This window comes from Drosophila melanogaster, chromosome X, assembly GCF_000001215.4.
Source record: "Drosophila melanogaster chromosome X".
NCBI lineage: Eukaryota > Metazoa > Arthropoda > Insecta > Diptera > Drosophilidae > Drosophila > Drosophila melanogaster.
The window spans coordinates 23,165,549-23,236,354 of NC_004354.4; the positions used below are offsets into that span (position 1 = coordinate 23,165,549).

At 44.8% G+C, this 70,806-nt stretch overlaps 1 non-coding gene and 8 pseudogenes across 9 annotated transcripts, besides 3 other annotated features; all 9 read left to right on the forward strand.

The window, feature by feature from the left end:
* Positions 1 to 22,950: 22,950 nt before the first annotated feature.
* Positions 22,951 to 23,514: a mobile genetic element.
* Positions 23,515 to 35,253: 11,739 nt separating this feature from the next.
* Positions 35,254 to 35,508, forward strand: 28SrRNA-Psi:CR45853 (28S ribosomal RNA pseudogene:CR45853; annotated as a pseudogene; the record flags this gene model as incomplete). Its single annotated transcript is given in 1 exon segment — positions 35,254 to 35,508. The product of its transcript is annotated as a 28S ribosomal RNA pseudogene (ribosomal RNA).
* Positions 35,509 to 39,610: 4,102 nt separating this feature from the next.
* Positions 39,611 to 39,679, forward strand: mir-10404-3 (mir-10404-3 stem loop). The gene has a single exon (NR_163216.1). It is a non-coding gene; the product is annotated as a mir-10404-3 precursor RNA (primary transcript).
* Positions 39,680 to 39,709: 30 nt separating this feature from the next.
* On the forward strand, positions 39,710 to 39,832 carry 5.8SrRNA-Psi:CR45854 (5.8S ribosomal RNA pseudogene:CR45854; annotated as a pseudogene; the record flags this gene model as incomplete). The annotated part of the gene is given in 1 exon segment: positions 39,710 to 39,832. The product of its transcript is annotated as a 5.8S ribosomal RNA pseudogene (ribosomal RNA).
* Positions 39,833 to 39,860: 28 nt separating this feature from the next.
* On the forward strand, positions 39,861 to 39,890 carry 2SrRNA-Psi:CR40677 (2S ribosomal RNA pseudogene:CR40677; annotated as a pseudogene). The gene is given in 1 exon segment: positions 39,861 to 39,890. The product of its transcript is annotated as a 2S ribosomal RNA pseudogene (ribosomal RNA).
* A 383-nt stretch (positions 39,891 to 40,273) lies between these two features.
* 28SrRNA-Psi:CR45855 (28S ribosomal RNA pseudogene:CR45855) lies at positions 40,274 to 40,977 on the forward strand (annotated as a pseudogene; the record flags this gene model as incomplete). Its single annotated transcript is given in 1 exon segment — positions 40,274 to 40,977. The product of its transcript is annotated as a 28S ribosomal RNA pseudogene (ribosomal RNA).
* Positions 40,978 to 45,643: 4,666 nt separating this feature from the next.
* 18SrRNA-Psi:CR41602 (18S ribosomal RNA pseudogene:CR41602) lies at positions 45,644 to 47,618 on the forward strand (annotated as a pseudogene). Its single transcript is given in 1 exon segment — positions 45,644 to 47,618. The product of its transcript is annotated as an 18S ribosomal RNA pseudogene (ribosomal RNA).
* Positions 47,619 to 48,340: 722 nt separating this feature from the next.
* 5.8SrRNA-Psi:CR45857 (5.8S ribosomal RNA pseudogene:CR45857) lies at positions 48,341 to 48,463 on the forward strand (annotated as a pseudogene; the record flags this gene model as incomplete). The annotated part of the gene is given in 1 exon segment: positions 48,341 to 48,463. The product of its transcript is annotated as a 5.8S ribosomal RNA pseudogene (ribosomal RNA).
* Positions 48,464 to 48,491: 28 nt separating this feature from the next.
* 2SrRNA-Psi:CR45858 (2S ribosomal RNA pseudogene:CR45858) lies at positions 48,492 to 48,521 on the forward strand (annotated as a pseudogene). Its single transcript is given in 1 exon segment — positions 48,492 to 48,521. The product of its transcript is annotated as a 2S ribosomal RNA pseudogene (ribosomal RNA).
* Positions 48,522 to 48,903: 382 nt separating this feature from the next.
* Positions 48,904 to 51,592, forward strand: 28SrRNA-Psi:CR45859 (28S ribosomal RNA pseudogene:CR45859; annotated as a pseudogene; the record flags this gene model as incomplete). The annotated part of the gene is given in 1 exon segment: positions 48,904 to 51,592. The product of its transcript is annotated as a 28S ribosomal RNA pseudogene (ribosomal RNA).
* Positions 51,593 to 58,205: 6,613 nt separating this feature from the next.
* Positions 58,206 to 63,277: a mobile genetic element.
* Positions 63,278 to 68,836: 5,559 nt separating this feature from the next.
* Positions 68,837 to 70,806: part of a mobile genetic element that runs on past the window's edge.

The following is a 70,806-nucleotide window of genomic DNA, read 5'->3' on the forward strand; positions in this document are numbered from 1 at the left end:
TTTGGGCGCTTGTTGAGCCTTAGCCTTCTTATAGGCAGGGCACCCTCTGAACGTCGCCGGGTGGTCGGCTTGACAATGCAGGCAGCGTGCTTTTTCGCCTTCCTTTTTATCGCAATCTCTGGAGTCGTGAAGGCCTCCGCATTTTACACAGCGATGTTCCATGGAACAGTACCGCTGTGTATGACCGAAGCCTTGGCATCTGTAGCATTGTGGTAAATCGTTGAACTTCTGTGGCGGTTCGATGGTTACAACCGACCTGCAGATTCGGTTAACCTGATAGACATCCTTGTTGTTGCTGGAGAGCTCCAGGTTGGCGAAAAAAATTCCCAGAGGTTCCTTTGTTCTTCTGCCAATGGGGTTATGCAGATCTCTTACGGTGTGCCCCTGACTGCGAAGTCTTCGATAATTTCGTCACGGTCAGTGGTGGAGTCCTTTGATGACCACCTTGTAGGCTTTTTCGTCTTTCGGTTGGAATGTACGATGCCTTTTGTTTTGAGCCACGAGCTGCTGACGTAGGGCTGTGTAGGATTCCTTGTCTGGCATCATGACTCTTACTTTGTTGTTTCTCTCCGTTTTGTACGAGAATTCCTTCTTGGTACCAACGATAGTCGAAATCATCTTGACAAGAGCGGTGATGTTGGTCACGTCTGGAATATAGATCGGGGGTGGTGTTATGGTCTTCGGTGTGGGCTTTGGTTTTTCGGGGGTCTTGTCCTTTGGTTTATCTATAGCAGGTCTGGGTTCGTCATCGTCTTCTTCGCTCGAAAGGATTGCAAAGGTGTTGTTGGCCAGCTTTTTACGAAGGGCTGCGCTTGTGCTTTGCTTGTCGTCCGGCTCCTCTCCTTGCGCTTTTCTGGCCGGTTTGCACCCCTGCTGCAGATTATGAAACTTCTTTCCCAATATCAAAACGGTCTATTGCGAAAACGAACCTGCATTCCACTCAGAAACTGTCACATCAACGCTCAAGAACAGCTTGACATAGTGAATGCGCCCCCACTCCACAGCTCGTCCAATGGCCAAGTTGAACGGTTCCACAGCACATTGACAGAAATTGCAAGATGTCTGAAGCTAGACAGAAAAACCAATGACACAGTAGAACTAATCCTGAGGGCAACGATAGAATATAACAAAACCGTGCACTCGGTCACTCGTGAGAGGCCAATTGAGATCAGGAGCAGGATAGCATCGGAAGATGCAACCCTACCAGAGGTAGGAAAACTGAGGGAAAAACCTAAAACTTCTCATTTACACGGCCATGCTGAAACCAATATGGACATACGGGATACAGCTGTGGGGCACTGCAAGTGTATCAACCCGCATCCGTATCCAGCGCTTTCAAAACAAGTGCCTGAGGTTAGTCGCAGACGCTCACCAATACCACGAAAACTCCACAATACACAAGGAGCTTGGAATGCCATGGATAGCAGAGGAGATCTCCCGCCTCAGTGGGAGATACACAAACAGACTGAACAACCACCCAAACCATCTGGATATAAACCTCCTGGACAACAGCCAAACCCTCAGACGCCTGCAGAGGAAACATCCCCTAGATATTCCCCACCGATAACATATAATTAATGAACACTCCGACCCATCTACATCTATGTAATGTCCCCCCCCCCCCCCCCAAACATTTAATTATTGTCCACCTGAACAGATCTTAAATTAAATGAAATTGAACGTTTAAAAAAAAAGCAGGGGTGCTGTGATGTGCACTATTGTTCTGGACACCACTGGTTGCACTATTGCAAATTTAGAAAATTTGTTAATGCAAGTCAGGAATAGCTTCCTGTCAGTTGAGAATATGTCAATATGCACAATTTCTCCAGCGTAACTGGCGATAGGTGTTTCCTCGAGCTCTTGCTTCTTTAAGTGCCTGTCATACTTTGCTTGGGTGCAGACCCTGCAATTGGCTACCACTTCCTTAGCGAAACTGTCCATTTAAGAAAATAATAGTCACGAAGGAATTGTTTAATTTTTTCCTGTGCGGCTTTCTAACTGCTCGTTCTATTGGTTATATCTGACACGACATTCTTGCAGTAACCGGGAAGTGCATAATGAGGTCGTGTTAGAAACTTGCTAGAGTGGGCAAATCGCAATGAATCGCGTTTACAATGTCAGGGTTAACGACTTCTTTTAGGGCTTACAATTGTAGTTGTCACCATGTAGTTGTAGTCGTTTTAGTTTCTTTAATGCGATTGGTTTTTATTCTTATAAATATATTCTTTATTATTTCAATTTGTAGGGAGCAGGAAAGGTCCCGCTCCGTTCGAGATCAACTCGTAATTGATTGCATGATCTGCATAGGTCTAGGTCGGTGAGCAGCTCTGCAGCGTAGCGATGCTTATCTATGGTATATAGGCACGTGGGTACTTTGTATTACGCATACACTTGGGCTTGACTGTATATGTACACATTGTAACGGAGTGCTACAATATGCTTGTATATGTACACATTGTAACGGAGTGCTACAATATGCTTGTATATGTACACATTGTAACGGAGTGCTACAATATGCTTGTACGTTATGAATATATATATAGGTACAGTGATAAGCCGATATGTGTGCATGCTACACAATAAATGACTCTTGTCAGTAAAACTGATGAAGTGGCGAGTTTTGCTTCGGAACAGAACTAGGTTTCGTTTGAGCGGTAACCGTGCTGCCTTCAGAATGATCTGGTTCCTGAAGCAATTTAACGGTTTATCAGTAAGCAAGCTTGTTGGTGACGAGCGACAACTTTTTCTTGACTTCATCGTATTATTGTAGGTATTGCAGGCAGCTCACCTTGCCTGACCATCTTTAGTCCCTGCCTCAGTAGGCGTATGGATGTCTTGTCCGAGTACGTGCAGTCTAACCTAGCCAGAATTCATCGAAGTTCAACATAATATTGTGGATACGAGTAAAGCTCCAGCTGCACCTCGAATTTTGTTTCGTAGGATAGCTACAGCTTGGTAGTGAGCACTGCTGCCGTTATAGGACTTGAATAGGTCATAAGCATATACGGCCGATTGCCTCCAAGCCACATACTCATCTTGGGTGCCACAGAACTCTGGCACGGACTTGATTAGTGGTAAGTCACACCTAACCTCAGGTTTCTCAGTAACGTTTTAGTACGTGATGATTTTTGGTGTTTCCAATTGCAAACTTTGAGCCCGAGCAGCTAGGGCGTTTATTTGTGTTTGGAACTGAGACTGCTGTTGTGCCAATGCCTGTCTGACGGCATTTTCGACAAGAGCTTGGATTTGAGCGGGGTCCATGATGCTGTTTATGGGGGGACTAGCTTACGGCTGATCTACTATCGGGCTTGCTCGTTCCTTCTCCAAACTGTCCTCACTCTCGTATTCAACCTTTATGTCTCTGTATGTACCCGCCCAACTTATTAGTTGGTTGACACAACACGAATGTATACTTTCGCCGAGCACAAACGATCGGCTTATTAAATATGGCAAGTATGCAATATAGTAGGTTTTTATTGGGTATGCAACGAAATTTATCTCGTCAAGGTATGCAATATATTTTTGATCTAGGCAATAAAAGGTATGCAATACACAAACAGACTGAACAACCACCCAAACCATCTGGGCATAAACCTCCTGGACAACAGCCAAACCCTCAGACGCCTGCAGAGGAAACATCCCCTAGATATCCCCCACCAATAACATATAATTAATGAACACTCCGGCCCATATACATATATGTAATATAATTAGTTAATGTACCCATGTGTAATGTGCAAGAATAACATTCAATCAACAGTACAGCAGCAACCAACACAACCACAGCTTAATTTTGCCCAAAGCCAGCCATCTATAGGCACTGGCAGAAACAGAGCAGCATCCTATGCTACAGTAGTAAAAGCGCCCTCCCAAAATGGACCAGCCCAGCGCCAACGCCTAAACAACTCACAAACGAAACAGATATTGCAGCAACATCGATCGAATACACAGCAGAATAAGTCATCTGATGTCCAAGTATTCTTGCAGCAAGAACGACTACAGTATAAAAGCCAAACCAATCAACGACTTGAAAATCTTGAAAAAATGGTTCTTGAACTAGCGAATATGTTAAAGGAATGGGCTAGGATTGAACTTAACCCCCAGCTCTTTAACAACGTCTCAGCCTCCCAATGAATCAACGAAAGATTCTTATTTGGAATGCTAACGGCATTTCAAGAAAAGCCAAATACGTTGAGCTGTTCGCGCACAACAAAAAGGTAGATATTCTTCTTGTGACGGAAATTAGACTTAAAAGAGGGGAAACTGTGAAGATATATGCGTACTATCCAGCATATAGGTCATCCCTTAATAATAATAGCGTTGGGGGAGTAGCGGTGTTCATGAGGACAACTCTTCGCCACTTTCCACAAAGGGTAATTGAGACACGCCACATACAATTGTCATCAGTAAAAGTAGCCACAGGACTGGGGGACCTGCAGTTCAGCGCCATTTGCTGCTTCCCAAGTACTAGAATCGAGGAAAGACATTTTACTGACATAATACGCGCCTGCGGCCAAAGGTATTTGGTTGGTGGCGACTGGAATGCCCGCCACTGACTTTGGGGCGACACTTACAATTCACCTCGCCGGCGGGAACTAGCAGAAGCTATGTCCGTGACTGGAGCTAAGATCCTCGCAACTGGCTCTCTAACAAGGTATCCGTATGGGTCCAGCCATACGCCCTCCTGCATAGATTTCGCAGTGTATCATGTTATACCAGATCACCTAGCAACTATAACACAAAGCTGGGACTTGGATTTTGATCACTTCACTCTTATCATTAGCATTAAGACAGATAGTACTCATGTCAATCCAAGTCCCAAACACACTGACCTGCTTGCCTTTAGCCAACAATTGGAGAGCCTTATTTCGCAAAACACCACGCTTAATTCTGGTGAGGAAATTGAAAAGGCTGTTGAAAACCTAACACAAAGCATTCATAGTGCTGCGGCTGTCTCTATTTCTACCGTCCCTAGGACAGGCACCACCTATGGGATAGTCTTGACAAGAGAGGCTAGAGAGCTGCTGACACAGAAAAGAAGACTCCGAAGGCGGGCAATCCGATCTCAAGACCCCTGGGACCGACTTTTATGGAACCATGCTGGTAAGCAACTACGAAACTTCTTAAGAGAACTTCGAAGCAACTTTTTTGAGCAGAAACAAGCTACTATGGACTACACAGTGGATGCTGGATACTCGCTACGGAAATGCACCAAGTCCCTTAAAAGACAGGTCCCTATAAGGTGTCCTGGAGGTGCACTTGCTAAAAATGAAGAGTAGCAGGCTAATTGTTCTGCACATCATCTGGAGACTATGTTCACCCACTTCCAATTCACTACAACGGAGCAGTATCAAGAGACGCTGGGTAGCCTAGAGACACCTCTACAAATGTCACTACCAATTAAGCCCATCAGTGTTGAGTTATCAAACCGACCCATAAGTCTCTTATCTTCGCTATCTAAGGTATGGGAAAGACTGATTGCCAACAGATTAGATGACATTATTAAAGAGCGTCGTATCCTGACGGATCATCAGTTTTAATTTCGTCAGGGACACAGTACTATGAAGCAGGTACACAGATTAACAAAACGCATCCTACAGGCCTTTGATGATTTGGAATACTATAACGCTGTAATACTGTAATTTATTGGCATGCAACAGGCATTCGATAGGGTATCGCATGACGGCCTTATCAGCAAAATTAAAAAGTTATTCCCAGCACCATATTATGGAGAGTTCTAAGATCATACTCGGAGGATCGGAAATTCGTGGTCAGGGTCAGAAACTCCTATTCGATTCCCTGCGTTATGAGAGCTGGAGTTCCGCAGGGCAGCGTACTAGAACCGCTGCTTTACTCAGTATTTACTGCAGATCTGCCCTGCCCAAACGCCTATCATATGGTAGATCCCAGGAAGGCCCTACTTGCTACGTTCGCTGATGATATTACCCTGTTGTTGCAACGAGGCAGCACGGGGTCTCCGAGAGTCCCTGCTTCACCTTGAAGATCTTAATTCCCATCACAGGTGTCATTCTAGATCAACGTAAACAGTCTAAATACTTCGCGATTACCCTTGATAAACGTATGACTTTCGGCCCGCACCTGAAAGCTATGGCTCGGAGATGCTATCAAAGGATGCAACAACTGCGATAACTGATAAACAGAAAAAGCACCATGTCATTGAGAGCCAAAAGAGCAGTCTACGTCCACTGCGTAGCCCCGATCTGGCTGTACGGAATACAGGTCTGGGGTATTTCTGCAAAATCCAATTACAACCGCATACAGGTTTTGCAAAATCGTGCCATGCGTGCAATTACAGACTGTCCATACTATGTACGTGGCACACTATGAATGAATCTTCATACAGTGGAAGAGCAGATTTCCAGCCACACTAGCAGGTATAGAGATAGACTTAGACGACAACACAGTATACTCGCTTATTCCCTGCTAGGCCTCTAAGAAGATTAAAACAGAAAGGTTTCGCCAAAACATCTGGACAACCCTAAAGATCCCCTCGAAATATGAGACATAGTTGTAAGTCCTCACATGCGCTGTTATGTTACTATTACGGCATTGGTTGGATTAATCGCTTCTAAATAAATAAATTAAATTCAGAAAAAAAGAACATTCAAAAGGCACTGAGCAAGCAACCAAGAATAGTCAGGTCACCACTACTTAACATCGTCGGCCACAACCCGGTGCGAAAAAACGAAAACTTGCGCTCCATCCAAAGTTTTAAGGAGGAAGTTGGATCCGCAGGCTGGCGTCTTCCAGAACGTCGGCCTGATTGGCTCCCTCCTATTTTATCTGGCATTAAGAAGAAAACGAGCCTCCGAGGGGGTACAGCGGACCATTGACAAATTCAGCTGGACCGAGGACGGTTAAAAACCTGAAGGGGGGATAATTAACAAACAATCAAGTACACATTCCCTTAGCAACTAAGTAGCTTCGAATAAGCAATGCATAATGGAGTTCAGCGCTCTGTCCTGAGAATGTTTGGCGTTGGGAAGCCGACGCTTCCCATTTGGAGTGTTGCTCTGCACCGCAAGAAATGCTGAGTGAAGCCGCTCATGTCTTGATGGCGCGATGCATTGTCGCTTAGAGTAAGCTAAGAGAGGAATATTGTGTGTACTTCAGTTCTGATAAAGGTGCTCAATAAAACACAGCTCAACTCCGGCGCATAGCCATAATTACCTTTGTTTTAATTACAAACACATTGCTACGCCTCAAGGCTAGTAATTCAACCAAAGGGGGCGAAGTCAAGCCCTCCAACATAATCGTCCTAAAAAAGGTGTCAAGGCGTACCTCTACAAAAGAAAGGAATACCGCTGGACCACCCAACAGGAGACTAATTAACTTATATGTTGGAGCGCGACTCTTCGAATTCTGGGAATTGTTTCTATGATTTCAGATTCTGATGAAATTTTAGCATTGCGGTAAAATGGATGGCATAATAGGCTACTGGGAGGAGATCTTTCTCAGAAATTATTTATATGGAGTAATTAGTATAGAAATAAAAACAGACAATCAATCTTTATCTTATACAATTCTTTCATCCATTCATCATCATTCATCCATTCATCATTCATAACGCTGCCGCGTTATCTCGAATAAAAATAAATAATATTACAAGCAGCGATACAGAACAATCAAGTTCAGATCAATATATACAGAATTCCGGTGAAAGTAGTTTTGAAAATGTGATACATGAGACCCTTAAACCGTTAAATCAGTTTCAACAATTGTTATTAACAACGGGGAGGTATACAATACATGAGTCATTGAGATAACACACAACATATGTATAATCGAATATGATACGCAAGAAATTTTAATAGGAATATTAAGGGAATATCTACCACTAAACATAACGGTAAGAATTCATTCCAGTTTAGAAGATTTTTATCATATTCAATTACGCATAAAAATGCATTACCAATTTTACTAACAAATTTTTTTTTGCTAAAATATTTCTGCAGGACGTAGAGAATAATGAAGATGAAGCTATTAAAATATAAGAAAATATAAGCTCATAGAGGACACGACGAAAATTACAAACAAATGAATAGATTATATTACTGGCCAAATTTATTTATCAAATTAAAGGAATACATAAAAAATTGTAAAATTTGCAACGAAAATAAATACAACAATACAATAAATACAATAAAAATTCCTAATGGGGAAGCTCCTATTCCAAATAAATAATGAGAAAATTTACACCTCGATATTTATTGCTCGCAAAATCTTATTTTCTTAACTTGCATTGACGCGTATTCAAAATTCCTAGTAGTAAAAGAAATTCAAAATAAACTAACCATCGAGAATAAGGTAATGAAATTACTTCAAAAATTTCCCAACGCCATGTTATTAAGACCGATAATGAAGCAAGCTTCACCTCTGCTCAATTTAAGTCCTTTGCACAAAGTTGCGGTTTAGCTCTACATTTCGCAGACCCCTGACACAGAATTAGCTCGTTTCATAAAGGAAGAATTTAATCTCATTGACTATTTAGAAATCATTATTAGAGCCGCGAAGGAATTCAATCAGAGCATTAATTCTACAAAAAATCAAGAATCTTTTGATATAATAAAATTTAACACGAAAACATTTCAAAAATTCGAAAGAACACTCAAGAAAAAATGTTAGAAGCACTTAATAAAGGTCGTATGGAAAATGAATATCATGTAGGGCAAGTGGTTTATGAAAATAAACATGGAAAAATAAATAAACTAAAAACAAGATATAAGAAACAGGTTGTTAAGGAAAACTTACCTAAAAAAAAATAATAATGAATAGTAGAAACAGAATTATTCACAAAGACAGTATTATGTTTTAACAATTATTATATTTCTTTTAAAATTAACGAATGTGCATTTCTTATTACTTCTAACACCTTTCGTAATGATCGTCACTTCAGAAATAATTGATTACTCTAATCACGATTTTTCCTGTTCAAGGACAAAATGGATGTTCTTACTTATGAATCATATGCCGATTTTTTACGTGGAGTAACTAATTTGAGTTTTTATAAAGAAAAAAAAAACTAGAATAATTTTAATACAGCTGTTATTAACTATTAACTGTTATTAACTGTTTGGAAATGGTTAGCCGGGACTCCGGATCACGATGATTTTATTAAAACACAGAATAAAATAAATGACTTCATTGAAAACAATAACCAAACAATTTATTATCAATTCCAAATTGTTTAACGAGATAAAATCACTTTCCGATCATTTTAAAAACATTTTTATTGGTCAAGAATTGCCGTTACGAAAACATCGTTTACGATTATTCACATTCGGCTTGCAAAACATAATTGACACTATTACACTGCAAAAAATGTTTGTATTTAACATAATATAACCCATTACAGAAATATTAAATCACCAACAAAAGTTTGTATTGCATATTTAATTAATATCTCCGTATTCAAAATTGTACTACTTAAAGAACTCTTAATTATTTATATAAAATACACTGTAATAACAAATAGATGCGAAATTTATTATGCCAGATCCATTTCACATAATGATGGGAAATTACTAATAAGCAATCAGGTCGCAAATGCGAAAATTTCTATGAAATATCTAACTTTAAGAACGAACTTTTTAATGACTATGGTATTTTAGGTAAAGATCGCTGTTAGCTTTCAAAGCGAACGGACGTGTTTTTTTTTGCGCTTAGATTTTTATTTTGTGTTTGTCAAACCAGCCGTGGTTTTTAATAATCTTCTTTAATTATTATATATTGGAAAAATAATTATTACAGATCCGTTCGCTTCGCGAGTGATTCTTTGTGTTACATTTAGGGAAAAAATCTGAGATCGTCCTTATAAACTATATAAACCTATTCAGAATAATGTTTTCTCAGTTTTTAAGTTTATTTTATGTTTACAATTAAAATTTATAATGTTGTGTTAATCTGAGTAAGTCGTCTTACTAAAATATTTTTGTGATAAAATCTCAAATTTCAAAAGATATTTAAAGTGAATGCAGAAAAACGCATTCATGAAATATAATTCATTATGAAGCTTATTTAATTGTTAGATGATTTAATTGTTTAGATAGGTGTAATTAAAAAGTGCACTGTTAGCGATTTTTGAAGAAATTTTAGTTTTTCAAATGCAGGGTAATTTCAGCTAAAAGGGAGTCAAACAAGGTAGTTGCTGAATTGTTTCATTAATTTGTTATTTTTGTGGTTATTATTTGTATTATAATTTAATATGCAATCACAAAATCAGTTGTTTTTTGCATGGATTATTTTAGAGAAAGTCCTATATAAAATAAGTTAAGTAAATATAAGGGGCAGTGCCACTTCCCCATTTTTTGGTATCATAAAAGATATGTGCTAGTGTAACCCAAAAAAAAAAAAAATTAACTCCGTTCTTGAGTTAATAATATTGGCTAGGAATTTCTTCCTTCTGCCAGTTACATACTTTTTAACGAATCTAGTATACCCTTTTATTCTACGAGTTATACCCGTTACTCGTAGAGTAAAAGTATACTAGATTCGTTAATAGGAAATATTGTCATTGAATTATCTTATAAATGGTGATCAACCTTTAAAGAGAAGTAATTTTGTGATTTCATATTTAGCTGTGGTTTTCTTTACAAATCTTTCCATTTACTATTATGGTCGAAATGGCTTATGTGACAATGACTTTATAAAGCAGCCATTTTAAATACTCTTTTGTTTGATAGTCCTTCGCGATTCATTCAACCATTTCTACCCGTCATAAATAAAACCCAGCTGACAAGGATACGTGGCATACGTGAGTGGGAGGTGTTGTAATAAATATATATAAATATATATATATATATATATATATAATATATATATATAAGAGGAACAGCGCAGTCAAAATTGTCTTCTTTTCTTGGAGTCCATCGTTAAAATTGAATTTGATTGGTTTTTTCTTCTCCGTTACTTGTTTAAATTATGATATTTTTTTTAATTTTATATATATTTAAATGAAAAGTAGCATATTGTACTCCAGGATTCTGTAAATCAATAACTGAGCTTACAGTGCACTGCTTATAACTCGCAAGGTAACTTAAATTGTCAAAAACTTATTCAGTTGCCCAAAAACAGTGAAATTGAGATCAAATCATTTAGCCAAGCACATCAAACGATTGGAGACTATTCCTTGTCCACTTCCTTTTTTTTTCGCTGTGTTTGCTAAAATATTTCATGCACATATTGCAATAGTGAATGCTCTGCCTGCGGCGGTACAAGGAGCTGGGACATGGTGCGGAATAAGCAGAGCGATACGACCCCCTTGAAGCCTAGGATATATATGATGATGGTGGTGCATTTAAGCGATCCTCATCTTGCATACGCCCACTTAGGAAACCAACTCTATGGGCATATCGGCAAAGTTATAGCGCATCAGTATATGGAACGACAATGACTATCGCCATGGAGCTTATCATTAGCAATGGACCAGGACCAGGATTCATGTGAAGAGCTCTTTCCTTTTTTCCCTTCTTTCTCCCAGGGCTTCCCTTTTGTGATTTATGTCTTCCAATAAAGCTACTATAGAAATTAAATATTACTGATATTTTTTCTAACGCCAAATGAGTAAACATATATAATGTATAAGAGTCGAATTGGATTCGTTTGCACCACACCCCACGCAAAGTTCAAACTACGAACCGAAGAGGTTGCTTATAATCCAATTGCATCCTTGGACGATGCATTCTTTATTATTATTAAGTAGGTTTGTATGTGTACTTCGACCCAGTCGGATCTATTGTACTACCCCTTCATGACTCAAAGTCCAATGCACTGTATAAATGCCAGAATTTTATTGGGGTCAGGGCTGCCATTGTTTCCCGTGGGGCTGCATACATGCCCAGAAGTCTGTTCCTCCTGATGGAAAGCGAAATGCAGTCACATATAATATGTGCAGAGCTCTCCTCCTCCATGCAGCAGAAGCGACAGAGTTTACTGTCTGCAATGCCAATCTTGTGCAAATGGCTGTGAAGTCGACAATGCCCTGTAAGAAGGCCAGCCAAAATGCGCACGATGTTTTCTTGAACCTTTTATGGTTATATTCACGGAGGAGAATCTTAGACTGCCTAAGTCCTGGTAGGTGTTCCCAGAAGGTCAGACGTTTTTCTTCCTCTAGTGATTTTAGTAGGCCCCGTACTCTGTGGTGACCAACACCACAGACGGGTTCTGGCCAAATTAGAAGGTTCCCTGCCCCTTTCCTGGCTAGGTTGTCCGCTAGCTCATTTCCCGGGATGTTGTTGTGTCCCGGGACACAGCTTATTGTAACTTTGTTGAAAGCTGCTAGTTTATCTAGGGCTGTTCTCACTTCATTTACTAGCTTAGATGTTATCTTAGCTTTGCTGAGCGCCTTCATTGCTGCTTGACTATCAGACAGAATAGCAATGTCCTTGCCACTATAGTTCCTTTGCAGATTAAACTCCGCACAGCGTCCAATAGCACAGACTTCAGCTTAAAAAATGATGGTATATGTGCTCATTGATTCGTGGTATTTCAACCTGGAGCCTACAACCCCCAGCCCACATCCCTTGTCGGTGAGGGATCCGTCTGTATACCACTTTATTGTTTGTGGTTTCATAGGGTGTACATTGCCCAGGGATGTCCAACTGTTATTATTATTATTACTGAGATGAGTGCTGAAGTTCTGAGCGAACCTATGCTTAATTGGCATATCATCCCTTGGTTGCATTAGCAAAGGGATATCTCTTTTTAGGCTTTCAGCATCCTTATTTGTGAGGTTGCAGTCGTTTCCTGCTCCCCCAATTCTTATTAAGGTGGCTTTCCGTTTCATTTAAATGACGATATAAAGCGCCGTCACCTCCATTAGTACTTCTAGGGCTGCATTGGGACAGGTACGCATTGCTCCAGGCCATTCTGCAGCTTATGAAGTTTCACCTTAGTGGTGCTAAGGCGTGCTCTATCAGCCCATGCTATTGCCCCATAGGTTAGTATGGGTCTGACTACCATGAGGTACAGCCATCTTATTATGCGTGGTGAGGTTTCCCACGACTTACCACTAATGTTTCTACACGTGAAAAGTGCTCTGGTGCACTTATCAATTGTGTTATCGATATGAGTTTTGAAGCTAAGTTTGGAGTTAAGGGATATCCCTCTATGCGACATTCTGACAGGGTTATCGCCTTCATTATCTGTAGCTTGTACCTATTTGTGAAAGGAACAATAACAGTTTTGCTAGGATTTAGGCTCAGGCCTACTTCCTTGCACCATCCGCTGGTCATATTGAGGCCCAGTTGAATGATATCGCAGAGTGTTTCCTCATATTTGCCTCTAGCTATAATTACAATATCGTCAGCATAGCCTTGGCACAGTATACCCCTGCGGGTCAGTCTGTCCAGCAACTCGTCTACCAGCAAGCTCCACAGGAGAGGCGAGAGGACACCCCCTTGGGGGCAAACCCTTGAGTTAGATACTGTGGTCGACTGTCCTCCTATAGTGGCCATGGCTCGCCCAGATGACAGTAGTGATTTGATCCATCTGCTGGTTGTCGCATCTAATCCTCTTCTTACCAAGGATGCGTTGACAGCTTCATGGGAGGTATTTCCGAAAGCACTCCGTATGTTTAAGACGGCACATAACGCCACTTCCTTATGAGTCAGTGAATCCTCAGGTTTCAGGTGACATAGGGCAGTATCAGTTGATCTGCCGGCCTGTAGACATGCTGCGTCCGTTGGAGCGGATGCTCCACAAGCAGAGTGCTTCTAATGCTGACATCCGCTTGCTTTTCCAACGTTTTTAGCAAAAACGATGTCAAGGTGATGGTTCTGAACAACTTCGGATCAGTGATGTCTTTCTTTCCAGCTTTCGGAATGAAGACCACTTTTGCGATACAGGCAGCAGGTGTCCTAAAGCTATGCTGCTGATCAGTATTTTCCTGATCGGTGCTGCGAGCTGACTTAGCGCTCGTTGAAGCCGGATTGGCTGAATGCCATCTGGACCTGGAGCTTTGTAGGGCTGGAATGTACCAATTGCCCATCTTAATCTCTCCGTTGTTACTATTGTTTTTGCTTTGGCCCAATCAGTAGCACGCGGTCTACTACGCGGCCGTTACCGGGGTATTCCCATTGCAGCGTGCTTCCCGGAAAGTGAGTTGCCAGTAGTAGCTCAAGTTTCTCCTTACATCCTATAGTATAGAAGTTATCCTCCTTTCGTAGTGCCTGATTTGATTCTGGCACTCCTTTGGAGATTGCTCTGTGAAGTCTAGCGCCTTCACATGTTTTTACAATTGCCTCACAGAAGGTTCTATAATTCCTTCGTTTGGCTTTCCTGATCTCATGGTTATACATGGTCAGCTTATTCCGGTAGGCATCCCAGTTACCTTCTCTTTTTACTTTGTTAAAGAGAGACCTGGTCGCTTTTCGCAACTTCTCCAATTGGTCGTTCCACCATAGAGCATCTTTATACCTCTTGGCTCGGCCAAGGGAGCAGTTTTCTCTAAACGCGTTAGTAAGACACGAGGTAATGTCTTCTACGGCGGCTTCCAGTTCTAGAGTGGTACGGAGTTTCCCGGTTACCTTAGTAACTGCATCTCGCAGTAAGGAAGCATTGAACCCTTCCCAGTTCTTATTCCTGCGATTGCGCTTATGCTCGCTACATTCTAGATTTAGCCCTTTGTTAAAACGAATAATTCTGTGATCTGACATTGACTCTTTAGGAGATACGTGTCGGTCGCTTATATGAGAAGCCACTGATCTGCTGGAAAGTGTAATGTCCAGAACCTCAGATTTTACCCTAGTAACATATGGTTGTTATTAAGATAAATTCTAAGAGTGACTCACCTCTTTGGTTCACGTCGCTGCTGCCCCATATCATGTGATGTGCATTTGCATCAAATCCAATGATGATGGGTGAGTGCATCCTCTTAGAGTGTTCATCCAGTGCAGTGATTTCGGGCGGTGCGCACGCCACCGCAGTCTTTTTGGGTGCTCCCACATCTTCTACCACGATCGGTACACAGTCCCGCGTGAGATATTGTGTAAGTATATAATAATTAATACTTCTACACGCCAGAACACAGGCTCTAGGGCTAGAAGTTCGTTGATCCCAAATTACCTTGGCGTTCTTCACGTACAGTGATTTTATTCCCAGGTTATACCAGGGTTCCTGCACCAGGGCTAGCCCAAGATGTTGCTTGGTGAACATCCTTGCCAGCACGGCCAAGGCCGCCTTGGCGCGATGGTGATTTTCACCTGAGCTATCCCTGTACTCCTGACCATTAGATGATCGGCTCCATCGTCGGTGTTACTGATCTGGAGATGCCCAGATCACCATCCGCCGGTACCGCTTCTTCCTTACTCAGCAGGTCTAGTTCCATGCCTAGCTTCTGAAAGGATATCGGGGTCTGATCCCCCATCTCGATGACAGTCGCATCGAGATCCTCATCATCCGCCAGATCCTCGCTGGATTCGGAGAGTTTATTGGGCTTCTCCTTCTCCGCGGAGACTGGTGGATTTCGAGGAGTCTCGACCCGTCTTGTGCCGGCTTTGATCGCCTTGGCCTTCCTTAGACTACAAACTGAGATGTCTCCGAATCTGAAGATCAGCTTGTGGTCGCTAGAAATAATCTTGGCACATTAGTTTTCATCAATGCCAAGGCTGAGGAGCGAGCCACCAACCTCATTCTTCCTTGATATAATACGCCAGTTCTCAGTGTCCAAGTCATTTTGTTTCTTGATCGATTCCATGATCCACTTTGTTGTTTTGTCTCCTGTCCTGGGGCAGAAGATGGTGATGTTGTGTGACGATGGCAAGTCGTCGCCCATCTTTACCTCCAGGAAGACACCGCTCCACTTACTGAGGCTGGGGACTGCTAATTTCAGCCACTTAGCAGTAGTTGCGTTGCGGCAGTCCACTATCAGGTGACCTACCCTGAAGTGGATTCCTATAAACTTAATTGGAGAATCCCAACCGGAGAGGACTATCTCTTCCAGTAGTGAGTCCTCGAGCTGTGAGAGGTTCTCACTGCTGAGGAGGACTTTGGGGTACCCCTCTGGTACGACCGCAACTTTAATGGTCCCAGTTACGGTCGCATAAGATGGCTTGCGTACCTCAGTTGCCTTTGCAGCCCTTGAGGTACTTAGGCTATCGAAAGGAGCAGTCTGTGGCCTGCTCTTCTCCACCTTCTGCCTCTTAGGTGTTTCCGTTGGAGCCGTCAGGGTGGAGTTTGCCCGCTTCGAAGCAGAGTTGGGCCTCTGCTCTAGCGGCAGTGTCTTATCCAGAGACAGAGTTTCTGCGGGTGACTTGCCCTGCTAAAGGTAACGAAGATGCCACTTCGTTCTGGACCCGCTCAGCCCCTTACGGTTAGGGTCATCCCGGGACCCAGGCTGACCAAGTTGCGGTAATGGGTTTTTAGCCCGTTCCGCTTGGCCTGCTTTAAGTGACTCGGTGTGGCTGCCCGATTCTTGCCTCCCGCCACTGGGCGTGCTTGTGCCGTTGGCACACTCCGATTAGGAGCATTAGGTACCACCGAAGTAGGCCGCCCTCCGTCAACGAGGCGGTCCTCAAGCTGTCTTGCGACATTTCCCGCAGTCAATTCCTGCGGTATTTTAATATTTTTGGGTCTATGGTTGATAGTTCCCAAGAGTTGCAGAGAAATAACCGGTCCACCCGGGCAGAGATCCGCAATACCCGGGTAAGGCTAACCAGACCGGGCGGACGCCACTTGCCCGGACTCTCCGTTAGCGACTGGGCTAGGTGTTTCCCGGGCCCCCAGCCTGGCAGACTCTCGGCACGGGTCGAATGACACCTTAGTCCGGCCCGGAGATGTAAAAATTTTTGAGTGTTACCAGCTCCAGCCCAACTACGATTAGCTAGCACTCTTAGCAGAGATATGACCTAACTAAGAGCCTGTTTCCAGCCGCCCTCGCGTGGAGAGTGTAGTTGCACTTCCAGTAGTGTGTCATAATTACGGCGCGTAACACCGTTGGTGGCGCGTTGATCCCCTTGTGATACCTACTGGCGTGGCGGTCACGATGCCTCCTTATTCGATTTTGTTTATTTGGGATAAGGTGAAACATATCTAGATCTATCAAGTGTCTATTTACGACTTGTGGTGCAATTGAGAAAAAATGATAACAGCGTCATTGAAGGAAATGCTGTCGGTGTATAAAACAATATCTTCAATATTTGGAAGTTCATCAGTATATTTAAATAACATATTATATCGCAGTGTGATAATAATTATCATTATAGAGCATATCTGCAAACAGTTTTAAACTATGCGAGTGACTCCTCGGAAAGCCACTTGGCCTCGCAAGGTTTTTGTTACAAATTTCGGAAGATAAACATCAGGAAAATATATATATATATATCCGAGCTCTTATGAAGCTTTGTAAAATATATTTCAAAATAGTAAAAAGGTATTTACGGTGATCAAACAAAACTGCTTGGTAATAATGTTGAAATAAAAATTAATTTTAATATTAAAAAAATTTAATTTTATTTACCGAATCAAATTTAATGATATTAGAAGCACAACTTTTCATGAACCACGTAACTGTGAACCAGAGCATTTGATCATGTTTTACAGTGTTTTGATATGACAATCCAAAATGTATACAAAAGGGAAAAAACTTGTGGCAACTCTGTTATGAGTTAAATATGAACATACGTTGAAATAAACTTAGTCTCTCTCAAGCAACCAAACGTTGTGGTCTTCTTTACCGCTGTTAAGTAGAAGTAAAGTCGCTTACAATTTTTTAAGAAATAATACGCTATCAATAGACGCAATTGGTCAATCACCACCTTTTCTAGCGTTTTTTATGATTAAAAATCGTTTATACTCATAAATTTCATGTTGAACATTTTAAAATGGAACGCTTTAATCTAATGGTAAATGGAGATCATGTTCCATCGCAAGCTCTGGAATTCGTTTACTCGAACTCTGAAAACGTTCAAAGCTCAAGAGGCTATAATATGCCATTTAGTTCAAGTGTAATAAAACATTAGGACGGGGTCTGCAACTTACCAAGAAAATGGTTGATAAGAGCAGTTTTATTTTAGCTTTTTATTTAGCTGCCAATTAGTCAAATACTACCATATGTTCGCAAGGCACTATAGGAATCGAAGGACGATTTTCAGAACCTCTTAGTGAAGCCGTTACTGGTATACTGGTATATACATATCTGATATTTTGTGAATACAATTCCATCATTGATATTAATAAGCATAGAAATATTCGAACCCTTTTTATACCCGTTACTCGTAGAGTAAAAGGGTATACTAGATTCGTTAAAAAAAGTAGTAAGGCAGAAGATAGCGTTTCCTGACGATACAAAAGTATATATATTCCTCACCAGGATCAATAGCCAAGTCCATTAGCCATGTTCGTCTGTCCGTATGAACGTAGAGGTCTAAGCAACTATAAAAGCTAGAAGGTTAAAATTTAGCATACATATTCAAGAGACAAGGACGCAGCGCAAGTTTGTAGACCCATGTTGCCACGCCCGCTCTAACGCCCACAAACCGCAGAAAACTGCCACACCCACACTTTTAAAAAAATATGTTGAAATTTTTCACGGTTTTATTAATCATTTAAATTTTTATCGATTTGCAAAAAAAATATTTGCCACACCCATCCACTCTAAGGCCTTAATATTATTCCCCAATATCTATCGACATATATTATCGATATCCCAGAAAAATGATGAAATTTCGCGTTCGCATTCACACTAGCTGAGTAACGGGTATCGGGGAACTCGACTTTTGCATTCTCTCTTGTTTTCTGTGTAATATGAAATTTTTTATTGAGTTGTTTAAGGTTTAATTTTTCCATCATTAGTGTTATAGTGTTAATAGCGGCGATCAGCGATTGACGGTCGTTTTAATATGTTTATTTATATACATTTTTTTTGTTTTTGCAAAATGCAATCTTTTTATTGTGGCATCTGGGGTCTATATATGTCGAATATTCATTTTTAATATCAAATTATAACGTACATTTTATATTTGCTTAAAGCTGGACATATTGTTTTGTTTGGGTATTTCTATTGTATACGTAAAGCGAGGCAGAAATAGTTTCGTGAACTCAGCCAGGCATGGGAATAAATGGGACGGATAGAGTCCGGTAAAACTCACCACAGTGGGTCTGTGTAGTGGTGTATGAAAGATAATAAGAAAGGGAACGCTTGGTTTTGGTCATGCTTGGTGATGAAATAAAGAGGGATAGTCATCCCACGTGCCAGAAAGCGGTTCGTTGAGGAAACAGAGGAAGACTCTTGTAACGAGGAGTCTACAGACCTTGGATCGACATCAGAAATGGGATCTTCCAAGCCTCACAATTGTGAAGACAACCTGCGAACACTCTTGGAGTCGCAAAATCACACCTTTGCGGAACTCTTATAGGCTATGCAGCGAACGCAAAGAGTGCCAAATGACGCAGTACCTGTAGTGTTTCCGAAATTTGACCCCGATCGGTTCAACAGTGGATTAGATCTGACAAAAGTTTAAAACGTCAGTTTGTACCTTTAACTATTGTCTTTGACGGTAAAGTAATATCTTTTGCCCAGTTTTGCTCGTTTTCTTAAAATTTGATTTTATATATGGGCAAGTTCGAGTTTAGATATAGCGACCTCCTGGACATTTGGAGGCGTAACAATCGGCAAATAAGTTATGTTTCAGATTACGTTTATTCCGCAAAAAGCAAAAATAATCTGGAACCGAAAAAGACAGAAGAGGTTGACAAAAAAATAGTACATTTTGAATTATTCATTAAAAGAAAACAGACAACTAAATCGATTTATTTCCAAAAATACTATGTGGATGGCGTCTAAGATAACAATTCTTGTTAGTGATCTCAAAACATCACAGCGAATGGGACGCAGAAACTTATCTTACCAAAGTTCAGGAGAAAGATTAAAAAGGAAACTGGCATCCAATCCAAGTGAAAGTGATCACAACACAAGTCTTTTGATTCATGCAGCAACTGTTTTTGCGAGAATAGATTGCAAGAGGGACGTTGCCTTTGTTCCTAAAAAAAACTTTAAAAACACCAGAATTTCCAAGCGAATCGAGAATGCAAATTCAATCCAAAAACCAACTCCTCTTTCATCAGATAAAGCTCTACCTTATCTCCTGGAAAACTTGCTGACAAAACATCAATGTATAAGCACCAGGCTTTTAAATAAAATCCATAACAGCGGCATATATCCGCCCTATAATGAAGTGATCGAAGTAAAATTGCAGTCCCGACCAGAGGGTATGGAAGTAATGCTCAAATGCTATAACAAAATCTCTTGGATCATACAGCGCAAAAATTAATTAAGTTGCAATCTGATGTTTTCAAGCAATTTCCAAATATATTTAAAATCAAATTAATTTGCAGCAATTGATGGGACAACTGGTCATAGTGCTTACAAGCAGAAATTTGAAACTCATTACAATGCGCGCACGCTTCCATTGCCTGGGTAAATAACCTTAACTAAGCATGGCATTAAATATTTTCACAAGAGCAAGCACTCCTTTGCGTGGTAGAAATTTCGCAGCTCGGTTATCTATGGTTATCTATGCCATCGTACCCAGGGGTTTTTTTTGGGTTGCAAAGCCTTCAGTTGCATGATTACTTCCTGCGTTGAGGTTTGTCTTATAGGACGTGTCTAAGCACTCGGAGTATCCAAAAAAATTGCGATGGTTTCACGATTGGTGTCATCCGTTAAATTGAAGGCCATGAAGGTGGAGGACAGGTGCGAAGCAAAAGCACTTGCTTTCTCATAATCCGTCTTAAGCCAGATGCCACCTCGATCCTGCATTGGTGATTGAAACAAAGGCTGTCTCTTGATGCCTCTCGTGAGTTTCCATATTGAGATTCCACTATTACTATCTGGACCAACACTTTCCAAAAAGGTATCCAGGTTTGCTTTACGGTTATTGGCTAGCAGACGGCGTAGTCTATTAGTAGTACTTGAATATTGCTGATAAATACTAGGATCTCCTGTCGCAATGTATTGTCTTCTGAGGCGTCTTTTGTGACGCCCATGCTTAAAATGGGATGCCTCCTTATGGCCGTGAGACCAACTTGCTGAGGGGGTGGTGTAGCCTGCCTTGCAGCTTCAATGATTTCAGATGTGAAATAGTCGACGTATGCTTCCAGCCTACTGCAAGCGTCAATGGGAATGTTGAGTTCTACAGTAGCCTCGATGTGTTCTTTGAATATCCGAATGTTCGCTTGTGGAGACCACTTCTTAGCACTTCTTAACACTTCTAAATAATTGGGCGTCCTCATCTAGCTCAAAGAGCAAAGGCAAATGGTCAGATGACAGTTCTGTCAGCACATTAACCCTGATTTGTTGCTGTCTAAAGCCTTTGGAGATCCCGAAATCAATGGCACTTGGAGAGGCATTCGCGCGATAGGGGTAACATGTGGCTTCTCAAGTTGCAACGATGTCTATTCGATTTTCTGACATTGCAGAACACAGCACCCTACCTCTGGTACACATCCTGTAATTTCCCCACCATCTGTGTTTTGCGTTCCAGTCACCTGCCGCAAGGAACTTTGTGCCAAATTGTGTGATAACCTGCCTAACAATAGCATCTGTCCATCTAATAGTCGGAGGGCAGTATAGTTACATTAGTAGCAGTAGCGGCAGGCGAATAAATTGGCTGAACATCAGGCTAGTTGCCCCTGACGACGGTCGTAAAAGACGGACTTCCAACGCCAAGGGCAGGGGGTCCGTTAATAGGACCAGCAGCAGTGGGTTCATTGGTTATTGATGCTTACGAGTGGAAGCTTCTTTAAGGTATTTAAGCAACCATTGAAGTTAGCTGCATGGGGCTTTCCACAGTGATAGCAGCATCTGGCATCATCTTGCTTGAGCCTACACTCCGAAATGGGGTGGTTTTTCTCTGCAAATAAAATGTCGAGAGCAATACGTTTTTGTATGACCATAGCCTTGATATCTATGGCATTGTACAGCCTCGAGTTGCTTACGTGGTTTCTCCCATATCACTTGATGCTTGCAGACGACAAGAATATTCTTTACAAGCTTCCGCTTTTTTGAGATCAATAAACATCATATTAAGAGGGAGTGAGGTCGATTTATTGCGTGGAGTATATACACGTACAACGCTATGGCATTCATTCTGTAGGCATGCGATGATGTCCTCTGATGAAACTTTCTCGGGGAGCTGGTGATGATGAAATAGGGATCCTTTCTTTTGAAAATGCCGAGCCACCTGATTTGTAACAACAAAATGTAACAAGTCTCAAGTCTGTAGCGAAATTTTTGGACTTTATGCGAAACAAAAATCGAATTCTGGACCACAGTGCATTGGCCAACCGATCCCCTCAAGACTCCAGATCTGCTAGATTTTGTCGTGTGAAAAGGCATAGGACATGCAGAGATCAGATACGCCACCAATGCTGTCCGACCACAGCGCAATCAACGTCCTACTCAACACGCCCTTCCACAGGAAAGTTCCGCGCAGGAGACTCACTCACCTCAATACACCCAGAGATATTGACGACGCCATCGGGCATCTAACAAGGGAAATACAAAACACTGCGGAATTCGCAAGCCCACCTCCCCCAACAATTGCGAGAACACCAGAGAGTGTTCCATCTCAGGTTGCCGGAAATTGCGGCACTCGTGGCTGAAAAGAGACGCCTCAAATGAGCTTGGCTCTTGTCACGCAATCTAAGAGACAAAACAGCGCTCAATCGCGCCACAAAAAAACTAAAGGAAAAGATCTACAGCATTAGCCAGGACTCCTTCCACTGGTTGCTCCTCTTCAAAATACTCGAAAGAGTATTTTTACGCAGAGTATTGCCTGTGTTGGACGAGGACAGTCTGATCCCCGATCACAAGTTTGGCTTCAGACGCTGCCACGGAACACCGGAGCAGTGCCTCGAGGCATTCGAGCAGATTAAATGCTGCTGTACTGTCATGCTTGACGTGAAGCAGGCGTTTGACAGAGTATGGCATACTCAGGATTTCTTCGACGATATATTAGGTATTCGTCGACATTTCTGACCGTATTATTGGTAAAATTTTTTGGGACATTTTTAGTACATTTCTATTAGCCATGCAAAGCAATGAAGTGGATGGATCTACAATATTTCCGCAGAAATAATACTATCGATTACTTCAGGACAGATTCTGTCGTTGAACCAAACCAAACCGCTTTTGCCACTCAACCGAACACATCCAGCAAAGTGTAGGACAAAATACATGTGATTTAGTAATGAAACTTATTAAAGACTTCAACTTTTGTCTGAACACACGTGCTGTAATGTCATGGCGATGCATTGCATTTGGCCAGGCAGTAGTAAAGATGTAATCTCTGGCCATTTTGGATTACATGTGAACGTGATAAATAAACATGGTCGTCCATATTCGCGCACGAAAGTCAGAGCATCCTGTAAATATTCTTGCATATGACGTGGACTGCCTATTTACGATTACGGTAAAATGATATGGTTACCGATTTCGGCGACGTCGGCGTTGTTGTTGATAGCGTCTCGCAAATTAATGTATTCTTTCGCGCGCAGCGACTCAAATCAGCCCCTCCTTTACGTTTTCTTGGCATTGCTTACTGTACAAAACATACATAAATATAATTAATGAAATTATTTAATGATGAAATCGGGGCCAGGATTTTTGCCGTAGTTTTGAAATGATTAGTTTTAATTTATGAAATTATAACAAAAATATAAGTTTTATAGAAAAATTTTTAAAACAAAAAAATTAAATTTTATGAAAACAGTGTTTCCTATAATTTGTTCATACAACTAATATTTCTATTGACATTTCACAATACAAATTCATTATGATTGATTTTTTGAAAACTATGAAAAAAAAAAAAAAAAATTGGGGTTGGACTACCCCTACCATTAAGTGGGATGAAAAATAGATGTTGTCCGATTCTCACAGATACCGGATAAGCACGCAAAATTTCATCAGAATCGGTCAAGCCGTTTCGCAGGAGTATGGCAATGAAAACTATGACACGATAATAATATATACATATATATAGAAGATGTAATAATCGGTACCCAGGGAACACCACGAGGCTAGGGAGGCCATTACAATTGTAATGCGGTCCTATATTTATATGACCTTCGAGTTGATTTTTCACTTCTTATCGCAAATACTATTTTCGCTTTCATTTCCGTACTTTACTATTGTAACAAAACGACAAAATACAAATGCAATTATAATAACACACACAGTCACCGACTATCTCTCTTCGAGTGCGGACGTCTGTGTCTTTCCAATTGTGTGCGCTTTGCTTATCGCGTAATTACCATCGCCCAGCTTATCGCCGTTACATTGATCTTTATCATCATATTTTCTTGATCTTATCAACGCGTACGTGCAAATCCAAAAACATTCAATATCCATAAATTTATTAACCATTGCCAGCGGGCCACTCAATTTGGGGAATAATCGCTTTGCCAGTCTCAGCGTTGATTTCCCAGACCTCCCTGAAACGCACTGCAAAAATCCGAGATATCTAGTGGTCTCATCAAAAAACTATCCGAAAACCATATCCGACTATAACTGCTTGGCCGTCCATAGAGCCCTTAAGTATATCAGCAAAGACATTACATCCATCTCTAATCTTCGCGATGGTAACCTTCTCTTGCTGGTTAACTCCAGGGAAGTAAGTGACAAATTTATCGAAGTGACCTCTTTACCTGTCTTATGCGATATAGAGTGCAAACTCCACAACACTCTTAACTTTGTCAAAGGCACCATTTACGCTCCCTGTCTTATTAACATTCCAGAAAACGAAATTGTTGAGGAACTAAAATCTCAAAGTGTACACAGCGTATTTAAATTCACCAAAATGATCGACGGCACCGCCAAACCATTTGGTAAAATTCTCGTAACGTTTGACCGTTTCACTCTTCCCAGTAAACTAACAGTTTCCTGGCACACAGTTAAGGTGTCAGAATAACCCGATGAGATGTAAGTCTTGTCAATTATTAGGTCACACATCAAAGCACTGCAAGAACCCACCCGCCTGTGTATCATGCAATCTCACCCCCACCTCCCCGTGCCATGCACTCGCATTTTTTGTGCAAACTGCACCGGCGAACACCCAGCCTCCTCACCAGAATGCCCACAATATCAAACACAAAAACAACTTCTTCACATCAAACACAACAACACAACACAACAAATAACCCCACCATAACCAAAGCACAGCATCCGTTATGCTTGTCAAAAAATCCCGAAACCCAGACACGATTACAAACACTGATTTGCCCACCAGCTCGACAAAAGTACCATCTCCGCTCTCACCAACGTATCCCACTTCTCGGACCAACTCTGTGAATCTCGAAGAGAATCTCACTTCCTCCTTCCTCCTCTTTCCTCCTTCCTTCCAAGCACCTCTGCCAAAACTGATTTCTCTTACTTAACAAGTAAACTGAAAACATGTATTGAACGATCTCGCTCCCTCAGGGCGGAAGCAAATGCTCTATTAGGACCAACCTACAACGACGACAACAATACATTAATGACCTCAAGATCCAACTCAAACGAATTAATTGCTTCACAAACCTGAAACCTACAAACAAAAATCAACACATCAGACTCAGATGACACTATGGATGATACCGACTCCGAGCCCTGATCCTCTCACCCTTACATTCATATGCACAAACCACAAATTTTATTTGCCCCAAAGAATATAGTGGTTATTTCCACAATTTTTCTCACAACACCTCAGCCAAACAAGGCATTGGTGTTCTTATTAAAAGGAATGTCCCACATACATACCGTAACATTAACTCCAGCATACTCTGCTCCGCATTGCAGCTTTAATTTGAACAGGTCCATAATATTGTTAATGCGTACATCCCGCCAAGTCAAAGCTTTTCATCCTCTGACATAACAGAAATTCTACAAAATCCTAATGGGGTTCGCCAAGCACAAATACAAGGGGTAAAAAAATTGAAAGCGTAATTCTTGAAAACAGCCTAATTGTTCTTAATGACGGTTTCCCGACTCACCTTTCAACTCAAAACACGTTCACTCACATCGATATCTCACTGATATCTCCACAGATAGCCCATATGTGCAGCTGGTCTATATCAGATAATCTCCATGGAAGTGACCACTTTCCCATAACCATCCACATAAACAAACCTACCCGTCCCGATAATACTTTACCCCTGCCTAAATACAAGACCAAGCAAACTGGAAACGCTTTAATGAAAAATCAGCAGCATATTGGACGGTCGGTTGCCTAAATCAGCAAGCCGCACAAATGACAAAAGTCATACGAGCAGCTGCAAACTGTAGCATTCCCCAAACGAAAAGAGTGATCCACAAAGCCAGATTGCCATGGTGGAACGCTAACCTTCAACAGCTGAGGGACCAAAAGCAACGCTTGTTCTCGTCCTACAAAGCCAATATGAATAATACAAACCTTATCAGATACAAAAAAGCAAACGCCCTTTTCCAAAAAGCTGTACTTTCGGCCAAGCGTAACTCCCTTGAAAAATTTACTTCCAAAATCTCCCCAGTATCCTCCACAAAAAAAGTCTTGTCCGATATAAAACGCCTAGCCGGCATCCCTCCCACACCGTTCAAATATATTAAATCCAACTCAGGCACTTTAACTGGATCATTTGATATCGCCGAAGAGTTTGCCTTATCTTGGTTTGAATACTCGTCTGACCAAAATTTTTCAGCAGAATATATACGAGAAAAAAATCGGTATCTTTCAGAGCCCTATGCCATCGACTCACTTTCCCCATCGGCTACATCCTTAAATTCCAAATTCACATTGCTTGAAATAGAAAATTCAGTAGCAAAAGCACGACACTTCGCGTCGAACGCTCTTTCGACCAAAAATCACGGATCAATTGGCGACGGATTTTGAAAGAGCCTTCGATCGCGTGGGGATTAACGCCGTACTTTGCAGACTCGAGCGCTGGGGCATTGGTCCAAGGCTATATATCCTAATTAAAGCCTTCATGACCAATCGGTCCTTCAGGGTTCGAATAAACAATGTCACATCGAACTCCCACATTTTACACAATGGAATCCCGCAGGGTTCGCCACTTTCGGTGGTTTTATTTATGATAGCTATCGAAGATATAAATGACATTGTAACTCGGCATAAAGATATTTTCATCTCACTGTACGCAGACGCAATAACCTTTACAAAAATAAAAAATATTAACACAGTCAGAGAAAATTTTTTAGAAATATTGCAAGAAATTAACTTGTGGGGAGCAACCTGTGGGGTCTCTCTTGCCATTGAAAAATGCCAAATTTTTCATATCTGTCGGAAACAACGTTGCAACCTTTCCGACATTGTCTTTAACAGCCTTTATTTTTAAAAATCTTGGCGATAATATTCGACCCCAAACTACTTTTTAAACAGCACTGTCAGACTCTAAGAAAACAACTGGAAACTAGATTTAACATTATTAAATTTCTATCATCTAAATATTCTTACATACATATTAAGATAGCATTATTGCTATCTAAAATTGACTACAGACTGCCAATCTTCGGTTGGTGTGCTAAATCACACTTAAAAAAGCTACAAGCCCGATATCACGGAGCTGTCCGTCGCGCCATACACGCATTTCCCACATCTCCAGTAGCGTGCACATTGGCAGAATCGGGTCTTCCGAGTATCCAATTACGTGTAGAAGAAACTACATTGATGCTTATCTCGAAGCTGTACACCACGTCCAACTGCCTGCTAACCAAAGACTCCGGAGCCATATTTAAACAAAAGCGAAAATTTAAGTGTATATCTACTCTAATACGTTGCGCCAACTACACCAAGCTACTTGACCTTCCCCTCTCTAAGCCCAGGAGGCCCTTCAAATCGCCAGCACTTTGGATTTCCAAACAGCCTAACATAAACCTTCAAATATACAATGCTGCCAAAAAGGATACATGTCGCTTAGAATACCAAAAACCTTTTATGAGCGCACAAGATTTTGGTGTTAAAAACTGGATCTACCCCGATGGTTCTAAAGTCACCGGCGCAACCATTTTTGCGGTTGTTGACTGTAACCGTAAAATAATTGCAGGATGTAGGCTTCCGTCATACAACTCCATATTGACAGCCGAAAATTTCGCCATTCTGAAAGCATGCCAATTCGCTTCCAAAAACGCTGGTAAATCTGTTATCTGCACAGACAGCGTCTCCTCTCTTTCCGCTATACGCAACTGGAACCATAATGACCCCACAACACGAGAAGTTAGGCACATTCTGAGTTCTCATCCAACAAAAATCACCTTACTCTGGGTTCCATGGGAACTTGCTGACAAAGCCACCCAAGAGATGAGGCTTACACCATCAATCCTTTTTACTCCGTTTAACTTCAAGGCTCTCCAAAGTCGAATCAAGCTATACCTCAAAGAAAAGAAACTATCCGAATGGGCACTCTTCATACAGAGGTTTGCGAATTGCATCATGTTCAAGCCACCAACGAACGTACATAAACGGGAATGCGCGACCTTTATCCGTCTACGCATCGGGCACACCCAATCCACACATCAATACTTACTGATGAGAACGGCGCTACCAATATGCCAACTATGCGGGAACGAGCTCACCGTTAACCATATTCTCGACGCCTGCAGTCAATTGCACTTAATTAGATCTCAATTATTTGGTACACATATTCTTTCGAATTCTTTAGGCTTATTATATAAAACAATTAACCCATAAGTCTCGAGTCGCAGGCCCCCGTAGCTAGTACTCATTAAATTCAATTAGATTTAGTACTGTATACTATATTTAATTTTGTTAAATAAATAAAATAAATAATTTTTCACACATCGCAAGCTGAATACGTTAGTGACAAATATTTTAATATAAAGTCATTTTTCAAATTTATTTTGTGATATTATGATTCGGCTATTACTAAGGCAAAGCAAAACAAGAATTTTTCGCATGGTGCCAATTGATAAAAAATTATATAGACTTAAAGTCTAAGAACTTCTAAGGTTTTTTTTTTCCATGTTTTGCTTATTTAATGAATCTTCCCTTTTACTAACAATAAGTTCTCAAGTCTTATTCTAAACTAGCTAAATATCATTTTATGAATTGATTAGTGCTGTGTGGCATAACAAATTTAACGCTGGGCAACCAGCCAGACCAGTTGGTCGTTCCAGTGCAGTCCGCTTTAGCTGCATACTCGAATAAGATTTCTTGCAAGAGGATTTGTATGTGAGGCTAGTTTTTCATTGTATTTTACTTTCTTCTCTGCTATTGTCTCAATGACAAGTTTTATTTGTAAGTCTCTGTGTATATTATCGTTCCGAAGATACCATGGAGCTCCAGTAATGATTCTCAGAATCCTAGACTGTGCTCGCTGTACTATGTCGATGTTGCTTCTCGATGCGTTGCCCCATAGCTCGGAGCAATAGGTCCATATGGGTTTTAAAATAAAGTTATATAAGAGGTCTTTGTACTCCAAGCTTAGGGAGAGAGCAACGTTTAGTTACTTGCTTTTAAATACTTTTTTAAGATGATCAGCGAAGACTCTTGCCCTGTCTGTGTCACTGCGAGACCAATTTCCGGTAGAGTTACGGAGAGGTACAACTGTTTCTGTTGGTGCCTGTAAGTTCCTGTGGTTTTTTTCACAACGAGTTCTTTGTGCATGTGGGCGTGAGATTCTCGATGTACCTTAGTTGTGCATCCGCTTCTTTTTTCTTAAGAGCTTTGGTAAGTCTGCGAGAAGGTGCTTTTAATTTACTCTTTGCGCCAGGTGATCTGTGCTCCTGCCACTCCCTTCGAAGTCGTCGTTTTTCAAACACAAGCAGTTCAGTATCTCTACTTGTCTTGTTAAACTTTATACTGCATACATGGTTGTCTTGTAGAGTTGACACTTTTTCTGCTGCGACAAGTATTGCTTCTATATCACCAGCAAACTGATCAATGTCTTGCTAGGTTTCTAGGGGGCTAAAAAAGCCGGTATGGCTTTTTGTACCTCATATTTGTACCTCGCCCAGTTGGTCCTATTGCTTGAAAGCCTACACGGTCGCTCGATGTGTTGTAGCTTGTACAAAAGGTGAAAGAGCACCGGACAGTGATCAGATAAGAGTTCTGGAAGTGCCTCAGCTGTAATCATTGATTGGGATATCCTTTTTGTGATGGCAAAGTCAATCAAATCTGAAAGCTTCATGGGATCTGCTGGCCAGTATGTAGGCGCTCCCGGGGAAACATAGTTAAGTTTGTGAGGCGGTTTGCGATGTACAGCTGTTTTCCTCTAGGGTTCGCTATCCGAGATCCCCAGTACACGTGCTTGGCATTCCAATCGCCAGCTGCAACAGACCTTTCACCAAACGAGTCAAAAAGTGTTATGCATTTTTTCTCAGAGATTGTGAAGCGAGGTGGGCAATAGACAGCAGCCAGAGTGAGAGCACCGTTATGGCATTGGAGGTTTATAGAGGTACATTGTAAGCAGTCTTCTTGCCAATTACCAAGAAAGTGGTGCTTATTTCGCAATCGTATTAGTATGCCAGTGCCTCCATGGGCCTTGCCATCCGGGTGATTCGTATAGTAAAATGTATATACTGTTATTTGGAAGTTGTACTTTTCGGTAAGGTGAGTCTCTGAGTGTAGCATAACGACAATGTGTCTGTCGGCTAAGAACAGAGCAAGTTCTAGCTTGTGCCGCGAAACGCCATTAGCGTTCCAGGTTGCTATTACTAAGGGAGTCATTATCCTGTTTTAGAAGAAGCGAGCATTTGAATAAGGATGTTTTGGTTCCCATAAGCTCTTGCATAGTTTCTCGCATGAAGGTCATGAAGTCTTTCATGCTTTGCTGCATCGAAAGCGTAATCGCTTCAATGCCAATTGGCTGCTGTTGTATGTTCTGTGTGTTTATTTGTGTTTATTTGGTTAATTTTATGCTGGACGCTGGAGGTGACTGCTGTACCAACAGCAGTTAGTACACTGCCTGATTTTAGTACACTTGTAAAGGAAGAATAAGAATATAAGAGGCAGTCTCGGCTGTTTTAAACAGTTAATGTACGTGAGCGGGTTTTCCCGACATTGGACTTAGCTAAAACGTTTGGTTCAAAACATTTGATTGCTGTCTTGGCATAACATCAAAAAGGCATAAACATCGCAAAAATTGCAAAACTTCGGTTCAGATAGAGCAATGAATCGTGCATGCTAGGAATACTGACCATACATAGTGTTGGCAGACCTCTTTTGAAGATTTCCATACCTCTGCGATCAAAAAAAAAAAATAGCCAAATGCCTCGTCATCTAATTAGTGACGCGCATGAATGGATTAACGACGGACGTGTTTTCGTTTCGCTCGTGTACAGATTGCGAAAAACTATGTTTACCTTATTTGGAAAGTGGACAAATCGGTGATTTAGTGTTCCGCGCAAGTGGTGTGCAAATTTTCGTGTGTTTAAATCAAGCGGTTTGGAAGTAATTTGCAATAAATTATTGCAATTTTTCCAATTAGCACGTATTGCGAGGCGAGCTTTCGGGTAAGCTTTTTGGACAGTGTAGTGCTGCCAGACCGGTGGACTGCTTTGAGCCACTCTACCAGTGGAGCTCTAGCACCAAAGCAACTACCTCGTGTCAGTGAGCATACGGTTGCTTCAGTAGACGGAAGGAGGAGCCACAATCGGAGTAATGCCGATGGAGAGCGACAGCAGCGTGAGTGCCTTGAGCGGAAGCAGTGCCTCGAGGAAAACCAGACGATGCAGGCGTAGAAGCCTCGACGCGAATGCAGTGTCCCCCATGTGGCTTAGCAAACTCTCTCGTCATGCCGAGGGGCAAGCTAACTACAGACGTGGTGAGCTGCTGTCAGAGTAGATGCTGGAGGCAAGGGTCGCCGCCCTAAACCAGTCAACAGAGGTTTACACGTTCGATAATCACAGATCTAGTAGTGATATCAACGTGACAATTGTCAATGAGGCAGCATCTTTGTGGGCCACATATGAGTGGAGAGTGGACGATTGGGAATTGAGTGACCACAATATCATTACTGTTGTGGCCGAACAACTACCGCGCCCGCAGTTGAGAGCATATCTCCTGTGCCGTCCTGGAACTTCTCCAATGCACGTTGGCGATCGTTCAAGGAGGAAATGCTGAGTAGAGCAGCCGAACTTCCGGAAAACTTCTCAAAGTCGCCGTTGGACCAGCAAGTTTCGACCCTGCGCAGTATAGTACATAATGTAAGTGATATTGCGCTGGGAAGAAAGTTGATTCGATCACCCAGCAGGAGAGCACGTTGGTGGACAACCTCTGCGCTGCGAGGCGCGAAGACTGGAGACTTCGTCGCCTACTCCAAGATGGAAGACGTAGTGATGACGGTGCCGCTGTAGAGCTTGAAGTGGTCGAGCTGAGGCGTGCCTCAGCCAACTACAAGAAGCTCATTGCGAGGGCGAAAATGGATGACTGGAAACGCTTCGTGGGAGATCATGCCGACGACCCACGGGGGCGCGTCTACAAGATTTGCCGAGGCCGCAGAAAGTGCACGGAGATTGGGGTTTTTTTTTTTTTTATTATTCGACGGTAGGAAAATAAAAATCTTCTAAAGATACCACCTTCCGTCCGTAGGTGGCATGCGCGATTCATAAGCCCTATTGGAATTATGCCTACGTACTAAAACAAAAACCTCCGCGTGCTCTTCAGTCCTTGTTCGCTCACAGGGACTGCCAATCAAGGTATGACTTCGGTGAGCAGGATGAGAGGCCAGGTCGCACTCCCTCCCTTCAGTCGCCTTTTACGACGAGCCGGGAACACTGAGGTAGAATTCTTCGCCCGCCGTCACCCAGGACGCCAGTTTGGGCTTAGACATCCACTCTGTTGGCCATCTCGTCTGATCGGACACGCTTCATCATATTAATGATAATGCTGTGTCCCCGCTCCCAAGCCCCGCTGTTCGCCAGCATAGCCGCGAACAAGCCACTAGGGCTGAACGGGGTACCTGACAGCGTCTTTAGCTGCTCTCTCTCCGCCGTGAACCTGGAGCAGTGCATTAGTACATGTTCAGATGTTTCTTCACGATCGACGCAGAACAAGCATTGGGCTGACTCTACGTGACGGAACCGGAGTAGATAGGCCCGGAAGCAGCCATGTTCCGTGAGGAACTGGGTTAGGTGGTAGTCCAAGCATTTGTGTTGGCACTCTGCCCAAACCGTCATCTCTGGGATGAGCTGATAAGTCCACCTCCCCCGTCGCGACGTTTGTCATCTGCTCTGCCATTCACCTAATAGCCACTCGTGTGCCTCTTGCCTGGAAGCGCCACTCCGCATTAGGCTGAGAGCCTTGATCTCCAGATCAATCGGCGGCAGGCCTGCCAGCGCTAGCGCCGCGTCTTCGGATATGGTCCTGAAACCTCTAATGAGCCTCAGGGACATTGACCGTAGCACCGAACGAGCTCCTTTCAGGTATGAGACCCTGCCAGTGGCATTGCTCCAGACTGGTGCAGCGTATAGTAGCGAAGCCTTTGCTACTGACACCAGCAGTTTCCTGGCCGGGTGTCTTGGGCCTCCGACGTTGGGCATAAGCCTCGCCAACGAAGAGGCTGTGACTGCTGCCTTCTTGCTGCCGTAGCTCGCGTTGTCCTTGAACGATAGTCTGCGATCTATCATTACCCCCAGGTACTTTAGGGACTCTTGAGAGCATGAGCATGTTCTTCACCTTTTTCCTGCTGCTTAGTAGGACTGTTTCGGTGAGCCGCTATTGCTAGCCCGGCTTTCTCGAGCCAGAGGATGGCAGCACCGATCGTAGAGTTGCATTTGTCTTCCAACCCTGCGATTGTTTTCGAGACTGCTGTGATTGCCACATCGTCAGCAAAACAGTGCAGCTCTTCTCCTACGGGCCTGTTGATGCCCAAGATCCCATCGTACATAATGTCCCATAGGATTGGTCCAAGTACCGATCCTTGGGGAACACCTGCCGAAACTCGGTATCTTTTTGGGCCATCTTCCGTATCGTAACATAGGACCCGGTCCCTAAAGTAGCTGCCAACGACTATCCTTAGGTACTCCGGGATCCCCATACGGTTCATGGCTGCGAGGATTACGGGCCATCTGGTTGAAGGCGTTCCTTACGTCCAGAGTCACTATTGCGCAGTATTTCTTCCTGCCCCTAACCATCTATCACCAGAAATAGCGGTCTTGGCGATGTTACAAACGGCCGAAAGAGCGTCCAGAGTGCTCTTTCCTTTCTGGAAGCCATATTGCTGGCTTCCTAGGCCGATGGTGCTCTCGGTGATAGCCTCTATTCGAGTATACAGGATACGTTCGAACAGTTTTCCAACTATATCCAGTAGGCAAAGGGGGCGGTAACTGTTTGCAGCGTGTGCTGTATCCTTGCCTTTTGGCAACAGCACTAGCTTCTGGCTTTTCCACCTTGTTGGGAAGATTCCCTCCAGAAGACTAGGTTTATACAGCGCCGCTGCTTTAATAACATCTCCAGGAATACCATCTAGTCCAGGGGCTTTGTGGGGTTTGCTGCCTCAACGACTTCAAGTTCTGTGACGCACGGGAAATCTGGGGCAGGGGCTGCCTCTGTTGGCCTCCATAGTGTGGTCTGCTTTGGAAATAGCTCCCCTACTATGTTAGCCAGGACCCCCGGGTCGGATGGGGTTGCCGCTCTCCTCCTTAGCTTGTAAAGCTTGTAAAGCTTGGGTGCCTCCGCGTGAATGGCGAGCTGATCACTGATTGGGGTGACTGACTCAAAGGGCCAGATAAGGACAAGTGTGAGCCCTCCTCATATTGCCCGCAACACGGGTGGGTTAGTCAACCCACGCGATTACTAACAGGTAAGGAATATATAGACGGTATTCGTCTGCGGATAAATGCCCTACCCACAAAGTCTCGTACTACAAGGGGAAGGCACGAATTGGAACGACAGTATCGTGCAGAATGTGATGCTCCCGAAACAACAAACCACATAATGCAAAAATGCTACCACTCGCATGGGAGGCGGGTAGTTAGACACAACTGCGTAGTAAATCGAATCAAGCAGGGACGTGAGAAGAGAGGCTGTGCGGTCATTGTTAAACCAAGTCTGCAGTGCGAATCCGGCCGTAATAAACCGGACCTGGTGGCACTACGACAAAATCACATTGATGTGATCGACATTCAAATCGTGACAGACGGACACTGTATTGATGTTACACACAGACCGGATATACGAACTGAATTCCGTCGCAGATTCGAAGCCGCAGGTGACATTGAATTCCATTCTGCCACCCTGAACTGGAGGGGGATCTGGAGTGGTGGATTGTTCCCCGGATAGTTTAGTTAGTTAGTTTTTAATTTAGTTCTTGCAAAAATTTTTAAGAATACTATTTGGGTTAAACCAATTAGTTCTTATTAATTATAACGATTATCGATTAACATCCAATTCAGAACTGGCACGGACTTGGGGAATCCGACTGTTTAATTAAAACAAAGCATTGTGATGGCCCTAGCGGGTGTTGACATAATGTGATTTCTGCCCAGTGCTCTGAATGTCAAAGTGAAGAAATTCAAGTTAGCGCGGGTCAACGGCGGGAGTAACTATGACTCTCTTAAGGAGGATCATTTGTTTTTTGCGAGCAGAGAGGGAGTATTATTCGGTAATTCGTAAGTCATATCATATGGTGTGCGGAAGGGGAATTTTACTCTGTAACTCACAAGTCTCTCCTTTACTCAAGTCGACTCAAAACCTCCTCGTGGTGGTCCCCGGTAATGCTAAGCTCGTTTGGTTCATATTGGAACTACAAGCACAAATAATGATCCTCGGATACAGTTACACAATCTGATGACGACCCTCCGTGGATATCTTCCCGGAGGACCAATATGAACCTAACGCAGCGGCTATTCTATCTAGGGTTCCCTACACAGTATGTGGCCGGTTCTTTAACAGCAAGAGAGGACTCGGTGTTCACATGCGATCTCGGCACCCAGACGAACTTGATGAAGAACGTCGACGTGTCGATATAAAGGCAAGGTGGAGTGAGGAAGAGAAGTGGATGATGGCGAGAAAGGAGGTCGAGCTCACAGCAAATGGATGTAAACACAGGGCTTTCGCCCCGGAAGTTGCTAATCTAACCATAAGGCGCCGCCCTGTAGTATGCACACATATCGGTTAACCACTGTACCTATATGTATTCATAATATACAAGCACATTGTAGCACTCTGTTGCAATGTGTACATAAACAGTCCAGACCAAGTGTATGCGTAATACGAGCACCCACTTGAGGGCTAACATACATAATTGCAAGGTCAGCAGTTCTCATGCTGGCCAAGCGCTGATCGGTTATATGTGTGCCTATAGCACTCCTCCTCCAGCACCATCGCTCGGCGACAATACATATATAAGTTAACTGAGTTAACCGGACCGATCGTCCGCTCTCAAGCACCGGTCAAATCGCTGACCAAGCATTTGACCGGAAGCTCTTGCATAGCCGGCAAAAGCTCTGCACATTGGCAGAGGCCGCTATGAAGCTTTTATATGTTAGCCTTTAAGGCTAACTGCAGTAGCTGCAGGCTTCGCTGGCAGCGCTGCTCCTCGACCTAGGCTAAGAAACCTTGATATGTAGATCATAAGAGCATTGACGAATTGACTTCTAATGGAGCGGGACCTTGCCTGCTCCTCAAATTGATCCCATAAAAAACATAATTACAAGAAGTAACCAAGTTACCGTTTTACTTGAAATGGAAAAGTACTAGGCATTGCTGGCCCTAATTTTAAAGTGACTACATGGCGACCGTGACAGAACACCTTAAAAAGGATGGCAAAAATAAACTGAGTGAGTAAAGTTTAAGTGTTATATGGGTAAGCGCGGAGGCGAAAAAAAAAATAAAAAAAAGAATAGCCCATATTAAGTCGCTACTATTCACAAAAACGCCACCACCCGCCTGGTCAACTGCACAAAAATTGCAGGAAGATTTAGACCATCTAAATTTAATAAAGCAGAAAAAATACGAGCCCCACACAAAAAACTTACTCTAATATAAAAATATTAGCAAACAAAGAAATTAACAAATCTAAAGCGCCTCCTAAGAAACAGTTTCCAACCAAGACATAGGAAGACGTGCCCAGCGGACTGCGAGGGAATTTGGAGCCCTTTTTGCCAAGGAACCTGTGCGATGACCAGCACCGGTACCGCCTGAGCTCATAGGCCCAGGACAGCAGCAGCCGAAAAACAAGTGCGGGAGACAAACCGCCGCCTAAACTTGCGAGGGAGCGTTAGCGTGCCGGGCCGTCGACGTCCAGCTGACGCAAGGAGGATCTGCAGCCAAAAAATATTCCTGAAGCAAGGAGGAGCTGCGAAATAAAATATTTTTTTTGTTGCCCTGTATGTAGAAAAATGTAACATTATAAAAAAAAAAAATCAAAACAAAATATTTTTAACGTAAAATAAACCAAAACCCAAAAAAAAAAAAAAAAAAATTATATTGTAATTAAATATATACAAAAATTGGTTATAATAATAAGCCGACCCATTGCTTGCACTGCAAAGGCCCACATGCAGCCTCATATAAAGGTTGCCCCGCATATAAAAAGGCCAAAAGCATGCGGCAGCTCCACGCGCACAGTACACCGTGACCAGCAGCAAGGTTACTCCTAACATAAGTTATGCCAACGCAGCCAAGCAGGCACTTGATGGGACTCATGCCATCCATAAACCACAGGCCAATACTGAAAGCCTGATAGAAACAATAATGGATAGGATGGAAGCCATGTTCGAAAAATTGATGGAGAAGGTGATGATGACTCAGATGATGGCAACCGTCTGCGTCCTGGGCGGAGACATTAAACGCCGAGCACACTTGGTGGGGGTCCAGAGTATGCAATCCAAAAGGACACGCGCTGTGCCGGCAGGTTCTCTTCCGCAACCTTAATTGCCACGGAACTGGAGCGCCAACATACTGGCCCGCTGACCCTGCAAACACTCCAGACGTCTTGGACTTTGCGATCTCCGGAGGCGTGGACCCGGCAAGACCTTCTCTCGGATCATAGTGCCATCGCCGTTTCGGTTTACGCCTCAGCCATGTTGCGGTCCGCGCATCCAGAGGGCACTGAAGAGGATCCCGCTCATCAGAAGCAAGACAACTCATGGTGCAGAACCGAGACCGAAAGAGCCAACGCATTCGCAGAGCACTTGGAGGAAGTCTTCACACCAGCCAATCGATGTATTCCAAATGAAGCAGCCGAAACAGCCTGCCTCCTGACAGAACCTTTCTCTGGCTCCGAGTTGATACCCCAGGCCACCGGAGAGGAGATCAGCAATTTAATAGCGGCAATGGGGAACCACAAGGCACTAGGCGTTGATGGCTTCAATGCCATTGCCTTAAAGCTTCTACCCCCTATTAGCAAGTCACTAATCACGGCCATAATAAATAAGTGCCTTCAAATGGGGTACTTCCCTTCATTATGGAAACGCGTCCGAAGCCTGGTAAACCTGAAGCCAATCTCGCCTCCTGCCGCCCGATCAGCTTACTGCCAGAACTCTCCAAGATACTCGAAAGAGTATTTTTGTGCAGAGTATTGCCGGTAATGGAAGAGGCTGGTCTGATCCCTGATCAGCAGTTTGGCCACCGAGTATCCCAATATATCCTGGACGCCTTTGAGGATAAGAAATACTGCCTAGCAGTAATGCTGGATATTAAGCAGGCCTTTGATGGGGTTTGGCACCCCGGTCTCCTCCTGAAGCTCAAAAACGGCCTGCCCCAGCCATATTTCAAGTTCTTGAAGTCGTTCTTGGAGGGCAGAAGTTTCGCCGTCAGGTGTGGAGAAGCGCGCTTAGGCGTCAAAGAAACCCGTGCAGGAGTTCCCCAAGGAAGCGTTCTCGGTCCGCTCCTCTACAATGCGTATACGGCTGACCTGCCGGTGATACCGAGCCAGTACATTATGGCAGCCACTTACGCCGATGACACTGCGTTCGTAACAATAGCAGATACCCCAGCAGAGGCTTCCCAGACTATGCAGGAGCAACTAGATCTATTGAACACGTGGCACAAGAGATGAAATATCTCGGTAAACAGTGACAAGTCAACCGTCTCCACCTTCGCAACTCGGCGCGGCAACTGCCCTTCAGTCAGTCTCAACGGGTCCCCAATCCCAGAAGTAGCCAATCCAAATTATCTTGGCTTTACACTGGACAGGAGACTTACATGGAGACCACACCTGCTAGAGATGCGGAAACAGGCACAAAACCGAGTCCGAGAATTCTACTGGCTGATGGGCAGACGATCTAAGTCACCGACTTCCACTAAGTTCCTGATCTACAAAGCGATCATAAGGCCAATCTGGACGTATGACATTCAACTGTGGGGCACTGCATCGAAATGTAACATCAACATTATCCACACCTTCGAAAACAAGATGCTTCGCACCGCCACCAACGCTCACCCTTTCCACGATAATGCCACTATCCACGAGGTCCTCAGCTTCCCCTGGGTGGATGAGATGAGATGAGATCAAGAAAAGCATTCAGTACATGCAGAGGCTTCAAGACCACCCAAACAACCTGGCACAAAACCTGCTGGACTCCAGTCAACGCACAAGGAGGCTGCGTCGATCACACCCTTTTGGTGTGTCACCCAAAATAGAGAACCATAACCAGATTATTATGATACATAATGCTTATATGAAACTAAGACATTTCGCATTTATTTTAGCTATAAAAATACATTTATTGAAGGAATTGATATATGCCAGTAAAATGGTGTATTTTTAATTTCTTTCAATAAAAACATAATTGACATTATATAAAAATGAATTATAAAACTCTAGGCGGTGGATCACTCGGCTCATGGGTCGATGAAGAACGCAGCAAACTGTGCGTCATCGTGTGAACTGCAGGACACATGAACATCGACATTTTGAACGCATATCGCAGTCCATGCTGTTAGGTACTTTAATTAATTTTATAGTGCTGCTTGGACTACACATGGTTGAGGGTTGTAAGACTATGCTAATTAAGTTGCTTATAAATTTTTATAAGCATATGGTATATTATTGGATAAAAATAATGATTTTTATTCATAATATTAAAAAAGAAATGAAAAACATTATCTCACATTTGAATGTGAAAAACGAAGGGAAATATTTTCTTTTTCAATCAAATAATACTGAGAAATGTCTAGCATAAAAACTTGAAATCTTTTTTATATAGAATTGTCTCTTATTAATGATTTGGAAATAGAAAAGTCTTGGTTATGTTATTATTCTTCGTTGGTTCGTTAAATGGATAAATAAAAACTTTGCTTACAAGAATTAATAAAAATTTTAAACCGAATTCAATTAAATGTTTTATCATTATATATAAATAATTTATGGCAAGATAAAGTTATATACAACCTCAACTCATATGGGACTACCCCCTGAATTTAAGCATATTAATTAGGGGAGGAAAAGAAACTAACAAGGATTTTCTTAGTAGCGGCGAGCAAACAGAAAACAGTTCAGCACTAAGTCACTTTGTCTATATGGCAAATGTGAGATGCAGTGTATGGAGCGTCAATATTCTAGTATGAGAAATTAACGATTTAAGTCCTTCTTAAATGAGGCCATTTACCCATAGAGGGTGCCAGGCCCGTATAACGTTAATGATTACTAGATGATGTTTCCAAAGAGTCATGTTGCTTGATAGTGCAGCACTTAGTGGGTGGTAAACTCCATCTAAAACTAAATATAACCATGAGACCGATAGTAAACAAGTACCGTGAGGGAAAGTTGAAAAGAACTCTGAATAGAGAGTTAAACAGTACGTGAAACTGCTTAGAGGTTAAGCCCGATGAACCTGAATATCCGTTATGGAAAATTCATCATTAAATTGTAATATTAAAATAATATTATGAGAATAGTGTGCATTTTTTCCATATAAGGACATTGTAATCTATTAGCATATCCCAAATTTATCATAAAATATAACTTATAGTTTATTCCAATTAAATTGCTTGCATTTTAACACAGAATAAATGTTATTAATTTGATAAAGTGCTGATAGATTTATATGATTACAGTGCGTTAATTTTTCGGAATTATATAATGTAACAACTCATGCAGATACCATGAAAGGAGTTGGTTGCTTAAATCATGATCATGTAACAATGTGTAACAACTCTACTGCCGAAGCAAAACATTTCCGATGGGCTGGTTCCCCAGAGGAAATTTATTCATATTGAAACTACAAGCACAAATAACGAGCCTCGGATAACTTTACACAATCTGATGACGACCCGACCCTCCGTGGATATCTTCCCGGAGGACCAATATGAACCAAACGCAGCGGCTACTCCATCTAGGGTTCCCTGCACAGTATGTGGCCGGTCCTTTAACAGCAAGAGAGGACTCGGTGTTCACATGCGATCTCGGCACCCAGACGAACTTGATGAAGAACGTCGACGTGTCGATATAAAGGCAAGGTGGAGTGAGGAAGAGAAGTGCATGATGGCGAGAAAGGAGGTCGAGCTCACAGCAAATGGATGTAAACACATGAACAAGCAACTAGCGGTGTATTTGCAAACCGCAGCGTCGAAGCCATCAAAAAGCTAAGACAGAGGGGCGATTATAAGGAGAAAATAGAGCAGATAAGAGGGCAATCAGCTCTCGCCCCGGAAGTTGCCCTAAAAGAAGTGAGCAAGACCACCAAGTAACAACATCGGAAACAACTCCAATCACTCCCTTCGAACAGTCGAACAGGGAAATTTTGCGGACACTACGCGGGTATAGCCCCGTAGAATGCCATTCCAAATGGAGAGCCCAAGAGTTGCAAACCATCATTGATAGGGCACATCTCGAGGAAAAGGAAACTGCAGAATGTGGCAGCTGGATGATCATTTCCGGTGTTATAAGGTCGCAGCCGGGGGATTTTTTTGGGCTGAGATTGTCTTTGATTATTTTGGTTATTTCTTTAGGGCGAAACACAATTGGGGTGTGTTGCTGGTGGCGGTTTACGGGATAGGACGGTAGCGCGAATGTGCTAGTAGCCTGGTTTGGCGTGAACACATTTTGTAGGTGAGCGGCAAATGTGGTGGCTCTGTCTTCATCACTACGGGCCCAGCCACCTGAGGAATTCCTTATCGGCAAAACGGTTTCAGTCGGTGGGCGAAGAGTTGAGTGGGCTCGCCACAGTGACTTTTGTTTTGTGCCTGTTGGTGTGAGTTGCTCTATGTATCGGCGCTGATCGTCGTCCTCTTCTTGTTTCAGAGCGTTGGCCAGTTTCCGTGGGGCTACTTTTAGCTTTTGTTTTGCAGTTGGGGATCTGGAGGATTGCCATTCTCTGCGTAAGCGACGTTTTACGTGGACGAGTTGCTCGATTTGTACGTTGGTCTTTTTTGAATTAATTGTATTATTTGTTATTTTGGGTGTTGCAGTAAGAGCTGCTGCAGTAAGGATAGATTGCAATGCACACGTGCAGCTCTCTATATCAGATTCAGTATTGAGTTTTGGGCTTAGCTCAATATGTGAACTTATATATTTTTTATACCTGAGCCAGTTTGTTTTGTGAGAAGTCAATCTGATTGGTGGTTTCACGTTTTCTGCGTACCGGCGGAGGTTAATTAGTACAGGCGAGATGACAGATCCGGCAGACATTCAGCTTTAACCAAACTGCGGGAAATATTTTTCGTAACTGCGAAGTCGATCAGGTCCGGCAGCTTATTGAGGTCTGATGGCCAGTATGTAGGACTCCCGGGGGAAACATGGTCAAGTTTATTAGTGGCTTTTATTATAGTCTTAATAAAGTCTGCGAAAGGGGGGGGGGGGGCAGTATACGGCCGCTAGTGTAAGGAGAGTGTTGTCATCCAGCTGAATGTTGATAGATGTGGCCTGAAGATGATTTTCCGCAAATTCTTTGTAAAAGTGGTGCTTCATACGGTTCCTTATGAGTATGGCGGTGCCACCGTGTGCTTTTCCGTCGGGATGATTTGTACCGTAGAAATGGTAGTCTCTTATTTGAAAATTGTATTTGCTTGTGAGATGAGTTTCCGAAAGAAGCATTACGTCGATATGCTTCTCATGTAGGAATTGAGCTAGCTCGAGTTTGTGCTGTGAAACGCCATTGGCGTTCCACGTAGCTATGCGTAAGGTAGCCATTATTTATTTGATTGTTGGGCTAGAAGCATTTGTATCAAAAGGTTTCGCTTACGCATCATGTCTTGAATGGTGGTCTTCATAAATGTCATAAATTCCATCATGCTCTGTTGTAAGGCTTGCATCATAGCTTCAGTTTTTGTTTCCTGCTGCGCAGCTGGGTTATAGTTTTGTTGTGTGTCTAATTTTGTGTGCACTTCACGTGGAGTTCGGAAATTTTGGGTTGGAGGCGTCATACCTGATTTTAAAACGTTTGCAAGTGTTGTTTTGTTAGTGTTGGATGTAGGCCAGGGAGCGAAACTTGCTGCTTTCGAGAAAATTACTTCAGGATTTGTCTCTGATGGTATCAGCGTAGCTGTTCCTTGGTGCGCCCGCGCCGTGTTCATTCTTTTGTGAAGACGGATTTTCAGCTCTTTGTAGATTGGACAGTTTTTGTCCAATTGTCAGTTTGCTGTGTGATTGCCCCCACAGTTATTGCATTTTTTCTCGCATGCATTTTCTTTGTTAGTTTGACACTGTTTGGAGACGTGGAGATCTCCACTGACTACGCACACCGGGCGAAGTGTACAATATGACCTCGTGTGGCCATACTCTTGGCAGTTTGTACATTGTACAGGAGCGTTACGTTTGTGCGGCTCTTCTACCGTGATCCTACGGTGCAGAAGGAGCTGGAGTTTGTAAATTGGGTGAACCTCGTTTTTTTCTAGGAGGCTTGTTTTCTGGTTCAAGCTCAATCTTGAAGAGTGGTTGGGGCTGCCTGTTTCTGTTTTTGATATTGAACACGTTTTTGGCGTAAATTCCCTTTTCCTTTAGCGCCTCAGTTATCTCTTCGGGCGTAACATCAGACTCAATGCCCTTCAGGACTACTTGCAGGCCCTTGCTGCTTTTAAGCTGGTAGGTGTAGAAGTCTATTTTTTGTGCGGTAAAATAGTTTGTGACTTTTCTGTAGTTGTCCTCCGTTTTCGTCTGAAGTTTGATTTCATTGATAGTACCTCTTACGAGGGGAATTATATGAAAGCTATCTTTTCCAATAAGGCCAATCAAAGTATTTACAAGACGGCTTGGCGGAGGTTCGATATCAACGGATCCCAGCGGTACGTCCTCAGCGGTATCTACCAGCAAGGCAAATCTGTTGGTATTTGCAGGGGCTACATTTTTGATCAAGGTAGAGTTGTCGCGTGTATTTTTCGGCTTGTTTTCCAAATCTGAATTTTCCGGGCTGAGCTTTCGCTTTATTGTAATGTAGCGGTCCATTCCAGTCTGCCAGGTCGACCCAGCTTTTTTGTTTACGTTTTCGTTTTGTTTTGCTGGCAGTGCAGCAGTACCGTTTATTGCTAGCGGTTTTGCTTTCGCTGACTTAGTCAGACCGTGAGCGGGTGCAGCCGATGACGAGGCAGAGCGGGCTGCCGGTCCCTCTCCAGCTGTTGTTGTTGGAGGTAGCGGGGCTTCTGTCGGAGCCAATAGAGCGGGAGAGCAGGAGCGCGCTCTTTCTTGATTTGTTGGTAGAAGAAGGTTTCTAGGGCTATGGGTTATTGACCGCTCGATGTCTGCGTTTGGGGTTGTCGGTGAGACGTAGGAGAAGTACGCGTTGTTGCGTTGAACTGAGAGCCGGCGTTCGTCTTGCTCGCGCTGACGCTGGGCGCGAGTGTCGTTCAGACTCATAGTTTTATTATTTAAGATAACAAATCACTATATATTTAAGCGATCTTGCATCGCATAGAGCGTCTCTTTCGCTTTCGGATTTTTTTATTTAGTTTATTTTATTTGGCGTTCACTTCACTCAAAACAACCGATTTTGTGCGGAGCTCGATAAAAACGTCTTCACACGTCGGCGAACGTAAAGCAAATTTATTATCCGTATTATCCGTTATCCGTTCATTATTATCCGTTCAAATTTGTTTCTCAGTTCTTTTTGAACACGGGACTTGGCTCCGCGGATAATAGAAGTATACGCTATTTAGATAATATCGTTGAAACAAAAGTCAAGTTTCCATTATACATAGAATACCTAATCGTTTCCATATATAATCGTTAATATTTTGTGACAGGCAAATATTAGTTTATTACCTGCCTGTAAAGTTGGATTATTAATGTATAATACAAATGGATTCATATTATTATATGAAAGAAATATAAAATTACATATAAATTGGGAAATATTATCATGTGCGCTCGGTTTTATGTTATATATTACCAGAGAGTTATATGAAAAGAGAAAATTTTTAAATTTGTCATCAAGATGCAAATGATTCAACTTATATTTGGTTAAACAAAAATTGTACAAGTGTGGATACAATAATAATTGTATGTTGGAAATAAAATGATATTTTATAATGAAATATATGTATATATAAAGACAAAATTATAGAAATTTATATTACAATAATTGTATGAACTTCTTGTTATATTGGTAAAACAAGTAGAATCTAAAAATGGAAATACGAATTACGAGTGCTATATAAAAATGGCCGTATTCGAATGGATTTATTTTTATAAATATATTTTAAAGGCAAAATATTGAATTATATTCAATAATATAAAAAAATGGAATTATATATAAAGTGGAAAATCTATAATATTTATATTGCTTATTTCAATTCAAAAAATATGAATGAAATATGAAATATGCTTGTCTCAAAGATTAAGCCATGCATGTCTAAGTACACACGAATTAAAAGTGAAACCGCAAAAGGCTCATTATATCAGTTATGGTTCCTTAGATCGTTAACAGTTACTTGGATATCTGTGGTAATTCTAGAGCTAATACATGCAATTAAAACATGAACCTTATGGGACATGTGCTTATTATTATTATTATTATTATTATTAGGCTGAAACCAAGCGATCGCAAGATCGTTATATTGGTTGAACTCTAGATAACATGCAGATCGTATGGTCTTGTACCGACGACAGATCTTTCAAATGTCTGCCCTATCAACTTTTGATGGTAGTATCTAGGACTACCACGGTTGCAACGGGTAACGGGGAATCAGGGTTCGATTCCGGAGAGGGAGCCTGAGACGCGGCTACCACATCTAAGGAAGGCAGCAGGCGCGTAAATTACCCACTCCCAGCTCGGGGAGGTAGTGACGAAAAATAACAATACAGGACTCATATCCGAGGCCCTGTAATTGGAATGAGTACACTTTAAATCCTTTAACAAGGACCAATTGGAGGGCAAGTCTGGTGCCAGCAGCCGCGGTAATTCCAGCTCCAATAGCGTATATTAAAGTTGTTGCGGTTAAAACGTTCGTAGTTGAACTTGTGCTTCATACGGGTAGTACAACTTACAATTGTGGTTAGTACTATACCTTTATGTATGTAAGCGTATTACCGGTGGAGTTCTTATATGTGATTAAATACTTGTATTTTTTCATATGTTCCTCCTATTTAAAAACCTGCATTAGTGCTCTTAAACGAGTGTTATTGTGGGCCGGTACTATTACTTTGAACAAATTAGAGTGCTAAAAGCAGGCTTTAAATGCCTGAATATTCTGTGCATGGGATAATGAAATAAGACCTCTGTTCTGCTTTCATTGCTTTTCAGATCAAGAGGTAATGGTTAATAGAAGCAGTTTGGGGGCATTAGTATTACGACGCGAGAGGTGAAATTCTTGGACCGTCGTAAGACTAACTTAAGACTTATGTTTTCATTAATCAAGAACGAAAGTTAGAGGTTCGAAGGCGATCAGATACCGCCCTAGTTCTAACCATAAACGATGCCAACTAGCAATTGGGTGTAGCTACTTTTATGGCTCTCTCAGTCGCTTCCCGGGAAACCAAAGCTTTTGGGCTCCGGGGGAAGTATGGTTGCAAAGCTGAAACTTAAAGGAATTGACGGAAGGGCACCACCAGGAGTGGAGCCTGCGGCTTAATTTGACTCAACACGGGAAAACTTACCAGGTCCGAACATAAGTGTGTAAGACAGATTGATAGCTCTTTCTCGAATCTATGGGTGGTGGCGCATGGCCGTTCTTAGTTCGTGGAGTGATTTGTCTGGTTAATTCCGATAACGAACGAGACTCAAATATATTAAATAGATATCTTCAGGATTATGGTGCTGAAGCTTATGTAGCCTTCATTCATGTTGGCAGTAAAATGCTTATTGTGTTTGAATGTGTTTATGTAAGTGGAGCCGTACCTGTTGGTTTGTCCCATTATAAGGACACTAGCTTCTTAAATGGACAAATTGCGTCTAGCAATAATGAGATTGAGCAATAACAGGTCTGTGATGCCCTTAGATGTCCTGGGCTGCACGCGCGCTACAAAGAAAGTATCAACGAGTATTTACTAGACCGAGAGGTCCGGGTAAACCGCTGAACCACTTTCATGCTTGGGATTGTGAACTGAAACTGTTCACATGAACTTGGAATTCCCAGTAAGTGTGAGTCATTAACTCGCATTGATTACGTCCCTGCCCTTTGTACACACCGCCCGTCGCTACTACCGATTGAATTATTTAGTGAGGTCTCCGGACGTGATCACTGTGACGCCTTGCGTGTTACGGTTGTTTCGCAAAAGTTGACCGAACTTGATTATTTAGAGGAAGTAAAAGTCGTAACAAGGTTTCCGTAGGTGGACCTGCGGAAGGATCATTATTGTATAATATCCTTACCGTTAATAAACATTTGTAATAATACAAATAAAAACAATTTACCAAAATAAAAATATAACAAAATGATTCCACGGAATCAAAAGTTAAAATCAAAATAAAACGAAGATGGGTTTTATTTATATTGTGTGAGGCTTGGCAACCTCACCAAAAGATTTTAACATTCCTAATGGATGTTGTGCGTATTTGTGGCGAGTACTTACAACAACGGCGTTTCCTATAAAAATATTGTTTCGAACATGAAAATCGAAGAAACAAAATTCGAAAGTGGAAGTCGAATTTAAATAAAATAATTTCGAATGTGGTAATCATCGAAATAAGTGTTAATATAATTGGTAGATATTAACTAATTTTTAAAATTTGTGTGTATTTATTACTATACACGCGTTGCGAATATGTATTGTTCATCTTAGTTATGGGCATACGTTGGCTAATGCAACAACCTGAAATAAACAATGTTGTACCTGGCATCCATCAGGTTAATGTTTTATATAAATTGCAGTATGTGTCACCCAAAATAGCAAACCCCATAACCAACCAGATTATTATGATACATAATGCTTATAAGAAACTAAGACATTTCGCAACATTTATTTTAGGTATAAAAATACATTTATTGAAGGAATTGATATATGCCAGTAAAATGGTGTATTTTTAATTCCTTTCAATAAAAACATAATTGAAATATTATATAAAAATGAATTATAAAACTCTAAGCGGTGGATCACTCGGCTCATGAGTCGATGAAGAACGCAGCAAACTGTGCGTCATCGTGTGAACAGCAGGACACATGAACATCGACATTTTGAACGCATATCGCAGTCCATGCTGTTAGGTACTTTAATTAATTTTATAGTGCTGCTTGGACTACACATGGTTGAGGGTTGTAAGACTATGCTAATTAAGTTGCTTATAAATTTTTATAAGCATATGGTATATTATTGGATAAAAATAATGATTTTTATTCATAATATTAAAAAAGAAATGAAAAACATTATCCCACATTTGAATGTGAAAAACGAAGGGAAATATTTTCTTTTTCAATCAAATAATACTGAGAAATGTCTAGCATAAATTGAAATATTTTTCATCTAGAATTGTCTCTTATTAATGATTCGGAAATAGAAAAGTCTTGGTTATGTTATTATTCTTCGTTGGTTCGTTAAAAATGGATACATAAAAACTTTGCATACAAGAATTAATAAAAATGTTATAACGAATTTAATTAAATGTTTTATCATTATATATAAATAATTTATGGCAAGATAAAAATATATACAACCTCAACTCATATGGGACTACCCCCTGAATTTAAGCATATTAATTAGGGGAGGAAAAGAAACTAACGAGGATTTTCTTAGTAGCGGAGAGCGAAAAGAAAACGGTTCAGCACTAAGTCACTTTGTCTATATGGCAAATGTGAGATGCAGTGTATGGAGCGTCAATATTCTAGTATGAGAAATTAACGATTTAAGTCCTTCTTAAATGAGGCCATTTACCCATAGAGGGTGCCAGGCCCATATAACGTTAATGATTACTAGATGATGTTTCCAAAGAGCCGTGTTGCTTGATAGTGCAGCACTTAGTGGGTGGTAAACTCCATCTAAAACTAAATATAACCATGAGACCGATAGTAAACAAGTACCGTGAGGGAAAGTTGAAAAGAACTCTGAATAGAGAGTTAAACAGTACGTGAAACTGCTTAGAGGTTAAGCCCGATGAACCTGAATATCCGTTATGGAAAATTCATCATTAAAATTGTAATATTTAAATAATATTATGAGAATAGTGTGCATTTTTTCCATATAAGGACATTGTAATCTATTAGCATATACCAAATATATCATAAAATATAACTTATAGTTTATTCCAATTAAATTGCTTGCATTTTAACACAGAATAAATGTTATTAATTTGATGAAGTGCTGATAGATTTATATGATTACAGTGCGTTATTTTTTCGGAATTACATAATGGCATAATTATCATTGATTTTTGTGTTTGTATGATTAACAATGCGAAAGATTCAGGATACCTTCGGGACCCGTCTTGAAACACGTACCAAGGAGTCTAACATATGTGCAAGTTATTGGGATATGAACCTAATAGCGTAATTAACTTGACTAATAATGGGATTAGTTTTTTACCGATTTATAGCTAATTAACACAATCCCGGGGCGTTCTATATAGTTATGTAAAATGTATATTTATATTATTTACGCCTCTAACTGGAACGTACCTTGAGCATATATGCTGTGACCCGAAAGATGGTGAACTATACTTGATCAGGTTGAAGTCAGGCGAAACCCTGATGGAAGACCGAAACAGTTCTGACGTGCAAATCGATTGTCAGAATTGAGTATAGGGGCGAAAGACCAATCGAACCATCTAGGAGCTGGTTCCTTCCGAAGTTTCCCTCAGGATAGCTGGTGCATTTTAATATTATATAAAATAATCTTATCTGGTAAAGCGAATGATTAGAGGCCTTAGGGTCGAAACGATCTTAACCTATTCTCAAACTTTAAATGGGTAAGAACCTTAACTTTCTTGATATGAAGTTCAAGGTTATGATATAATGTGCCCAGTGGGCCACTTTTGGTAAGCAGAACTGGCGCTGTGGGATGAACCAAACGTAATGTTACGGTGCCCAAATTAACAACTCATGCAGATACCATGAAAGGCGTTGGTTGCTTAAAACAGCAGGACGGTGATCATGGAAGTCGAAATCCGCTAAGGAGTGTGTAACAACTCACCTGCCGAAGCAACTAGCCCTTAAAATGGATGGCGCTTAAGTTGTATACCTATACATTACCGATAAAGTAGATGATTTATATTACTTGTGATATAAAATTTGAAACTTTATTGAGTAGGAAGGTACAATGGTATGCGTAGAAGTGTTTGGCGTAAGCCTGCATGGAACTGCCATTGGTACAGATCTTGGTGGTAGTAGCAAATAATCGAATGAGACCTTGGAGGACTGAAGTGGAGAAGGGTTTCGTGTGAACAGTGGTTGATCACGAGTTAGTCGGTCCTAAGTTCAAGGCGAAAGCCGAAAATTTTCAAGTAAAACAAAAATGCCTAACTATATAAACAAAGCGAATTATAATACACTTGAATAATTTTGAACGAAAGGGAATACGGTTCCAATTCCGTAACCTGTTGAGTATCCGTTTGTTATTAAATATGGGCCTCGTGTTCATCCTGGCAACAGGAACGACCATAAAGAAGCCGTCGAGAGATATCGGAAGAGTTTTCTTTTCTGTTTTATAGCCGTACTATCATGGAAGTCTTTCGCAGAGAGATATGGTAGATGGGCTAGAAGAGCATGACATATACTGTTGTGTCGATATTTTTATCCTCGGACCTTGAAAATTTATGGTGGGGACACGCAAACTTCTCAACAGGCCGTACCAATATCCGCAGCTGGTCTCCAAGGTGAAGAGTCTCTAGTCGATAGAATAATGTAGGTAAGGGAAGTCGGCAAATTAGATCCGTAACTTCGGGATAAGGATTGGCTCTGAAGATTGAGATAGTCGGGCTTGATTGGGAAACAATAACATGGTTTATGTGCTCTTTCTGGGTAAATAGAGTTTCTAGCATTTATGTTAGTTACTTGTTCCCCGGATAGTTTAGTTACGTAGCCAATTGTGGAACTTTCTTTCTAAAATTTTTAAGAATACTATTTGGGTTAAACCAATTAGTTCTTATTAATTATAACGATTATCAATTAACAATCAATTCAGAACTGGCACGGACTTGGGGAATCCGACTGTCTAATTAAAACAAAGCATTGTGATGGCCCTAGCGGGTGTTGACACAATGTGATTTCTGCCCAGTGCTCTGAATGTCAAAGTGAAGAAATTCAAGTAAGCGCGGGTCAACGGCGGGAGTAACTATGACTCTCTTAAGGTAGCCAAATGCCTCGTCATCTAATTAGTGACGCGCATGAATGGATTAACGACGGACGTGTTTTCGTTGCGCTCGTGGACATAGTGCGAAGAACTTTGTTTTCCGTATTTGGAAGTATACGAATAAATAATTTAGTGTTCCGTGGAAGTGGTGCGCAAATTTTCGCGAATTAAAAACAAGCGGTTTGGAAGTAATTGACAATAAATTATTGGAAATTTTCCACTCCGCACGTGTTGAGCGGCGAGCTTGCGGGTGAGCTTTTCGAACAGCTGAGAGAAGCTTATTGGTGGTAGTCACCGCTAAGGATTGTGTCTTGGGACAGCTTAGTGCACTCTACCAATAGGTGGAGCTATCACCATAGCAACTAGCCCGTGTCAGCGAGCATACGATTGCTGGACTCGTCAAAAGGAGGAGCCACCATCGGAGCAACGCCGATGGAGAGCGACAGCAGTGTGAGTGCCTTGAGCGGAAGCAGTGCCTCAAAGGTGTCAAGACGAGGCAGGCGTAGAGGCCATCTGGCCTCCAAGAGCTCGGCGCCAACGCAGGCGAAGCTGGTTGCCCTGGCCTCGAATGGAGTGCCAGAACCCGTTGGTGTGCTGGAGGAGACGTTTTCATCGCTGGAGGATGCCCGGGCGGCTACGTCAAGCGCTGCCAACGATGCTGCCCCCCCCGCTGCTGCCCCCGCTGTTGATCACACTGTTGCCCCTGATGTTTCCACTGCTGCTAAAATCGCTGCCACCACTGCCACCGCTGCCACCGCTGCCGCCCGTGCTGGGCAAGCAGCCATGATGGCAGAGCTGTCGGCCACCCAGCGCATGGTGCGAAACAGTTTCCGCAGCCTAGGAGGCGTAGACACGGAAGAGCTCTCGTGTGCCATCAGCCGCTATGATGAGCTGGTGATGGCATTAATGCTCCGGTGTGGAGAACTGGAGACGCGGCTCGCTATGCCACCACCGCCGCCGCCGCCGTCCAAGGCGAACACTACTGCCGCCAATGCTCCCCAGATGCCTCAGGTTGCACCCATCGCTGCCCCGCGGACAACCAAGGTTCGGGAGACGTGGTCAGCGGTGGTGAAGTGCGACGACCCTGCGCTATCGGGGAAAGCCATAGCCGAAAAGGTGCGGACGATGGTTGCACCCTCCCTCGGAGTCAGAGTACACGAGGTACGTGAGCTCCGTCGAGGTGGTGGTGCGATCATTCGTACTCCTTCGGTTGGAGAGCTGCAGAAGGTGATGGCATCGAAAAGATTCGCAGAACTTGGACTGAATGTGGCACGGAACGCGGCCGAGAAGCCGAAGGTCATAGTCTATGACGTCGACACAGCCATCGGCCCAGAAGAGTTCATGCAGGAGCTTCACGAGAACAACTTCGACAGTGAAATGACTCTGTCCCAGTTCAAAAAGTCGGTGCACCTGGTGACCAAGGCGTGGTCGGCTACTGACGGTGCCACCGTAAACGTGACGCTAGAGGTAGACGACCAGGCGATGGCGAAACTTGATGTAGGACGTGTCTACATTAAGTGGTTTTCGTTCCGATGCCGATCGCAAGTCCGCACCTATGCCTGCCACAGATGTGTGGGTTTCGACCACAAGGTTAGTGAATGCAGGCAGAAGGAGAGTGTTTGCCGCCAGTGCGGGCAACAAGGCCACACCGCGGCAAAGTGCCAAAACCCGGTGGACTGCCGGAACTGCCGTCACAGAGGGCAACCTTCGGGGCATTATATGCTCTCGAACGCTTGCCCGATATACGGAGCGTTGCTAGCGAGGGTGCAAGCTAGACATTAATGTTTAGCTTCATCCAAGCGAACTGTGGCCGAGGCAGAGCTGCGACCATCAAGCTCGGAGTCCGACTCAGGAGATCGGAGTTAATGTTTGCTCTGGTGCAGGAGCCGTATCTTGGCGGGGATTAAATGGATGTGCTGCCTGAAGGAATGAGGGTTTTCACCGACCGGCGAGGGAAGGCAGCCATCCTAGTGGATCATCAGGAAGCCATCTGCATGCCAGTGGAAACTCTCACCACAGATTATGGCGTATGTCTGGTCGTTAAAGGGAGTTTTGGCTCAATCTTCCTTTGCGCCGCATACTGCCAGTTCGATGCACCTCTGGAACCGTACCTCCGGTACATGGATGCGGTCCTGCTGCAGGCCAGCAGAACCCCCGCAATCCTGGGCCTCGACGCGAATGCAGTGTCCCCCATGTGGCTTAGCAAACTCTCTCGTCATGCCGAGGGGCAAGCTAACTACAGACGGGGTGAGCTGCTGTCAGAGTGGATGCTGGAGGCAAGAGTCGCCGCCCTAAACCAGTCAACAGAGGTGTACACGTTCGATAATCACAGAGCGACTAGTGATATCGACGTGACAATCGTCAATGAAGCAGCATCTATGTGGGCCACATATGAGTGGAGAGTGGACGAGTGGGAATTGAGTGACCACAACATCATTACTGTTGTGGCCGAACCAACTACCGCGCGCGCAGTTGAGAGCATAGCTCCTGTGCCGTCCTGGAACTTCTGCAATGCACGTTGGCGATTGTTCAAGGAGGAAATTGTGAGTAGAATAGCCGAACTTCCGGAAAACTTTTCAGAGTCTCCGTTGGACCAGCAAGTTTCGACCCTGCGCAGTATAGTACATAGTGTATGTGATACTGCGCTAGGAAGGAAGTTGACTCGATCGCCCAGCAGGAGAGCACGTTGGTGGACTGCCGACCTCTGCGCTGCAAGGCGCGAAGTCCGAAGACTTCGTCGCCTGCTCCAAGATGGAAGGCGTCGAGATGACGATGCCGCTGTAGAGCTTGTAGTGGTCGAGCTGAGGCGTGCCTCAGCCTACTACAAGAAGCTCATTGGAAGGGCGAAGATGGATGACTGGAAACGCTTCGTGGGAGATCATGCCGACGACCCATGGGGGCGCGTCTACAAGATTTGCCGAGGTCGCAGGAAGTGCACGGAGATTGGGTGCCTCCGCGTGAATGGCGAGCTGATCACTGATTGGGGTGACTGCGCACGAGTTGGGGATCATGGGGTATTTGAGAGCAGAGGGGGAGTATTCTTCTGTAATTCGTAAGTCATATCATATGGTGTGCGGAAGGGGAATTTTACTCTGTAACTCACAAGTCTCTCCTTTACTCAAGTCGACTCAAAACCTCCTCGTGGTGGTCCCCGGTAATGCTAAACTCGTTTAGCAGCTAATTTGAGCGGCAAAACTTTTCCGATGGGCTGGTTCCCCAGAGGAAATTTATTCATATTGGAACTACAAGCACAAATAACGAGCCTCGGATACCTTTACACAATCTGATGACGACCCGACCCTCCGTGGATATCTTCCCGGAGGACCAATATGAACCAAACGCAGCGGCTACTCTATCTAGGGTTCCCTGCACAGTATGTGGCCGGTCCTTTAACAGCAAGAGAGGACTCGGTGTTCACATGCGATCTCGGCACCCAGACGAACTTGATGAAGAACGTCGACGTGTCGATATAAAGGCAAGATGGAGTGATGAAGAGAAGTGGATGATGGCGAGAAAGGAGGTTGAGCTCACAGCAAATGGATGTAAACACATAAACAAGCAACTAGCGGTGTATTTTGCAAACCGCAGCGTCGAAGCCATCAAAAAGCTAAGACAGAGGGGCGATTATAAGGAGAAAATAGAGCAGATAAGAGGGCAATCAGCTCTCGCCCCGGAAGTTGCTAATCTAACCATAAGGCGCCGCCCTAGTAGAAGTGAGCAAGACCACCAAGTAACAACATCGGAAACAACTCCAATCACTCCCTTCGAACAGTCGAACAGGGAAATTTTGCGGACACTACGCGGGTATAGCCCCGTAGAATGCCATTCCAAATGGAGAGCCCAAGAGCTGCAAACTATCATTGATAGGGCACATCTCGAGGGAAAGGAAACCACTCTCCAATGCTTATCGCTATATCTCCTGGGAATTTTTCCGGCACAGGGTGTACGACACACACTGACGAGACCTCCTCGGAGACCTCGGAACAGGAGAGAAAGCAGAAGGCAGCAGTACGCTGTCGTCCAGCGTAACTGGGATAAGCATAAAGGAAGATGCATCAAGTCCTTGCTAAATGGAACTGATGAGTCGGTAATGCCAAGCCAAGAAATAATGGTTCCCTACTGGAGAGAAGTAATGACTCAGCCTAGCCCAAGCTCTTGCAGTGGAGAAGTGATACAAATGGATCACTCGCTTGAGAGGGTATGGTCTGCTATTACAGAGCAGGACCTTCGGGCGTCAAGAGTCTCATTATCCTCGTCTCCGGGGCCTGACGGGATAACTCCAAAATCTGCCAGGGAGGTGCCGTCAGGTATTATGCTGCGCATAATGAACCTAATTCTATGGTGCGGTAATCTACCACACTCTATACGACTGGCCAGAACCGTCTTCATCCCGAAGACGGTGACGGCGAAGCGACCGCAAGACTTTCGTCCAATATCAGTGCCTTCAGTCCTGGTAAGACAGCTAAATGCAATATTGGCAACCCGGTTGAACTCATCAATCAATTGGGACCCGCGCCAGCGGGGCTTCTTACCAACCGACGGATGCGCCGATAATGCGACGATAGTCGACTTAGTCTTGAGGCATAGCCATAAGCACTTTAGATCTTGCTACATCGCAAATTTAGATGTAAGCAAGGCATTTGATTCTCTATCACATGCATCTATATACGACACCTTACGTGCTTATGGTGCGCCAAAGGGCTTCGTTGACTACGTACAGAACACGTACGAGGGCGGTGGTACCAGTCTCAATGGGGACGGTTGGAGTTCAGAGGAATTCGTCCCTGCTAGAGGAGTGAAGCAGGGTGACCCTTTGTCTCCTATTCTATTTAACTTGGTAATGGACAGGTTACTTAGAACCTTACCCAGCGAAATTGGTGCCAAAGTCGGAAATGCCATTACTAACGCGGCCGCGTTTGCAGATGATTTGGTACTATTTGCGGAAACTCGGATGGGGCTTCAAGTATTGTTGGACAAGACGTTGGATTTTCTATCTATCGTCGGCCTCAAACTTAATGCCGACAAATGTTTTACCGTTGGCATTAAGGGCCAGCCGAAACAGAAGTGTACCGTGTTAGAGGCACAGAGCTTCTACGTAGGCTCGAGTGAGATTCCATCACTGAAGCGCACGGACGAGTGGAAGTACTTAGGCATCAACTTCACTGCAACCGGGAGGGTTCGATGCAATCCGGCCGAGGACATTGGTCCAAAGCTACAAAGATTGACAAAGGCCCCCCTCAAACCACAACAGAGGTTGTTCGCCCTTCGGACTGTCCTTATCCCACAGCTCTACCACAAGTTAGCCCTTGGGAGTGTGGCGATAGGCGTCCTAAGAAAAACTGATAAACTTATAAGATATTATGTGCGAAGATGGCTAAATCTTCCGCTGGATGTGCCGATAGCATTTGTTCATGCACCCCCAAAAAGTGGAGGTCTCGGAATTCCATCACTAAGATGGGTAGCTCCAATGTTAAGGCTAAGACGCTTGAGTAACATTAAATGGCCTCACCTCACGCAAAACGAGGTAGCCAGCTCTTTCCTCGAAGCCGAAAAACAACGGGCCCGAGATAGATTATTAGCTGAACAAAATGAACTGTTATCGCGTCCGGCAATAGAAAAATATTGGGCGAACAAGTTGTACCTCTCAGTTGATGGTAGCGGACTCCGTGAAGCGGGCCATTATGGCCCGCAACACGGGTGGGTTAGTCAACCCACGCGTTTATTAACAGGAAAGGAATATATAGACGGTATTCGTCTGCGGATAAATGCCCTACCCACAAAGTCTCGTACTACAAGGAGAAGGCACGAATTGGAACGACAGTGTCGTGCAGGATGTGATGCTCCCGAAACAACAAACCACATAATGCAAAAATGCTACCGCTCGCATGGGAGGCGGGTAGCTAGACACAACTGCGTAGTAAATCGAATCAAGCGGGGACTTGAGGAGAGAGGCTGCGTGGTCATTGTTGAACCAAGTCTGCAGTGCGAATCCGGCCTTAATAAACCAGACCTGGTGGCACTACGACAAAATCACATTGATGTGATCGACATACAAATTGTGACAGACGGACACTCTATGGATGATGCGCACCAGCGCAAAATCAATAGATACGACAGACCGGACATACGAACTGAATTGCGTCGCAGATTCGAAGCCGCAGGTGACATTGAATTCCATTCTGCCACCCTGAACTGGAGGGGGATCTGGAGTGGTCAATCCGTTAAAAGATTGATAGCAAAGGGTCTCCTCAGCAAATATGATAGTCATATCATTAGCGTCCAGGTTATGAGAGGCAGTCTCGGTTGTTTTAAACAGTTCATGTACCTGAGCGGGTTTTCCCGAGATTGGACTTAGCTAAATCGTTTGGTTCAAAACATTTGCTTGCTGTCTTGGCATAACATCAATAAAGGCATAAACATCGCAAAATAATGGTTATAATTAAATGGCTATGAGGATGGTTTTAGTACGTAGGCGTTGCGGAACTTCGGTTCATATAGAGCAATGAATCGTGCATGCTAGGAAAACTGACCACACACAGTGTTGGCAGACCTAGTATCTTTCGAAGATTTCCATACCTCCGCGATCAAAAAAAAAAAAAATAAAACAAAAATAGCCAAATGCCTCGTCATCTAATTTGTGACGCGCATGAATGGATTAACGACGGACGTGTTTTCGTTGCGCTCGTGGACATATTGCGAAGAACTTAGTTTTCCGTATTTGGAAGTAAACAAATAGGTAATTTGGTGTTTTCGCGATTCAAAAACAAGCGGGTTGGAAGTAATTAATAAATTATTGGAAATTTTCCACTCCGCACGTGTTGCGTGGCGAGCTTGCGGGTGAGCTTTTCGAACAGCTGTGAGAAGCTTATTGGTGGTAGTCACTGCTAAGGTTTGTGTCTTGGGACAGCTTAGTGCACTCTACCAATAGGTGGAGCTCTACCACCATAGCAACTAGCCCGTGTCAGTGAGCATACGATTGCTGGATTCGACAAAAGGAGGAGCCACCATCGGAGCAATGCCGATGGAGAGCGACAGCAGCGTGAGTGCCTTGAGCGGAAGCAGTGCCTCAAGGAAATCAAGACGAGGCAGGCGTAGAGGCCATCTGGCCTCCAAGAGCTCGGCGCCAACGCAGGCGAAACTGGTTGCCCTGGCCTCAGTTTCCGCAGTCTAGGAAGTGCGGACACGGAAGAGCTCTCGTGTGCCATCAGCCGCTATGATGAGCTGGTGATGGCATTAATGCTCCGGTGTGGAGAACTGGAGACGCGGCTCGCTATGCCACCACCGCCGCCGCCGCCGTCCAAGGCGAACACTACTGCCGCCAATGCTCCCCAGATGCCTCAGGTTGCACCCATCGCTGCCCCGCGGACAACCAAGGTTCGGGAGACGTGGTCAGCGGTGGTGAAGTGCGACGACCCTGCGCTATCGGGGAAAGCCATAGCCGAAAAGGTGCGGACGATGGTTGCACCCTCCCTCGGAGTCAGAGTACACGAGGTACGTGAGCTCCGTCGAGGTGGTGGTGCGATCATTCGTACTCCTTCGGTTGGAGAGCTGCAGAAGGTGATGGCATCGAAAAGATTCGCAGAACTTGGACTGAATGTGGCACGGAACGCGGCCGAGAAGCCGAAGGTCATAGTCTATGACGTCGACACAGCCATCGGCCCAGAAGAGTTCATGCAGGAGCTTCACGAGAACAACTTCGACAGTGAAATGACTCTGGCCCAGTTCAAAAAGTCGGTGCACCTGGTGACCAAGGCGTGGTCGGCTACTGACGGTGCCACCGTAAACGTGACGCTAGAGGTAGACGACCAGGCGATGGCGAAACTTGATGTAGGACGTGTCTACATTAAGTGGTTTTCGTTCCGATGCCGATCGCAAGTCCGCACCTATGCCTGCCACAGATGTGTGGGTTTCGACCACAAGGTTAGTGAATGCAGGCAGAAGGAGAGTGTTTGCCGCCAGTGCGGGCAACAAGGCCACACCGCGGCAAAGTGCCAAAACCCGGTGGACTGCCGGAACTGCCGTCACAGAGGGCAACCTTCGGGGCATTATATGCTCTCGAACGCTTGCCCGATATACGGAGCGTTGCTAGCGAGGGTGCAAGCTAGACATTAATGTTTAGCTTCATCCAAGCGAACTGTGGCCGAGGCAGAGCTGCGACCATCAAGCTCGGAGTCCGACTCAGGAGATCGGAGTTAATGTTTGCTCTGGTGCAGGAGCCGTATCTTGGCGGGGATTAAATGGATGTGCTGCCTGAAGGAATGAGGGTTTTCACCGACCGGCGAGGGAAGGCAGCCATCCTAGTGGATCATCAGGAAGCCATCTGCATGCCAGTGGAAACTCTCACCACAGATTATGGCGTATGTCTGGTCGTTAAAGGGAGTTTTGGCTCAATCTTCCTTTGCGCCGCATACTGCCAGTTCGATGCACCTCTGGAACCGTACCTCCGGTACATGGATGCGGTCCTGCTGCAGGCCAGCAGAACCCCCGCAATCCTGGGCCTCGACGCGAATGCAGTGTCCCCCATGTGGCTTAGCAAACTCTCTCGTCATGCCGAGGGGCAAGCTAACTACAGACGGGGTGAGCTGCTGTCAGAGTGGATGCTGGAGGCAAGAGTCGCCGCCCTAAACCAGTCAACAGAGGTGTACACGTTCGATAATCACAGAGCGACTAGTGATATCGACGTGACAATCGTCAATGAAGCAGCATCTATGTGGGCCACATATGAGTGGAGAGTGGACGAGTGGGAATTGAGTGACCACAACATCATTACTGTTGTGGCCGAACCAACTACCGCGCGCGCAGTTGAGAGCATAGCTCCTGTGCCGTCCTGGAACTTCTGCAATGCACGTTGGCGATTGTTCAAGGAGGAAATTGTGAGTAGAATAGCCGAACTTCCGGAAAACTTTTCAGAGTCGCCGTTGGACCAGCAAGTTTCGACCCTGCGCAGTATAGTACATAGTGTATGTGATACTGCGCTAGGAAGGAAGTTGACTCGATCGCCCAGCAGGAGAGCACGTTGGTGGACTGCCGACCTCTGCGCTGCAAGGCGCGAAGTCCGAAGACTTCGTCGCCTGCTCCAAGATGGAAGGCGTCGAGATGACGATGCCGCTGTAGAGCTTGTAGTGGTCGAGCTGAGGCGTGCCTCAGCCTACTACAAGAAGCTCATTGGAAGGGCGAAGATGGATGACTGGAAACGCTTCGTGGGAGATCATGCCGACGACCCATGGGGGCGCGTCTACAAGATTTGCCGAGGTCGCAGGAAGTGCACGGAGATTGGGTGCCTCCGCGTGAATGGCGAGCTGATCACTGATTGGGGTGACTGCGCACGAGTGCTCCTCCGCAATTTTTTCCCAGTTGCGGAGTCCGAAGCACCGACTGCCATCGCGGAGGAAGTCCCACCGGCCCTCGAAGTATTCGAGGTTGATACATGTGTTGCCCGGCTGAAGAGCAGGCGCTCTCCCGGGTTGGACGGCATCAATGGCACTATCTGCAAGGCAGTCTGGCGCGCCATACCCGAGCACCTAGCATCATTGTTTTCCCGATGCATCCGATTGGGATACTTTCCAGCCGAGTGGAAGTGCCCACGAGTTGTCTCGTTGCTCAAAGGGCCAGATAAGGACAAGTGTGAGCCCTCCTCATACAGAGGAATATGCTTGCTACCAGTCTTTGGAAAGGTGCTCGAGGCCATCATGGTGAATCGTGTGAGAGAAGCTCTTCCGGAAGGCTGCAGATGGCAATTTGGATTTCGCCAAGGACGATGTGTGGAGGATGCTTGGAGGCACGTGAAGAGCAGTGTTGGCGCCAGCCCGGCGCAATACGTGCTCGGCACATTCGTGGACTTCAAAGGAGCATTCGACAACGTCGAATGGAGTGCTGCACTCAGCCGACTAGCCGACTTGGGATGCCGGGAAATGGGCTTGTGGCAGAGCTTTTTCTCCGGCCGAAGAGCAGTGATCCGAAGCAGTTCCGGTACCGTGGAGGTACCGGTAACTAGAGGCTGCCCGCAGGGATCAATCAGCGGCCCATTTATCTGGGACATACTGATGGATGTACTGCTTCAGCGTCTCCAGCCGTATTGCCAGCTGAGTGCATACGCGGATGACTTGCTGCTTCTCGTCGAGGGAAATTCCCGAGCTGTGCTAGAGGAAAAAGGAGCGCAACTAATGTCCATCGTAGAAACGTGGGGAGCGGAAGTTGGCGTTGCCGTCTCGACCAGCAAGACGGTAATCATGCTGCTGAAAGGTGCCTTGAGACGTGCGCCTACGGTGAGGTTTGCTGGAGCGAACCTTCCGTACGTGCGTAGCTGTCGGTACCTTGGCATCACGGTTAGTGAAGGAATGAAATTCCTCACGCACATAGCCTCGCTTCGCCAGCGGATGACAGGAGTCGTTGGAGCATTGGCGCGTGTGCTTCGAGCCGACTGGGGCTTCAGTCCTCGAGCCAGGCGGACCATATATGACGGACTCATGGCACCTTGTGTGCTGTTTGGTGCCCCGGTATGGTATGACACCGCGGAACAAGTAGCTGCCCAGAGGCGACTAGCCTCCTGCCAGAGGCTAATCCTGCTTGGATGCCTTTCGGTATGCCGAACAGTGTCCACAGTGGCACTGCAGGTACTTGGTGGAGCTCCCCCGCTTGATCTGGCTGCTAAGTTATTAGCGATTAAATACAAGCTAAATCGTGGATTCCCGCTGGAGGAGAACGACTGGCTTTACGGCGAGGACATTGCGTGTCTTAGCTGGGAGCAGAGGAAGACTCGCCTAGAGGAGTGTTTAATCCAGAGTTGGCAGAACAGATGGGACGACGACAGCGAACCAGGACGGGTGACGCATAGGTTTATCCCATACGTCACTCTTGCCTATCGGGATCCAAGTTTTGGATTCTCGATGAGGACGTCTTTCCTGCTTACAGGGCACGGGTCGTTCAATGCATTTTTGCACGGGAGAGCCCTCAGCGATACCACTGCTTGCGCATGTGGAGATCCATATGAGGACTGGATGCATATCTTGTGCGCTTGCCCCCTATATGCAGATCTGCGGGACCTAGATGGACTTGGAGTGCAGCGCCTTGGCGAAAACTGGATCTTCGAGGGAATCCTGGATGATCAAGAGAAGACTCAACGGCTGGCAATGTTTGCGGAAGAAGTGTTCCTGAGGAGGAGGGGCGTTTAGCTCAACATCTCTGCCGTGTGGTTAGCGGGCGAGAATACTACCACAGTCCGCTGTTGCTTGTCGTAAGAGACGACTAATACAGCGATAGGATTCCTCTAACCCTGCTTGTCGGAGCAAAAGGGGGAGGCCCACCGAGCCTCTTTTCGGTACCACGGGTTGAGCAGCTATCCAAGACTGCTCATTGAGGTAGGCCCCCTGGTGGGAGTATCGTGGTGGCTGTGGTTGGTACCCATATCGCGGGTAGAGCCTTCATGCTCGACGTTTGAGTTACGGTGCTAGTTGCGCAAAACTCGGGTGCTGTGACCCAGAGATCAGTAGAGATTTTAGGTAGATCTCGCTCCTCAGCAAGGGGGAGTGCTTGCCCGGCAAGCAAGTACTCGAATTGCTACCGGGGTGGTCGCTATGTACATAGCTATAGCTTCTAGTCCGGGACGCTTGTCTGGCGTATCCAGACACATGCACCATATGCTCACTTGTGGGCGTATAGGGTGCCGTGGTTGTAATCCCTTCAGTGTGGAACACGCCACGTAAAATAAGTTCGGAGGGATCCGAAAAGCATACATACCTTACGTGCTTATGGTGCGCCAAAGGGCTTCGTTGACTACGTACAGAATACGTACGAGGGCGGTGGTACCAGTCTCAATGGGGACGGTTGGAGTTCAGAGGAATTCGTCCCTGCTAGAGGAGTGAAGCAGGGTGACCCTTTGTCTCCTATTCTATTTAACTTGGTAATGGACAGGTTACTTAGAACCTTACCCAGCGAAATTGGTGCCAAAGTCGGAAATGCCATTACTAACGCGGCCGCGTTTGCAGATGATTTGGTACTATTTGCGGAAACTCGGATGGGGCTTCAAGTATTGTTGGACAAGACGTTGGATTTTCTATCTATCGTCGGCCTCAAACTTAATGCCGACAAATGTTTTACCGTTGGCATTAAGGGCCAGCCGAAACAGAAGTGTACCGTGTTAGAGGCACAGAGCTTCTACGTAGGCTCGAGTGAGATTCCATCACTGAAGGGCAACAAACGAGTGGAAGTACTTAAGCATCAACTTCACTGCAACCGAGAGGGTTCGATGCAATCCGGCCGAGGACATTGGTCCAAAGCTACAAAGATTGACAAAGGCCCCCTTCAAACCACAACATAGGTTGTTCGCCCTTCGGACTGTCCTTATCCCACAGCTCTACCACAAGTTAGCACTTGGGAATGTGGCGATAGGCTTCCTACGAAAAACTGATAAACTTATAAGATATTATGTGCGAAGATGGCTAAATCTTCCGCTTGATGTGCCGATAGCATTTGTTCATGCACCCCCAAAAAGTTGAGGTCTCGGAATTCCATCACTAAGATGGGTAGCTCCAATATTAAGGCTAAGACGATTGAGTAACATTAAATGGCCTCACCTCACGCAAAACGTGGTAGCCAGCTCTTTCCTCGAAGCCGAAAAACAACGGGCCCGAGATAGATTATTAGCTGAACAAAATGAATTGTTATCGCATCCGGCAATAGAAAAATATTGGGCGAACAAGTTGTACCTCTCAGTTGATGGTAGCGGACTCCGTGAAGCGGGCCATTTGGGCCCGCAACACGGGTGGGTTAGTCAACCCACGCGTTTATTAACAGGAAAGGAATATATAGACGGTATTCGTCTGCGGATAAATGCCCTTCCCACAAAGTCTCGTACTACAAGGAGAAGGCACGAATTGGAACGACAGTGTCGTGCAGGATGTGATGCTCCCGAAACAACAAACCACATAATGCAAAAATGCTACCGCTCGCATGGGAGGCGGGGAGCTAGACACAACTGCGTAGTAAATCGAATCAAGCGGGGACTTGAGGAGAGAGGCTGCGTGGTCATTATTGAACCAAGTCTGCAATGCGAATCCGGCCTTAATAAACCAGACCTGGTGGCACTACGACAAAATCACATTGATGTGATCGACATACAAATTGTGACAGACGGACACTTTATGGATGATGCGCACCAGCGCAAAATCAATAGATACGACAGACCGGACGTACGAACTGAATTGCGTCGCAGATTCGAAGCCGCAGGTGACATTGAATTCCATTCTGCCACCCTGAACTGGAGGGGGATCAGGAGTGGTCAATACGTTAAAAGATTGATAGCGAAGGGTCTCCTCAGAAAATATGATAGTCATATCATTAGCGTCCAGGTTATGAGAGCCAGTCTCGGTTGTTTTAAACAGTTCATGTACCTGAGCGGGTTTTCCCGAGATTGGACTTAGCTAAAACGTTTGGTTCAAAAAATTTGCTTGCTGTCTTGGCATAACATCAAAAATGCATAAACATCGCAAAATAATTGTTATAATAAAATGGCTATGACGATGGTTTAAGTACGTAGGCGTTGCGGAACTTCGGTTCAGATAGAGCAACGAATCGTGCATGCTAGGAAAACTGACCACAAACAGTGTTGGCAGACCTAGTATCTTTCGAAGATTTCCATACCATAAACATTAATGTTTAGCTTCATCCAAGCGAACTGTGGCCGAGGCAGAGCTGCGACCATCGAGCTCGGAGTCCGACTCAGGAGAAAGGAGTTAATGTTTGCTCTGGTGCAGGAGCCGTATCTTGGCGGGGATGAAATGGATGTGCTGCCTGAAGGAATGAGGGTTTTCACCGACCGGCGAGGGAAGGCAGCCATCCTAGTGGATCATCAGGAAGCCATCTGCATGCCAGTGGAAACCCTCACCACAGATTATGGCGTATGTCTGGTCGTTAAAGGGAGTTTTGGCTTAATCTTCCTTTGCGCCGCATACTGCCAGTTCGATGCACCTCTGGAACCGTACCTCCGGTACATGGATGCGGTCCTGCTGCAGGCCAGCAGAACCCCCGCAATCCTGGGCCTCGACGCGAATGCAGTGTCCCCCATGTGGCTTAGCAAAATCTCTCGTCATGCCGAGGGGCAAGCTAACTACAGACGGGGTGAGCTGCTGTCAGAGTGAATGCTGGAGACAAGAGTCGCCGCCCTAAACCAGTCAACAGAGGTGTACACGTTCGATAATCACAGAGCTACAAGTGATATCGACGTGACAATCGTCAATGAGGCAGCATCTATGTGGGCCACATATGAGTGGAGAGTGGACGAGTGGGAATTGAGTGACCACAACATCATTACTGTTGTGGCCGAACCAACTACCGCGCGCGCAGTTGAGAGCATAGCTCCTGTGCCGTCCTGGAACTTCTGCAATGCACGTTGGCGATTGCTCAAGGAGGAAATGGTGAGTAGAACAGCCGAACTTCCGGAAAACTTTTCAGAGTCACCGTTGGACCAGCAAGTTTCGACCCTGCGCAGTATAGTACATAGTGTATGTGATATTGCGCTGGGAAGGAAGTTGACTCGATCGCCCAGCAGGAGAGCACGTTGGTGGACTGACGACCTCTGCGCTGCAAGGCGCGAAGTCCGAAGACTTCGTCGCCTGCTCCAAGATGGAAGGCGTCGAGATGACGATGCCGCTGTAGAGCTTGTAGTGGTCGAGCTGAGGCGTGCCTCAGCCAACTACAAGAAGCTCATTGGGAGGGCGAAGATGGATGACTGGAAACGCTTCGTGGGAGATCATGGCGACGACCCATGGGGGCGCGTCTACAAGATTTGCCGAGGCCGCAGAAAGTGCACGGAGATTGGGTGCCTCAGCGTGAATGGCGAGCTGATCACTGATTGGGGTGACTGCGCACGAGTGCTCCTCCGCAATTTCTTCCCAGTTGCGGAGTCCGAAGCACCGACTGCCATCGCGGAGGAAGTCCCACCGGCCCTCGAAGTATTCGAGGTTGATGCATGTGTTGCCCGGTTGAAGAGCAGGCGCTCTCCCGGGTTGGACGGCATCAATGGCACTATCTGCAAGGCAGTCTGGCGCGCCATACCTGAGCACCTAGCATCATTGTTTTCCCGATGCATCCGATTGGGATACTTTCCAGCCGAGTGGAAGTGCCCACGAGTCGTCTCGCTGCTCAAAGGGCCAGATAAGGACAAGTGTGAGCCCTCCTCATATAGAGGAATATGCTTGCTACCAGTCTTTGGTAAGGTGCTCGAGGCCATCATGGTGAATCGTGTGAGAGAAGTTCTTCCGGAAGGCTGCAGATGGCAATTTGGATTTCGCCAAGGACGATGTGTGGAGGATGCTTGGAGGCACGTGAAGAGCAGTGTTGGCGCCAGCCCGGCGCAATACGTGCTCTGCACATTCGTGGACTTCAAAGGAGCATTCGACAACGTCGAATGGAGTGCTGCACTCTGCTGACTAGCCGACTTGGGATGCCGGGAAATGGGCTTCTCCGGCCGAAGAGCAGTGATCCGAAGCAGTTCCGGTACTGTGGATGTACCGGTAACTAGAGGCTGCCCGCAGGGATCAATCAGCGGCCAATTTATCTGGGACATACTTATGGATGTACTGCTTCAGCGTCTCCAGCCGTATTGCCAGCTGAGTGCATACGCGGATGACTTGCTGCTTCTCGTCGAGGGAAATTCCCGAGCTGTGCTAGAGGAAAAAGGAGCGCAACTAATGTCCATCGTAGAAACGTGGGGAGCGGAAGTTGGCGTTGCCGTCTCGACCAGCAAGACGGTAATCATGCTGCTGAAAGGTGCCTTGAGACGTGCGCCTACGGTGAGGTTTGCTGGAGCGAACCTTCCGTATGTGCGTAGCTGTCGGTACCTTGGCATCACGGTCAGTGAAGGAATGAAATTCCTCACGCACATAGCTTCGCTTCGCCAGCAGATGACCGGAGTCGTTGGAGCATTGGCGCGTGTGCTTCGAGCCGACTGGGGCTTCAGTCCTCGAGCCAGGCGGACCATATATGACGGACTCATGGCACCTTGTGTGCTGTTTGGTGCCCCGATATGGTATGACACCGCGGAACAAGTAGCTGCCCAGAGGCGACTAGCCTCCTGCCAGAGGCTAATCCTGCTTGGATGCCTTTCGGTATGCCGAACAGTGTCCGCAGTGGCACTGCAGGTACTTGGTGGAGCTCCCCCGCTTGATCTGGCTGCTAAGTTATTAGCGGTCAAATACAAGCTAAAACGTGGATTCCCGCTGGAGGAGAACGACTGGCTTTACGGCGGAACATTGCGTGCCTAAGCTGGGAGCAGAGGAAGACTCGCCTAGAGGAGTGTTTAATCCAGAGTTGGCAGAACAGATGGGACGACGACAGCGAACCAGGACGGGTGACGCATAGGTTTATCCCATACGTCACTCTTGCCTATCGGGATTCAAGTTTTGGATTCTCGATGAGGACGTCTTTCCTGCTTACAGGGCACGGGTCGTTCAATGCATTATTGCACGGAAAAAAATGCCCTCAGCGATACCACTGCTTGCGCATGTGGAGATCCATATGAGGACTGGATGCACATTTTGTGCGCTTGCCCCCTATATGCAGATCTGCGGGACCTAGATGGACTTGGAGTGCAGCGCCTTGGCGAAAACTGGATCTTCGAGAGAATCCTGGATGATCAAGAGAAGACTCAACGGCTGGCAATGTTCGCGGAGGAAGTGTTCCTGAGGAGGAGGGGAGTTTAGCTCAACATCTTTGCCGTCTGGTTAGCGGGCGAGAATACTACCACAGTCCGCTGTTGCTTGTCGTAAGAGACGACTAATACAGCGATAGGTTTCCTCTAACCCTGCTTTTCGGAGCAAGAGGGGGAGGCCCACCGAGCCTCTTTTCGGTACCACGGGTTGAGCAGCTATCCAAGACTGCTCATTGAGGTAGGCCCCCTGGTGGGAGTATCGTGGTGGCTGTGGTTGGTACCCATATCGCGGGTAGAGCCTTCATGCTCGACGTTTGAGTTACGGTGCTGGTTGCGCAAAACTCGGGTGCTGAGACCCAGAGATCAGTAGAGATTTTAGGTAGATCTCGCTCCTCAGCAAGGGGGAGTGCTTGCCCGGCAAGCAAGTACTCGAATTGCTACCGGGGTGGTCGCTATGTACATAGCTATAGCTTCTAGTCCGGGACGCTTGTCTGGCGTATCCAGACACATGCACCATATGCTCACTTGTGGGTGTATAGGGTGCCGTGGTTGTAATCCCTTCAGTGTGGAACACGCCACGTAAAACAAGTTCGGAGGGATCCGAAAAGCATACATTGTCCCTATCTACGCGCATGAATGGATTAACGGCGGACGTGTTTTCGTTGCGCTCGTGGACATATTGCGAAGAACTTAGTTTTCCGTATTTGGAAGTAAACAAATAGGTAATTTAGTGTTCCGTGGAAGTGGTGCGCAAATTTTCGCGATTCAAAAACAAGCGGTTTGGAAGTTATTAACAATAAATTATTGGAAATTTTCCACTCCGCACGTGTTGCGAGGCGAGCTTGCGGGTGAGCTTTTCGAACAGCTGTGAGAAGCTTATTGGTGGTAGTCACTGCTAAGGTTTGTGTCTTGGGACAGCTTAGTGCACTCTACCAATAGGTGAAGCTCTACCACCATAGCAACTAGCCCGTGTCAGTGAGCATACGATTGCTGGATTCGACAAAAGGAGGAGCCACCATCGGAGCAATGCCGATGGAGAGCGACAGCAGCGTGAGTGCCTTGAGCGGAAGCAGTGCCTCAAGGAAATCAAGACGAGGCAGGCGTAGAGGCCATCTGGCCTCCAAGAGCTCGGCGCCAACGCAGGCGAAACTGGTTGCCCTGGCCTCGAATGGAGTGCCAGAACCCGTTGGTGTGCTGGAGGAGGCGTTTTCATCGCTGGAGGATGCCCGGGCGGCTACGTCAAGCGGTGCCATCGATGCTGCAACCCCCCCCCCCCACCACTGCTATCACCGCTGTTAATCTTACTGTTGCCCCTGCTGTTGCCACTGCCGCTAATATCGCTGCCACCACTGCCACCGCTGGGCAAACTGCCATGATGGCAGAACTTTCGGCCACCCAGCGCATGGTGCGAAGCAGTTTCCGCAGCCTAGGAAGCGTAGACACGGAAGAGTTCTCGTGTGCCATCAGCCGCTATGATGAGCTGGTGATGGCGTTAATGCTCCGGTGTGGAGAACTGGAGACGCGGCTCGCTATGCCACCACCGCCGCCGCCGCCGTCCAAGGCGAACACTACTGCCGCCAATGCTCCCCAGATGCCTCAGGTTGCACCCATCGCTGCCCCGCGGACCACCAAGGTTCGTGAGACGTGGTCAGCGGTGGTGAAGTGCGACGACCCTGCGCTATCGGGGAAAGCCATAGCTGAAAAGGTGCGAACGATGGTTGCACCCTCCCTCGGAGTCAGAGTACATGAGGTACATGAGCTCCGTCGAGGTGGTGGTCATCATCATTGATCATTCGTACTCCTTCAGTTGGAGAGCTGCAGAAGGTGATGGCATCGAAAAGATTCGCTGAAGTTGGGCTGAATGTGGCACGGAACGCGGCCGAGAAGCCGAAGGTCGTAGTCTATGACGTTGACACAGCCATCGGCCTAGAAGAGTTCATGCAGGAGCTTCACGAAAACAACTTCGATAGCGAAATGACTCTGGCCCAGTTTAAAAAGTCGGTGCACCTGGTGACCAAGGCGTTGTCGGCAACTGACGGTGCCACTGTAAACGACCGGGCGATGGCGAAACTTGATGTAGGACGTGTTTACATTAAGTGGTTTTCGTTCCGATGCCGATCACAGGTCCGCACCTATGCCTGCCACAGATGCGTAGGTTTCGACCACAAGGTCAGTGAATGCAGGCAAAAGGACAGTGTTTGCCGCCAGTGCGGGCAACAAGGCCACACCGCGGCAAAGTGCCAAAACCCGGTGGACTGCCGGAACTGCCGTCACAGAGGGCAACCTTCGGGGCATTATATGCACTCGAATGCTTGCCCGATATACCGAGCGTTGCTAGCGAGGGTGCAAGCTAGACATTAATGTTTAGCTTCATCCAAGCGAACTGTGGCCGAGGCAGAGCTGCGACCATCGAGCTCGGAGTCCAACTCAGGAGATCGGAGTTTATGTTTGCTCTGGTGCAGGAGCCGTATCTTGGCGGGAATGAAATGGATGTGCTGCCTGAAGGAATGAGGGTTTTCACCGACCGGCGAGGGAAGGCAGCCATCCTAGTGGATCATCAGGAAGCCATCTGCATGCCAGTGGAAACCCTCACCACAAATTATGGCGTATGTCTGGTC